General features: G+C 46.6%; 1 protein-coding gene across 1 annotated transcript, besides 11 other annotated features; it reads right to left on the bottom strand.

Moving 5' to 3' along the window:
• Window positions 1-202: 202 nt before the first annotated feature.
• Sox9 (SRY (sex determining region Y)-box 9) lies at window positions 203-5,750 on the bottom strand. The gene is made up of 3 exons (NM_011448.4): window positions 4,945-5,750; window positions 3,898-4,151; window positions 203-3,288 (listed from the first exon to the last, which is right to left on the bottom strand). Exons 1-3 carry the CDS (start codon window positions 5,373-5,375, stop codon window positions 2,450-2,452), a joined length of 1,524 nt encoding a protein of 507 aa, NP_035578.3. The 5' UTR covers window positions 5,376-5,750; the 3' UTR covers window positions 203-2,449.
• Window positions 5,421-5,928: a promoter, noted in NCBI's record as "SacI/KspI fragment for -193 promoter". NCBI's record gives its function as "drives expression in hindbrain and spinal chord" and the evidence as "EXISTENCE:transgenic organism evidence [ECO:0001131][PMID:10072439]".
• Window positions 5,421-7,709: a biological region, named in NCBI's record as "Sox9 promoter region". NCBI's record gives its function as "regulatory_interactions: Sox9".
• Window positions 5,492-6,092: a DNAseI hypersensitive site, noted in NCBI's record as "induced by bone morphogenetic protein 2 (PMID:19103169); the nucleotide coordinates are approximate for this feature". NCBI's record gives the evidence for it as "EXISTENCE:in vivo cleavage assay evidence [ECO:0001075][PMID:10072439]".
• Window positions 5,780-5,802: a protein binding site, noted in NCBI's record as "-67 to -45 Sox9 CCAAT box". NCBI's record gives its function as "mediates response to bone morphogenetic protein 2 and chromatin accesibility" and the evidence as "EXISTENCE:protein binding evidence [ECO:0000024][PMID:18506848]".
• Window positions 5,918-5,942: a protein binding site, noted in NCBI's record as "-207 to -183 Chd4 probe A". NCBI's record gives its function as "promotes condensation of chromatin to repress transcription" and the evidence as "EXISTENCE:protein binding evidence [ECO:0000024][PMID:23519980]".
• Window positions 6,130-6,144: a transcriptional cis regulatory region, noted in NCBI's record as "HRE". NCBI's record gives its function as "mediates induction of transcription by hypoxia" and the evidence as "EXISTENCE:reporter gene assay evidence [ECO:0000049][PMID:16023419]".
• Window positions 6,921-7,709: an enhancer, noted in NCBI's record as "VISTA enhancer mm635". NCBI's record gives its function as "enhancer in: branchial arch[5/13]" and the evidence as "EXISTENCE:transgenic organism evidence [ECO:0001131][PMID:17130149]".
• Window positions 15,839-18,999: a biological region, named in NCBI's record as "Sox9 testis enhancer TES". NCBI's record gives its function as "regulatory_interactions: Sox9".
• Window positions 15,953-18,999: an enhancer, noted in NCBI's record as "SpeI/SalI fragment for TES". NCBI's record gives its function as "enhancer in male gonads" and the evidence as "EXISTENCE:transgenic organism evidence [ECO:0001131][PMID:18454134]".
• Window positions 17,016-18,308: an enhancer, noted in NCBI's record as "NdeI/HpaI EC2 fragment for TESCO (TES core enhancer)". NCBI's record gives its function as "enhancer in male gonads" and the evidence as "EXISTENCE:reporter gene assay evidence [ECO:0000049][PMID:18454134]".
• Window positions 17,927-18,107: a conserved region, noted in NCBI's record as "conserved region; TESCO ECR (evolutionarily conserved region)". NCBI's record gives the evidence for it as "COORDINATES:sequence alignment evidence [ECO:0000200][PMID:19616114]".

The following is a 57,329-nucleotide window of genomic DNA, read 5'->3' as shown; positions in this document are numbered from 1 at the left end:
TGCTGGGGTGACACTTTCCAAGATGCTTTGAGCTAAGGCTCAGGGGCACAGGAGACTTGGGTCTTTCACTGCCCAGTCTGAAGTTGGCAAGGGAAGCCATCAAATCGAAACCACCACTAGGACCACAGGTTCACAATCTCTTCAGTGCCTGATTCCTTAAAGCACTCTTCATAGGAGAACAGAGTGAATAAGTCAAAGGGGCTGTTTTCACTTTAATGCAATGTATATTTATTGTAAACAATAATATACAAAAAAGAAAGGATGGAAGGGAAGAAAGGCAGGGTGCACAAAGAAGGAAGAATTTGGAGAGGGAAACAAACAAGACACAAACAAACCAAATCTTACCTAAAGAGAAAATATGACATAAATGTCAGGTTTCTTAAGTTACAGAAATATTTTTTAAAAGGTCTGTTTTTATACAGAAATCGAAAGATGCCATATTATAAGAACGCTTTAAGGTTTTATTCTACTGACTTCTAAAACTGTTAATATATCTTTTTTTTTTTAAATTAAAAAAAAAGACTGCTGTCTTAAAAAAAAAAAAGAAAGAAAGAAAGAAAAAAAGAAAAAGCATTCCTTATACTCTCCAGCCACAGCAGTGAGTAAGAATTAAGGTCTGTCCGATGTCTCTCTGCAGGAGAGCAGCCAAGGGGCTATCCACGGCACACACACTTGCAGAGGCATGTGTTGTCCCGTGTCACAACACACGCACACATCCACATACAGTCCAGGCAGACCCAAAGGTCTATGGCTGAAAACATTGCAAAGGACTCAGTGCTCCTCACTGCATCTGAAACCTCTCATTTGTCCACAAACAGAGAGAGACAGGTTTCCAGTTTGTTATCAACAACAACGAAAACAACAAAGAAAAGGGGGAGAAAAAAAACCCCACGAGGACGGACAAAAAAAGCATTTGTACAAATCTAGAATGAAGAATTCAAAGAGACTTGCTTTTACTAATAAAAAAAAGATTAAAGAGATAAATTAAAAACAACAACAACAAAAGGTTACAGTTAAGAACATAATTTAACAACAGATGACCATACCCTTTGAGGAAGGCGCCAACAATCTACCTTAAAGACAGTAAATTAAAAAAAAAAAGAAGAAGAAGAAGAAGAAAAAGAAAAACAAGAAAGAAAAAAAGGAAGGAGATTTTTTTTAAAAAAAAAAAAATGAAAACTTCTCCTTACAAAATAAATAATTTTAGCACATGGGATGTCTTGAAGGTTAAACGCTGGTATTCAGGGAGGTACAGGTGATAGTCTGAGCAGGCAGACTCCAGCATCTGCTGGCCACATGGGGCCCAGGAGGCAACCAGGGAAAATGTGCTTGGGCACTTAGGGCTGCGTGAAAAATCTTCCCCAAGAAATTTTGGTCTCCTTTGCTTGCCCCTGGCTTTCCTTCTGAGGCTGCAGCCAGCAAGCAGGCAAAGGCACAGTGAATGTTCTAGGAACAGCATATACTTTCCCAGCAGCCGGGATTTAAGGCTCAAGGTGTTTTCTTCTCGTTTTTTAAAAATATATATATATATATGATAAAGCTCACCAATGCTCTATGTTATCTGTTTATTCCCCTTATTGCAAAAGAAGGCTTTCTCTCTCTCTCTCCCTTCCTTCCTTCCTTCCTTCCTTTCTTTCTTTTTTCTTTCTTTCTTTTAAGGCAGCTACTCTTGAAATCCAAGAGCCTGGGGAATTAATCAAAGCTCACCCCCCAAACTGATAGTGTAACAAAATTCTGTGTATTATTTATGTTACTATAACAACACACTTTTTTCATTTTTCTTTTTTTTTTTCATTTTTTTTTGTTTTTTTTGTTTTTGTTTTTGTTTGTTTGTTTAGGAGAAAGCAAATCTGTACAAAAATACTCTGGTTGCAAGGAAGGCTAAGGGACACTCTTGAACTAGGAGTAGTTAAGCTGTTGGAAAAATAAGAGCATTTAACTTTTTTTATCTAAAATATGTATAAATCCCCTCAAAATGGTAATGAGTCATACACAGTACATACTAAAAGTATTTAAAATAGAGAATATTCCTCACAGAGGACTTTTTTTTTCTTTAATTACGGCTAAAAAATAATTACAAAGTCCAAACAGGCAGGGAGATTCTCCAATCGTCCTCCATGTTAACTCTGAAGGAGACAAGCCCCTCCTCGCTGATACTGGTGGGTCCATCTGGCCAGGAGTGCTGTCCGTCTGGCCACGAGTGGCCCGGCCATTTGCAATATGTTGTCATGAGCTCAGACAAAGTCTTAAAGTCTCTCTCCTGGAATCCCAGCAATCGTTACCTTCCTTTACATGTCTTTAAAAATTAACGACAGACAAAAAAAAAAAAGTGTCCAAAGGAATTTCAATTGGTTCTTGATTTCTTCAGCTTTTTCTTTTCGTTTCTTTCTTTTCTTCTTTAAAAAAAAAAAAAAAAAAGATCAGCTCTGTCACCATAGCTTTTCTCTTCTCAGGGTCTGGTGAGCTGTGTGTAGACTGGTTGTTCCCAGTGCTGCGGGCTGTGGGTCTGCGGGATGGAAGGGACCCCGGAGGTGTCAGCGATGGGGGTGTACATGGGGCGCTGCGCGGGGTTCATGTAAGTGAAGGTGGAGTAGAGCCCTGAGCCCTGGCCGGCTGCGTGACTGTAGTAGGAGCCGGAGTTCTGATGGTCAGCGTAGTCGTATTGCGAGCGGGTGATGGGCGGGTAGGAGGGGCTGTAGTGAGGAAGGTTGAAGGGGCTGTAGGAGATCTGTTGCGGGGAGTGCTGCTGCTGCTCGCTGTAGTGGCTGGGGCTCAGCTGCTCCGTCTTGATGTGCGTTCGCTGGGACTGGCCTGGCTCGCTGCTCAGCGTGGTGAGCGTGTGTGCCTGCTGCTGCTGGGGTGCCTGCGGCTGCTGCGGGGGTGCTTGCTGCTGCGGAGGCGCCTGTGGGGCTTGCGGGGCCTGCGGAGGCTGCTGCGGAGGAGGGGGCGGCGCCTGCTGCTTCGACATCCACACGTGGCCCGCGGTCGCAGGGGTGGGTGCGGTGCTGCTGATGCCGTAACTGCCAGTGTAGGTGACCTGGCCGTGGGTGGCCGGAACCCCTGGGTGGCCGTTGGGTGGCAAGTATTGGTCAAACTCATTGACGTCGAAGGTCTCAATGTTGGAGATGACGTCGCTGCTCAGTTCACCGATGTCCACGTCGCGGAAGTCGATGGGGGGCTGTCTGCCCCCCTCTGCCAGAGGGCGCCCCTCTCGCTTCAGATCAACTTTGCCAGCTTGCACGTCGGTTTTGGGAGTGGTGGGTGGGGTCGGCGGACCCTGAGATTGCCCTGCAGGCCATAAAAGAGAAAGACAAACGGTAAAAAATCAACAAGCGCTTTGCAAAGCCCCTACTCTTAGGAGCCCCCTGGGGACTCTCCCTGGTTGCCAAGGTGTCATTAGGACCCGCTCCCGCGCTGGAGGCGCGCTGCACCAGCGATAAGTCGCCGAATGATTAACCCGCAGGTACACACTAGGCAAGCTCCTTTTATCAGGGGAGGGGTCTGAGGTCCCAAGGGTCCGGAAGACTAAATTGCTACCTGTAGAAGAATGTGTGCTTTTGGGGTGAGGCGCAAAGAGAAAAGTGGGTAAGTTTCGTAAAGCAATTAAGACATGTTACCTTGCAATAAAGAATCCAGCTCAGGATTCAAGGTTTGAGATGTGTGTGTGTGTGTGTGTGTGTGTGTGTGTGTGTGTGTGTATGTGTGTGTGTGTGTGCCTGTGTTCACCCGCGCCCGCGCGCCAACTTGGCTGTTTTTGAGCGCCCTGAACTGGGAGGGGGATGCAGAGAATAGTGTTTCCTTACTTCAGGGAATGCAAAGTCAGATACTTCTGGGGAGGGGGGCACCTTAAGAGTGTGCCAGGAGGACCCCCTAGGGGACCACTCGCGCCTTGCTCACCAGAGTGCTCGCCCGGGGAGTGCACCTCACTCATGCCGGAGGAGGAATGTGGGGAGTCGGCTTGCAGCGCCTTGAAGATAGCATTAGGAGAGATGTGAGTCTGTTCCGTGGCCTCTTCGGCCTCCGCTTGTCCGTTCTTCACCGACTTCCTCCGCCGGGGCTGGTACTTGTAATCGGGGTGGTCTTTCTTGTGCTGCACGCGCAGCCGCTCCGCCTCCTCCACGAAGGGTCTCTTCTCGCTCTCGTTCAGCAGCCTGGGGGGGGGGGGCAGAAGAAAAGAGGGAGGGGGTCAATGAAACCCCGGGAGCTGTCAGGTCCCCACCCCTCCTTCGCGCACTACCCCCTCCCTCCAGTCTGCTTTCCATCCCTCTCTGAGACTCAGAACTTTTTTTTTCCTTTCTTTTTCTTTTTAAAAAAGTGCTCAGAGTCGACCTGAGCGGTCACTCTTCGCCCCGCCCCCTCCCCTGGCCTCCTATTTTGGAAACCCTGAAGATGGAAATAGCTCCCTGCTGAGGCTGCTCTAAACGCCTTTGCTACCGGAGCGGTCCACCCCTCCCAACACGCAGTAAAAACTTTCCGAAAACCCATTTAAATTGCAAGAAGCTCGCTCTGTTGATCCATGCCCCTGCCGGTTCTCAGTAGCTTTGCCCAATTCTTGCCTGGGTCTCCTCTAGTCTCAGTTACACTTTCCCTTCACTCCATCTCCCCAGGAATGAGCGCAGTTGGCCTAAGGAAGGTGGGCTTGCTTCCTCTAATTGTTCCTTTCCAGAGGGACCAGGCTGGCACACCCCCTCACTCCTTTCTACCTTCCTAAAAGCAGTCATATTCACGCCCCCATTCCCCCCCCCCCCGCCATAACCAAGAGCAATCCCAAGAACTTTCTCAAAATCTGAGCCACTCCCTCCCCCCGCCCCCGGCCGCCCTGCATCCTGGACCAAAGACCCCAGGATGCACAACTCCGCGGCTCAGGGAGGCGGGGCGGGGTCGGTGAGTGCAGCCCGCGTCCCCCCTAGCCACCGAGCCCTCCCTGGCGGCCCGCGCGCTCACCTCCAGAGCTTGCCCAGAGTCTTGCTGAGCTCCGCGTTGTGCAGATGCGGGTACTGGTCTGCCAGCTTCCTGCGCGCAGCCTGCGCCCACACCATGAAGGCGTTCATGGGTCGCTTGACGTGTGGCTTGTTCTTGCTGGAGCCGTTGACGCGCACGGGCATGGGCACCAGCGTCCAGTCGTAGCCCTTCAGCACCTGGCTGACCGCCTCGCGGATGCACACGGGGAACTTATCTTCCTCGCTCTCCTTCTTCAGATCCGGCTCGCCCTTGGGGAAGGTGTTCTCCTGGGGCCGGGTGTTCTCCGTGTCCGAGCCGGAGCCCGAGGGACAGGGCGAACCAGCCGAGTCCTCCGACATGGTGGGGCTGGGGGCGCCAGACAGGCCCTTCTCCTGCTCGTCGGTCATCTTCATGAAGGGGTCCAGGAGATTCATACGCGAGCCCGGGGCAGGGGGCGGGTGGCCGGGAAAGGCGAGAAGCCGCGGCGGCTGGGGCTCCTCTTCCCTCAGCTGCCCGGACGCGGACGCCGAGCGAACGGCTCCCGGGGAGGTTGGCGCGTCACCGGGCTGCGGCGGCGGGCACTTAGCAGAGGCGCTGGGTGGCGGGTCTCAGCTGCCGGCTCTAAACCCGGGGAAGGCGAGTCGGAGCGGAGGAGGAGGGAGGGAAAACAGAGAACGAAACCGGGGCCACTTGCACCTCGTCTCTCTTGCAAAGAAAAGTTCCTGGACTGAAACTGGTAAAGTTGTCGCTCCCACAGAAGTTTCCAGGCAGTTCCGAGCAGCGCTCTCGGCTCTCCGACTTCCAGCTCAGGGTCTCTAATAAATACTCCTCCTTCACGTTAGATACCTCGGGCCAATCACGGCTAGCTCTTGAGTCATCAGTGTTGGCAAGTCGCTGATTGGACCGGATTTTGGAAGGGGGGCTGGGGAGGATTGTGGCTCCGGGTTGGGTGACGAGACAGGAGGGGAGGAGAAGGGAGGGGAGCTCAGCCAGAGGGTGGATGGTGGGGTGAGGGGACTTGGAGGGGGGCGCGGGGCAAGCGGGGGACCCGGGACGTCCGAGTGTGTAAGTTTGCTCTCTACTCTCGGAATGTCACAGTTTTGGAACGGTCTCCGTGTGAACCGATGTGTGTGTGTGTGTGTGTGTGTGTGTGTGTGTGTGTATGTGTGTGTGTGTGTGTGTGTGTGCGCGTGCACGCGAGCGTGTCTAGACTAGGACCCTCCACAACCCCCCACCCCCACTTTTCGATGCTGTCTCCGTGGTACCCGGGACTTCGCTGGCGTTTACAGCAATGGAAATTGCAACAGCTGCTCGTCAAAGCGGAGCTGGGCTTCTGCGCCTGGAGTCTGCCGGCTTCCAAAAAAAGTGCTTAGAAATGGTCTTTTGGAAGCAAATGTTTGGGTGACTCAACGCCCGCTGTTCTCTGTAATAATCCATATAAATAGATTAACGCGCTCTGGTTCAACGAAGCTGGTGTGGTGACTGGAGCTTCTGCTGCGCTCCCGCAGTGGGGAATCAATGAAAACCAAAGCCGAGCACCAGGCAAAGGCTGGCGGCAGGGACCGCGCAGTCCCCGGCTCTTGCGGCCGGTCCCGTGGGCCACGCCGACCTTGAACTGACAAGTCCTTTCCCGGCCCCTCCAGTACTCTGACGCCCCTCGTAGTCAGGATTATTACTTTAGAGTTCTGCTTCTTGCCTCCTGACTGAGTCACAAACACCGTCAGGCTCGCCACTGGAGTTTGCAAAACTACTCCGGGGTTGAGGGCGAAGTTTGCAAAGGTGGCAGGGCCGGGCGGTGAGGCCGAGAAGGCCCTTGACTTGGACTGGAGACTCCAGACAAAACGGGCCACTTTGGCGGAGCCCTGTGGCTCCCTTGCTTGGGCCTTCCTTTTACCAGATACCTAAGAGGGCGAAGCTCTAGGCGTCTGGACTTTAGTTGCGTCCTCTTAGACCTGCACACAGGTGGGCGTTCTGGGGGAGGCCACTTAGGTGTCCGTTGCACTTTAAGAGTGCTTGGAGCCGAAGCTGCGTGTTTACTCAAACTCTTAGAGCAAGGTTGGCTAAGGGAGGAATTATCTTTTCTGGAACGAATAAAAATCTTAGTTGCCACCGGGCGACATGCCCTCGGAACCACAAACAAACTCACAACGGTGTAAAAAAAAAAAAAAGATAAACAATTTCATTTAAACATCCCCTTTCTGATTCTTGCAAAGCTTCGCTTTGAACTTACTAAATTATTGATAAAGCGAATCGGCCTGTATCATATCAAAGACAGGTTCCTCCCCTCTAATTTGCTAAGTGTGGACACTTAGACATAAACGAATCTTTTCTTTGGGATGCTTTTGAAAAGCTCGTTTTCCTCTCGTTTTCTTCCGAAGTGGGCATTTGTTATTTGGGGAAAGGAACTCGTGATAGCAGCAAGCTACAACTCTGTTCAGTCGAAGTTTCTTTTCAAACGAATGTTCCTAGCATTGCATGTCTCTACTACCCTGTAGCCTGTTTACGAGTTTAAGAGATTTACAAACAATAGCCATATATTCGTAGCTCCGATTATTCTCACAACGTGTAGGAAAATATATCTTTTTTTTTTTTTCCAGAGTAGGGGACCAGGTTTTGTTCGTGTAGACGCACTTCTATGTTCTGGGATGGAGGTATTTGAAGAGACCAGGGGCCACTGTCAGATGTATTAAAACAGCCAGTTGTAATTTGTTGTAATTATCACGTATTCTGGCACAAAGGCAACGAAAACGACAGTGGCCTTAGGGCATTTTGAAATATTTTATTAAGTATTTGTTCATGAATACATCCATTTATAAATATACCCTTAATACAAAATATGGAGAGATATAATGTGCTGCGACATTTTAAATCGTGAAACTTCTTACATATTTCTACGCCTCCACGAAAGTGTGTTTATATTCTTGATCTTTTCGGGGAGAAACTATTTTTAAAAAACAGTTGACATGAAAATTACACTGCAATTTTCAGCAACATCCAGAGGGGGCGCCAAAAGCCCAGAAACTGGTCTGGAACTTTGAGAAACTGCTGGAAAACTTTCCTTGAGGTGGACCAGCAGGGGCCCGGGTGGGGGAGGTGGCAGTAGCGTGTTGCTTGCGGTCAGTTCTGTTTCCAAGATGAGACTTATCTCTACAGGAATTCCTATTTTTATTCTTTCCTGTGCCGATACCACTGTGTTAGGGGGGACCTGGGAAGTGCTTGTCTACAGGGAATTGGGGTGGGAAAAGCACTGTAGATGCTCACTGTTCTCATTCACAAACAACCTGGAGAACGAGAGGAAGGGGGAATACTCTGCTCGTTCCCCAGGTGCCAAGAGTTATCAGGTGTGCCAAGATCAGGCCAAGTCTGTCCTTTAGGTACCATCAGTTTAAGAGTGGCTGGGCTGGCATTTCTTCCAGAACAGGTAAAGTCCACTCCCAAGCAGCCCTTCAGGGGATTAGTCCGCTGTGACTTGACTCAGTCACCCAGGACTCTCCTTCCTGACTTGATTCTGGAAGTCTTGCATTATTCTTCAGGCTTGAGGTAGGGAGGGGGTAAGCATCCCGAGTCCAGACTGTGTTTCGATTACGGACTGGGAATGTGAGTCTTGCTGCTCAGTGTTAGCTGTACCCTCCTGCCTAGAGGTGGATGGATGATCTGGGGTCTGCAGCCTCCTGGGTATGAGGGCTGGAAAGACTGAAGGCTAAGATGAAAGGGGCTTCCCAACACAGAGGCACTAGAGGATCCCAAGAGATGACCTTGGGAAGTCCTCATCTAGGATTCCTCCCACCTTTTCTCCCTCCAGCAATGCAGGGCCCAATTTTCCTGGTAGAGGCCTGTAGATCCTAGCAGTCCAAATGGGGACAGGGGTAGGTGTGGTGTGTGTGTGTGTGTGTGTGTGTGTGTGTGTGTGTTGAGAGGGCTCAGGAGTACTGCTAGACCTAGAGAGAATCCAGCTCTTGGTGGGCAGGAGGGAGGGTGTGAAGGCTCAGTCACTTGCATTTTCTCCACATGAAGAATTAAGGGAAAAAAAAAACAACCCTCCCTGCTCCAAAAATCCTTAGCAAAGTGGGGACCTCGTCTAAAGCCATTTCCAACACGGTCCCAACTTCTAAGAAATATTAGTTTGGTGTGGTGCGTGCTGACAGTTGTACCCCGCAGTAAGACACCAACCCCGGGTTACATTCAACAGTGTGATCCATGAAAGGGCTACCTCATTTTGTCATACAGTTCCCTGACTCGGTCCACGTGAAGCAATCTCACAGGATTTATGCTTCAAGCTGGACACGAGGTCCCCGTGCACAGGGCTCCCAGCCGCTCTTCCGTGATTTCCATTTTTCGCTGAGGCATGCAATGTTTGTTTTTTGCTTTTCCAGCCACAGTTTCCTTTGGGAAGGGAGCGCCAGGTAAGCCTGGGCAGGCGCTGGGCTTGGTAGCAACAGCAAGGGCACAGCGGGGGGCTTGGGCTGGGGGCGGGAGCAAAGCTGCAGATTCGAAGGTATGCAGTAAGTATCTTAATAAGTGCGGCCTTTGGGCTGTTTGCTTGTGTGAGCTTAGCGGCCAGACCTCCCAGCCTCTACACATACACATGAGCCCATTTCTCTCCAAATGGGGACCTATGTTACTCAAAATGACACAAAACCCGGAGACCCTAAAATCCCCCCCCCTCCCTGCAGCTATCAGTCAAGACACCAGTGGCTGCAACCCAGAAGGACCTCCCACCTTCAGGGAGTATGAGGACCAGAGACTCTAAACTGTCTGAGCCTTAAAATGGGAGTGGAGAGGAGGGAGGGAACTTTTCTCCCTCTCAAGAGACAGCAATCCCAAGAGAAAACCATCAGCCTAAAAAATATGCCTTTAGAGGTGGTACCTGGGATGAATTCCTTCCCCTAGTCCCTTAGAACAAGCACCCTGTGGAGGTAAATTTCCTGGGCCGAATGTCTTAACTCAAGACTGCCCTCCTTTTAACTAGAGGTATTTTGCAGGGTTAATTTAAAAATAAAAAATAAAGTGAGCACTTAATATGGAGGCACCTCCCGAGAAGCAGGCTCTGCTCTGCGGGGCGGAGCTCCAGGCTCACTTCAGCCCCAGGGCTCACTGGGTTGCAGCAGTCTTTGGGCAGCTGTTTCTGCTGTTTGCTCTCCTGGCTCCTAGGAATCTTTCTGAGCAAAGGTGGTTAGTCCCAGGAAAGGGGTTCCTCCAAAGGGCCACGTTCCTGAGAAGAGTTGTGTGCGGGTCTCCTAAGGGAGGGTGGACCCTATGACAACAGCTTTGTTTTCCCAACCCGATGGGTGTCTAACCTGCTTTTTCCCTCTTCCAGGTCCACGATAGTAGGGTGAGTTTTTCCGAATAGCCTTAAAGGTCTCTATGGTCTCCTGTGGAAAGGGAGGGCACACCTTTACCATATGATCCCAATCCCCAATCCTGAAAGCAAATTGCCATAGGTAAGAGGAACCTGCTTTCTGGAGACTCCCATCTCAACGGAACTGAGAAATGGAGCCTGCAGCCAGCTCCCCCATTTCTTTGTACCCTGAGCTTAGCCTGGGCCAAGCTGAGAGACCCTTCAGCTGCTTTTAGGATCTGCCTTGGGTTCAGGCTGGCAGGAGGAAGACCCCAAGAAGATCAGTCAAAGTCAGTAGTCCCCAGTCCCATGGCCAGAGCTCCAGGGATCTACCTTCTGTCCTAAGGGTAAGGCTAAGTGTAAGGTCACGGGGTCACTCTTAAGTCAGGAGCACCTCCAGATTTACAGAGTGACATTTTAACCAGACTGCCTGGGCACTGGCCACTAGTGGTCACCTGGGAACCTTGACATTACAGAATGATGCTGGAATGTCACAGGGACCTCTTCCTTTTCCTTCTTTCCCCTTACGGCCCCTCTCCTTCCTCCTCCCTGACCCTTCTTCCTCCTTCTCTTCCTCCTTGCCCTGCCCCTTCTTTTTTTAGACAGGGTCTTATATATGTGTCCCAGGCTGGCCTGGAGCTTACTACATAGCCAACTTCAACTTTGTCATCCCTACCCCCACCCTCCAACTCCAAAGCATGCAGGTAACACACCACCATACCATGCTAAGTCCTGTCCCTCTCCGTGGGACAAAAATGTGTTTATGTCCTGTGGGAGAGACAGGTTGTCCTAGAGCTGGAAGCTTCTTTGCTCTCTTTCCTAGTTGGGGAGTGGAGACTGAGAGGACTCAATCATGAAGACATGTGTTCTCTCTGGGTATTTGTGAGGCTCACAGGACCGGGTGTTGGTTTCACTGAGCCCAAGAAGGGGACTTTCTTAGTTCCACCCGCCTTAACGTCCAGGCGCAAAGACGATTACTGTTGATAAGCTGGGTGAAGTAAACACAGGCTTGGGTATGTGAACATTTTATCTTTCCTTTCAGATTGGCTTTCCTGACACCCCAGACATACCTGGAAAGATGTTTCCAGAGTGGCTAGGTGCTAAGTGCCATTTGACTGAGGTAGGAATGAAGGTGGCTGGGTGGGCTCCCTCAGGAAAACTCTACTACTACCTTATACTCCAGTGCCCCCCTTCTCCCTGGGGGCTCCTCTGTAGAAACTCCCGAGGGAGCCCCAAATAGAACCCCATTGAAGACACATGCTGAGCTACTGAGAGATAGCCAGATGTGCTTTGCAAATTGACAGAGCCCTGGCAGAGCAGAAACCGGGAGAGGAGGGTAAATAGCTTTGAGCATTGGAACTGGGGCCCCAGAGGATGGAGCACCACACAGGAAGACATCCTGTCCTGGCCACACATCCCCACACCCGCCCCCTTCATTGTTTCTCCATCTGTCTCCTTATGATGCTCTCTTGTGTTTCCTGTGGTTTTGAATGCCCGGAGTGGGTAGCATCTAGTCTCCGCCCTTAAGCCATCCCAAGGTCTCCTTTTTGGCAGGATCCAGCCTTAGTCCACCTATGCCCAGTGTTATTCTCTAGGCTCAGTGTATTCTGAGACTTTGTCTCCCTCTATCATGGATTCAATTCTATGATCATGGAGAAAGACCTGCTATTCTGGAGCCAACCCCAACAGCCAGTACACTGAGGGGCAGGCAAGGCTGGTGAGTGGCAGCAATTCCCTGAACTCTTGGCTCAGTTGTAGTCCCATTCCATCTCCCTGCCCCAACCTCCAGTCCCTGGGACACGATAGATATATCTTGATCCTCGACTGAACCATCTTCTCTCCTGCCCCCCCCCCACTTCCCCTCCCTGTTCTTGGTCTGAGCCCAGAAGTGGCTTGTATGTAGTATGTGGTACACACCACTCTCTCTTTGGGGGACATCTGCCAACGAGCACAGTGGTGATGACAGTTTCCAGATGATTTTTCTAAAAGCAAAGAAGTCTTCCAGGGGGAGGAGAGGCTGGCACAGGCCCAAGGCTGAGTGGGTTGAGCACTGTGGTTCTGGGAGGTGGTGGGGTTTCTGGGTACTCAGATTGTCTTTCACCTTTATATTCCACCAAAAACAGTGAAAGTCCCCAATGGCTTTGCATTTTCCTTGAGTTTGATAGGCTCTTTTGATCCAAGTTCTTCTTACTTGGGCTTTAGGATCAAGTTCTTCATCGTGACATAGCAGGGTGCTTTGCTCTGAGCTCACTCCTCTCTTAGCCCACCCAGCTCAGTGTGATGTCATCGGACAGAGATGAAGTCGGGTTCTCCTGGCCTCCTTACCGGCCTTGGTTTCGGCAACCCAAACTCACTTCTGCCTGAGGCTTGAGCCCGGGGGAAGGTTAGTTTCTCTGTTGGTTCTGGCAAATCCTGGATCATCTCGCTGTCGACTTACCCCTCATCTCGTCGCGCTGTCGACTTACCCCTCATCGTTTGTAGGGATGTTTCTTTCTAGTACTTTCTTAACCCCTGGGCTTCACTGAGAGAAGCCTCCCTGTCTAGTCGTCGACATTGTCACCTACTGTTGTTTTCATAAACACGAGAGACTTAATTAGATTTTGTGTAAAACCCTCAACAGGGCTTACCAGGCCTCACTGTCTGAGGCCACCAGAATTTAATATGGGTTGGGGATCTGAGTTCTACTGCTTGCTTCATCAATGAAGATGCTAGGACTTCCTAGCTGTAGATATTTGCTCCCATCTCTGCCCTTGGGACAAACAGTGCTACCTTTTCTTGTGTCTCTAATGATCCCAAACAGACTCTGATGAATAAATAGTGTGTATCGAGGGAACAAATGCCACAATTTAGCCAGAGAAGTGAATATATGATTATTATAATCTGATGGGATTTGGGGCACCAAGAGCAGAGTGAGTACCTTTGATCAGTTAATGGCATGTCTTGAGACGCTCTCCAGTATGTGTTTGATCCTCCTTCTGGAACCTTCTGTATGTTCTGTCTTCTGATGTCTCTCTGTGAGGAGTACCGACTGACGCTCTTTTGTAGACTTTTTGGATATAAAGCTTTCAGAGCACAGTCTTTATGTATTTCTGGCCTGAATTTACAACTTTTGAGAGAAACAATCAAACCACAAATTGCAATAACGATTAACACTTTAGAACCCCCTAACCCTCCCAGAACTGGCTTACCTAAATATACAATGATCAGAAATAGTACTTTTTTTTTCTTTCCTGGTTTTCTCACTTGCAGTGCACAGATGGTTCCCAACTGAGCTGCATGGGTCTGTGAAACGATAGAAACTGATGTGGTCATCGGAGACAGTGGCACTCCACAGCCTTCCTCTGAGGACTGAGGACCTGATGTTTCCTGTTTGTTTTGAGAGGTAGGGCCATGGGTATTGCATGATTGGGTGTCACATGGCTGCATGTGAATGTGCTTGTTTATGTTTATATGTGTGTATATATACATATTTATACACAGGTGCATATATGTATACATGTGTACTTGTATCTGTGTATGTTCATGTGTGTCTGTGTGCATGCATGCATGTGCATTGTGTGTGTATTTATGTGCATGTGTCTGAAGCTACCTGGACTCGGTAGGCTAATCATTCCCAGATGGCTCCAGGGACTGCATTCTGGTCCCCAGAGCCCTAGAAGCACTGACCCATCCTTAGCCCTTCCTGTGGATGGGAGGAGGTGGGGCTGTAAGGAAAAATGAGACAGAAAGTCTCTGTGCATAGGCTCTGCCCTGTCTTGGAGCATTGGTAGCTTGCAGGTCTTTGTTCTATATTCCTCTCAGCCCAAGGCTTACAAAAACCTAAGCCACCCATCTCCACCAGTTTCCATCTGAACTATAATATAATTGGAAGAAAAAAAGAGGAGGAAGGCTAACATGCAGGAGTTAGAGGAGGAGATGGCTAGTTTTAGGGCTTTTTTTCCGTTGGCCTGAGTGTGAGGAAGGGATGGATGGGAATGAGTTTGCACGGGATTTATTTACTTACGTACGTCAATGTCGCTCCCAGCTTTCTACAGCTTCTGGTAAAAATCTGCTCAGTTGGATGGGGTGACGTAGTGAGAGTTGGGGTTCAGTGTTCTCTTTTAAGCAGGGGCAGCTAGCCCACAGAAGGAATGTGGGGAGCTTGCTGGGAGAAGAGGCTTGGCATCAGCCTCTATAGACCCTGGACCTCCCTGTCTCATATACTTACGCCTGTATTGTGGTCACTGTCCCTGTCTAGCCACGACTGACCTTGGTCTTGACTCAGAGATCACTTACAAAGGGAATTCCAGGAGCCCGTCCCTGCCCACTCCCTCATGTGAATGCCACCCTGAAGCCCAGCACACTCTCCTTCACTCTCTCGCCTTCTCATCTAGGGCTGAAAAGAGAATCCCACTGTCATTGACTATTCCTTCCGTTTGCTTCTCTGAGCCACTTAGGAACCACCCTTTTATCCTCCCCTCTCCCCGGCTGTCTCAGGAGGCTGGAAGGGGAAGAAATGACTCCCTTTGCTTTACATGTCTTTGCTAACAGTAGCTTTGAAAAGAACATGTTACTTGTTCAAGGTCGCAGAGCTAATGGGAGAGGCAGAACCCCCGCTGCCCTGTTCTGGGAGCCGTGCCTGCCTCCCTCACAGACCCACGCACACAAGGAATTCTGCAGGCTACTGTCAGCACGGAGCCTGCAGTCCCTAGATCCACTCCCCCATGCCCTTATGGACTTGCAATGGCTCTCACTTGGCCACTAGCCAAATGGGTCCCGTGGAAAGACAGGGGATCCGGGTCTTTTTCTGTGCTTCTGGTTTGATTTTATCTCCTACCTAGTCCTCTAATCGGTGGTGGAAGAAGAAAGAACAAAGTGTGTCCAGAACAACCACACCTGACAGCCCCACCCCAGCCCCCACTCCCCCATCACCATCCAGTTTTTATGAACACTTCTTTGAGTTTGCATGCCTAACTTTGCATGCCTCCCCCGCCACCCCCCCCCCCTTTTTTTTCCTTTTGAGACAGGGTCTCACTGTGTTGCCCTGGCTGTCCTAGAACTCACTCTGTAGACCAGGCTGGCCTTGAACTCAAAGAGATCCCCCTGACTCTGCCTCCTGAGTGCTGGGATAAAAGGTCTTCTACTTTGTTGCACCCATCCTACCTGGCTTTGTTTATTCATCTTTATTTTTTTTTTTTAAAAAAATGCCGTTTACCTATTTTGTCTCTGTGTGTGTGCTCAAGACATGGTGCATGCAGGGACACAGGGCAATGTAGGGGCACTACCCCCAGGAGATTGAGGTTCATAAGTACCTTTATCTTCTGGACAGCTCTTCCACCTGGCTTTGGGCTGATGTACATTGAAGGGAACTTCTCATGTTCTCATTCAGACTTATCTTGATAGTCAACATGATTTTACCTCCCAGAATGAAACTAGCACCTGGTTACCCTCTCAAACCCGCCAAAGCCCTCACCATTTTGGAAGGAGAGACCATCTACTCTTGCCTTGGCTTTCTTGAGCTCCTTGGCATGTTAATTAATGAGAGGGAACATTGGCAGGGCCCTAGGCAGTCTGCCAATGGTCGACATTGCCCTTGTTATCTGTATTTACCCCTCTTCTGAAAATCTTTTGTGGCGTTGTTATTTTCTTCGTTTTACAAATGAGAAAGCTGGCTAATTCACTTATCCAAAGTCTCAAAGCCCTTTAGGGGTAAAAACCAGTATTAACAATAACAACCAAGGAAGCAAGCTGTAGCTGCCAGGTCTTGCTTGCTTACCGAGCAGAAACTCAGCGCAGAGACCTGATGGGCAACATTGCTGGAATGTCTGTTCGACCTGTGGGGATTTTTTTTTTAAACCTGTGGGCTTGTTTACTTTTTAGTCTGGCCCTGTTTCTTTAGGACTCTGGGTTTGGGAGAGCACCCTTGGGCCACATTTAGGGATCTCATCGTCTTCGAATATAGCTGTCAATGGGAGAGATTGGGTTGGAGGGAAAGGGGCAGCTTGGATACCAGAATCTGAGTGTCTGTCTTGTTTTTGGCATTGGCCGCATCAGGGGTTCTGTCCTTTCTCTTGTCCCCCATTGCGGAAGGATCTTGTCAAGAAGACCCCATTCTTACTATGAGGAATTCAGATGAGAACCTTCTGGGTCAACCTTGGTCCAGCTGATAACACACTGGTTTCTATCCTGATCCCGAGTAACTGGGTGGAGGGGGATGTTGTGCTAGTTTACCACGTGAGGACCACCAAAGACTGTCAGGGTACAGTCAAGACAGTGTTGCAGATGCACGGTCCTGGGAACTTGCATCTCAAGTGCTGTGATAAGTTTTTATCTGTTTAGCATACAAGAAAGACCCAGTTTAGCATTCACTTGGGCTGTAGCTCAGCTGGTAGAGTGCTTGTCTAGACTTCGTGAGGCACTGGGTTCAATCCCTGGCACTGCATATACTGTGTGTGATCAATTCCAGAACTCGGGATGTTGTGGTAAGGGGATCAGATGTATAAGGCTATCTTTGGCTACCAAGAGAGCTTAAGGCCAGCTGTGCTACTGGAAAGGGTTGGATGAGGGCTACACATCTCCAGAGGGTACCTGTTGGTCTCCTTATCTGCAGGTTCCCTATCCAACCAATTGTGGGTTGAAAGTATTTTTAAAACATACAGTGTTCACACTGTGCAGACGTAGGCTCTTCTTTCTTGCCATTATCCCACAAGCAAAACAATATAATCACCACTTACCCAGCACCTCCATCGTGTCATACGTTAACAGACAATTAACACCACATGGGAATTATCATTAGTTCTGTGCACACACCATGCTGTTTTATATGAGACTTGGGTGTCCCTGGACTTTTGTAGCTATAGAGGGTCCTTGAACCAATGCTGGTGGAGATTGCAGAACAATGGTGTACTGAATGGGGACAGGGGAGTTCGAGAGGACAAGGTCATTCAACTCAGTAGCACACTGTGTGGACTGGCCCTGAGCACAGATTGCTCTCAGGAAGCCAGGAAGGCTGGAGGTGGGAGGTGGGACAAGGATACACCTCTTCTAGAAGGGCCACAAGCTTTATCAGGGTCAACAAGGCCTTCAAGCAAGGGCAGTGCATTTCTGCAGTGTCTGAGTCCTGCCTTGCTATGTGACTGACCACATTTACCAGTCCAAATGCAACCGCAGTCCGAGTTCATCCTATCAGTAGCTACCCCCTTTTTAGCTGGGCTCATGTCGGTGTGGTCCTTTGCAAAGAAATGGCACCCCGTGGCCCCATTAGAAAAAGAGAAAGTGACACATTCATGCCACCGGGACTTGATGCTCTTGGGGTGACTTCCAGGCTGCTGACACTTTGCTCACAGCCTCATTCTGAGTCCGTGGCTATGGAAGTTTCCATGGATACTCTCAAGCGCTTTGTGTGTTGGAAACTTTGAATAAAAAGGTAAGAGAGAGAAAGGCCAGCCACCAAGCTCACTCAAACTCTAAACCGCAGAGTCTTGGAAGAAGTCAGCTGTAGAGATAGCCCCCAACTGCAAACATACCCAGAATGTGAAGGAGATGTTTTCAGAGATCCTTGGACTTCTTCTGTATGGGCACAGGGAGTGGGGGTGGGGGGTTTTCAGTTCCTGGGAGCAAGGCCCTTCCTTGTCTAATTCCTCTCACCAAGAAGCCAGGCACTTGTGTTTGACCCTGGGAACTCCTGCAGCCACCTCCCTGTAGTTGGTATCTGCCACCTCTTCTGCCAGCCCTTATCTGCGAGAGTGGAGTCTTCTCTTTCTTAGCCCTAAAGTTTCTGAAAGAAGGCATTGTTATTTTGTGAAAACCGCCCAGGTTAGGAACAAAGGCCGAGGCTGGGTCTTCTTCAGGCTGGGCAGAACTCAATTGGCATTCCTTTCAAATGGTTCTGTATTACAGCTGAGTTCTGCTAACAGTAATTCAACAATAGAGTCGGTCTCTCTCTCTTTTTCCCTTTTTCTTCCTGTGGGGCCTTAAGGAAAATGGTACATGGTTGGAGTTCCGATTTAGACAGGGCTCGTATATTTTCACCTTAGGTATGTGACATATGCAGAAATCTTGCTGGATAAATGTTTATTTTATAACAGGTGTGATGTGTGTGCTTTCTCAGAGTAGAGAAAATAAAGCTTTCTTCTTCTTCTTCTTCTTCTTCTTCTTCTTCTTCTTCTTCTTCTTCTTCTTCTTCTTCTTCTTCTTCTTCTTCTTCTCCCCTCCCCCTCCCCTTCCTCCTCCTCCTCCTCCTCTTCCTCCTCCTCCTCCTCCCTCCTTCTTCTTCCTCAACTAACATGCTCTTGGGATAGTATCTTAGAAAAATGCATTAGGACAATGCAAAATAAAATTTTTGGATACACACATCTGGAGGGTTCGTTTCACAGCTGGTTTATTGTTATTATTGATTATATGACTTTAGAAAATGCCTTATAAACAATTACTCCTCAGTGATTATTTGTTGAAAATAATTGAACCTGTTATATGGAGGAGGAGGAGGAGGAGGAGAAGGAGGAGGAGGAGGAGGAGGAGGAGGAGGAGGAGGAGGAGGAAGTCTGGGACCCACTCCATGCCTTCCCCAGGTGCTAGATTTGTTTGACTGGGAATCAAACAGTTGGTTCCCCAGGGAGATGAGAAACTTGACGGCTGTCATGCAATAAAGCCCAGGCACATGTTCACAATATTTGTCGAAACCCAGAAGCCCATTTTTGTCAAAGCAATAAATCTCTAAATCTGTTTCAGATCATACTAGTACATTATTCGAGGTGTGTGGAAGCGGGCAGGGGTGTAGCTCACTTAAGCACAGAGCTGCCTCATATGCAGAAAGCCCTGGGTTCCATCCCCAGCACTTCGTAAAACAGGTATGGTGTGGTGGACGATCCTGTAATCCCAGCTCTCAGGAAGTAGAAGCATGAGTTCAAGGTCATCCTTGGCTACATAGTGGAGTTCAGATCAACCTGGGCCATATGAGACCCACGCTTGTTTCTTGAGATATGGTCTTACTCTGTAGCCCAGGCTACTCTAGAACTCACTCTGAAGCTCATGGAGAACTCGAACTTCAGGCAAATCTCCTGTCTCAGCCTCCTGAGAGCAGGCGTTATAGCTTTGAGTCACCAACGCCAGCTCTGATAATAATCCCAAACCAGACCTCCGGGAGCCTCAAATATGTCATATATAGGCCATCTATAAACTGCTTTGCTTCAGCAACTCAGTCTTCTCATGTAGAAAGTAAGATATAGTCTTGCCTGAGCCCTTGTAGATATGTAAGGATTACAGGCTCAGGCCTGCAGGGAATTCTGACCTGTGATAGAAGATCTGGCTTTGCAAAAGGGATTCTAAGTACACACCTGGTGCTATCAGCGTGGATGTTCCATTGGATCTGATGGGTAGGTAGACAAACTAGGGTGTGGGTTATCCAAGTATCCTCTTTTAATAAAAATAAGGTTGATAGTAGCACTCTCAGAGAGTACCCGTGTCAAGATGGGTCATGTTAATGCTATATTCTCTGTGATGTGTGCTGTCCCAAATTATACAGAATTGGGTAAGTTTTTTTGTTTGTTTTAACTCAAAGCGAATGGAGTGTTACCTGCCTCTCCACAGTCTCTTCTGTTCCCACCATCCTGTCCTTGCTCTCCAGACAGGGCCCACACATTGATTTGAATTTTCAACACTTAGCACCTGACTTAGATCACCGACTGAGAGAACAGGAAAGGTCAGTCTGCCTCACACCTCACCCAGCGTCCTGGGATTAGCATCCAAAACAAACAGATCGGAGACGGGATGTGGACTCCCAAGAGAAGTTCCCACGTGTGAGAAAGCCCAGGAGATGACATTTCTCAAGCTCGCTGATGTCACCAAAGGTTCACCGTCCAAGACTTTACCTTACTGAGGTCGCTGGCGGTTAGAACCTTCCAGAAGCGCTGAAAGAACCTTCCAGAAGTGCTGAAGAGGTAGGCTGGGCGGATTAAGAAGAGTGGGGAACGGGGAGGAGAGAGAGAGGAGTCCTGCCTGCTAATCAAAGGAGAAACCAAATAAAGTCCAAGAAAAATACAACGCTATTGTTTTGGGGGCACGAGATGCTGGAGGCTTCATTGAGTAATCCAAGTTACGCCCTTTCTCTGTGGGATTGAGGAATGTTGGCTGTGTCCCTGGAGGCCAGGTGGGAGGTGGGTAGACAGGTCTATGAAGATGAGAATTTCTGGAGCCTGTAACTCTGACCGTCCTCCTGGCCCTGCAGCTGGGAGGCTGGGACACCGAGAAGGAATGCAGACTAGGATCAGGGAGCAGTGGCCATGGTTGGGATGGGGAAGAGGAGAGGGGAAACCTCATGGAAGAAAATTGGAGGAAGGAGAAGGTTGTGGCACTCTCACCATCTCCCACAGGGGCTTCTGTGTCCTCAAGAGCTCCTGGTGGCGGTGGCTCTTTCTCATTGAGCCATAGGGCGGATACCCAGGGAGAGGTGGCATGTCTCAGTCTGGGGTGTGACAGGAGGCAGGAAGTCCAGTCATTTCACAAGACACTTTGACATTGGAAGGAGAGCCAAGCAAAAACTGGCAGACCCCCAAGTTGGGGTGGGAAAGTCTGGCCCAATGTGAAGAACTCTTGGCTTCCTGTTGGGCTGTGGGTTTGTTGACAAACAGGGCAGTCCACACAGTTGGGATGCCAGTCCACCTCAGAACGCACTTTCTCTTCCCCGTCCTTGGTTGTTTTCCTGTGTGATGACATGCCTGCTGCTGCTGCTGCTGCTGCTGCTGCTGCTGAAGCTTAACTCCACAGCCCAAGGAAGGGGTGACGTGAACAAAATTCAGTATCTTGATAGGAGCGACTGTTCTGTGGCAAACCCTTACATGGAATTCCTACAAGTGTTTACCAGTTCTCTTTGCCACTCTTCCTCCTCCCCAATCTTTCTCATCCTTTGATTTCTTTTTCTTTTCTAATCAATAATCCTCTTGGCCTGCATTCAGCTCTGGGCTCTTCCGAGCTGTTCTCTCTTGAGAGAGTTTTCCTACTACTGCATCATGCCAACCAGGGGTCGTCATCCCTTTCCTGGACTGAAGAGTTCTTTCTCAAACCCTGCCTTAGATTCCAGCTTGTCTTCTTCAGCTGTCAATCTGAAGGCTCAGGATCTCCCTTCCATGCCCACGTGCATGTAGGGTACGTCAGATGTGTCTCCATGTCTTGTCTTGATGTCTCAGAAATTTCATGCCTATAAAAAAAAGGCAGAGTCAGTAAGGAGTTTTCCAGGTTCCTCCGAAACACCGGTTTCACTGTTTGACTTGCTTTTGTTTTTGTTTTTGTTTTTGTTTTTCATTCCCAGGACTCCAGATTTGCTGTGTGGAAGTGATTACTGATCTCGTGCAGAGCGGCATGCTAGATTCAGAACTCCTAGCTTCTCTCTTGATCCGCTTAGTCTGAGACCTGAGAGAATAAGAGTTGTATCTCTCTGGGCTTCAGTCTGACGTCTTACTCAAAGCAATGTTCTCGAGAGTTAGCATCCAGGGACTGGGAAGAGAGCTTAATCAGTGAAATGCCTGCCCTGCGAGTATGAGGATCTGGTTTTTATCCCAGGTCCTCTCATAAACAACCAGGTGCAGTGTATGCACCTGTAACCCCAATGGGATTGAGCTAGAGACAGGACAATCCCTGAGGCTTCCTGGCCAGCCAGGCTAGCCAAGTCATAACCTGCAGGTCCAGTGAGAGACTCTGTCTCAAAAACTAAGCTGGGGAGTGATTGAAGAAGGCACCTTACATTGATCTTGACCTATACGCATACGTATACGCATCTCACACACACACACACACACACACACACACACACACGACCATATACCTACCCACCTCAAGTTGACCTTTCCACTTACATACGTATTTATTCTTGCACTTACATAGGCTGGGAGATTTTCCTGGGGTAACCTTAAAAATGTTCCCCAGTGGAGAAACTTACCTAGATGATTTTGGAAGACTTGAAGATAAGGAGGTGTTAGAAGCATTCAAAGTCTCTCCAGGGTGAAAGGCAGCCATCCATTTGCCCCGATCAATGCTTTATCTTAGCCACAAGGAAGAGCTAATCACAGACAGGCACCGACCCCAGAGTCTCTAGGGTTTAGAGTTTTCAGGACACCAGCTATGGAAAATATCCTTGAGCTGAACAGGCCAGGGATGGGCCAGCCTGGAAAGAGTTTCATATTGCCAATAGCTAGCTCTGTTTACAGTTGAACATATGGACAGAGTTTAGATCTGATTGACTTTTATCACTTGAAAAAAGAAAAGATGATCCATCCAGTAAGTGGTATAAGTGAACATGTGCCTGTGTCTGACTTCTGTTTATATGACAGAGAAATACCCCACCCCAGAAATTTAACGTTTCTTGTGTCCTTATCATAACCACTGCAGCCAGTGTTCTCAATTAGATGTCTGAACCCACAGAACAATGCTTTGAAGACAATTCTTTGCCAAGTACTCAGAACATGGCTCTCTCTCTATATCCTTGGCTCAGACCTACTGTTGTTGGTACTAGGGCAGTGCCTCGAACCTGCAGCATGAAGGAGACACATCCTGGGTCACACAGATGATGAGTGGAGTGCCTGAGGATGAAAACCTGGGTCCTGCTCATCTCTGAAAAGAAAGCCTGGGGTAGTAATTGGACAAACCATATGGTCCTGATAGTTTATGCCACAAGTTTCCCAGGACCAAGACCATGAAAGACATCAATTGGGTCTGGCAGGATGGTTAAGTGAGTGAAGGTGCCTGCTCTTAAGACTGATGATCTGAGTTCAATCCCTAGGACCTACATTGTGGAAAAAGAGCTGAGTCCTAAAAGTGGCCCCTGGACTTCACTCATGTATTGCACATGCCTCCTCCTCCTCCATCAGTAAATACATCATTGAAAAAAAAAAGAAATACCACCATTTCTTGGAAGGAAGAATCAGAATTCAAGAGTCATACAGGAGAGAGGCACAATTTGAGGTTTATCTCAGGACGGTTGTTATAGAATTTTTCCAAGTTTGCTGAATTTCGGAAAACTTCACAACAAATTATTAGAAAGAAGGGACTGTAGAAAAAGAAAAAAAAGATGGTACAATGAAAGAGAAGGATGGAACCACAGAGTGACGTGAGGTTCTCCTGACACCAGGCATGGTGGCACAGCCCTTTGATCCCAGCAACCGGGGAGGCGAAGGCTGGTCACTCTGGGGTCTATGTCAGGAAGACTACCCAGATAAGTCGATAGATGATTGATAGATGGATAGATAGATGATAGATAGATAAGGCTGATGAGAGGTGCCATAAGGTAAAAGAGTGGTTCTTAAACTTCTTAATGCTGCCATACTTAAATGCAGTTTCTCATATTGTGGTGAGAAACCCCCAACCATAAATTCTATTTGTTGCTACTTCATGACTGCTGTTATGAATCATAATGTAAATATATGATATACAGGATTATCTATATGTGACTTGCCAAAGCGGTTGTATTATACAGGTTGAGACCCACTCACAGAGGGCAAAGATGTTTGCTGCCAAGCCTGACATCTTCAGTTTAATCCTGAGACTCACATGGTGGGAGGAGAAAAATGACTTCTTCAAGTTGTCCTTGGTTCTTCACATGTGCGGCAGTACATACCACACCACACTACACCCCACACACATACACACACACACACAGACACACAGACACAGACACAGACACACACACACACACACACACACACACGCTCATGATAAGTAAATGTAATAAACCCCTGTGTGTGTGTGTGTGTGTGTGTGTGTGTGTATTTGTAGAGGGCAGAGAGGGTGAGTAGGGTAGGGGAGAAGAGACAAGAAGTGAGGTGAAGAGAGAAGAGATACCATCTGGAAGCCATGAGGAGGGGTCTTGGCCAAGACTCTAAACTCTGGGATCAGCATTTTGTAGAAGAAAGAAATTGATGCAGTGGCCCGACACACTTGGGGGGGGGCAGGGTCCTCCTCAGCCTAATTCAGAGAACTCAAACTCTGAGTAGAGGGTGTGCTCGAAGGAACAAAATGCTCTTTTCTCCAGACCTTGCCGGTCTGCACATTACAGAGCGGAGAGTTATGTGTCTGCCGCAAGACTGGCAGGAGCCTGGATGTGATATGTTGATAATACATGGAGTCTTGCATGCAAACTTTGTTTATATGTTGGGCTCTCCCTTCGAGCACGGGGGCAGGTAGCTGGCTGCAGGTCTGCATCGAAGCTTGAAAGGCTCGCTGCTTTATGGCCTCTGCTGTTTATTTTGCTGTCTAACTATGTTATCCATTGTGAGTTTGGCTAACGCAAAGCACCATAAAGAAACGGAGAATGCATCCTTTAATACCCTAGCAACATGTTTCCTCATGGGCCTCCTTTGTCTTGGAGGTACTCTGTCCACAGCAAAGGGCCACCCATGGACAGAATGGGGACTTTGGTCCTCATGTTTCTTCTCCTTCTCCTTCTCCTTCTCCTTCTCCTTCTCCTTCTCCTTCTCCTTCTCCTTCTCCTTCTCCTTCTCCTTCTCCTTCTCCTTCTCCTTCTTCCTCTTCTTCCTCCTTCTCCTCCTCCTCTTCTTCCTCTCCTCCTCCTCTTCTTTTTCTTCTTCCTCTTCTCTATTTTCCTCTAAGTCTTATTTTGGTATTTAAACACTCATTTGTTATTTTGATGATGATGATGGTGATGATGATGTGACTTCTTAAGTACTTCTTTAAATACCCAACCAAGTTCTATGTCAAGGTTAGCTTCTGAGAATGGACAGCTAGCATCTGTCTTTCAATTGTGAAAGATGCATTCTGGTCTGGAACTTCCAAGCTCTCAGTTTGCAGTGGCAAAAAGACCAATCCCTTTCAGGAAGCCTTCGCCACCCCAGCCAAGAGGAAGCTCAGGCCTCAGGTTGAGGCAGGTCCCCATGAAGCAGCCAAAAGTTTTCAAAACAAGCTTGAGATGAGGAGGCTCAGACTTCGGAGACATCATAAGGTTGCGACAGTCTTGGAAGGGTGAACTGACAGGAGAGCCCTGGGGAGCCAGGACTTTCAGACAGCTGCCTAGGCAGAGCCCCTGTACTTACTGCTTGGGTCTCAGTTCTCAGCAAGGAGCGGGTAACTAGCTAGGATAATAGTCCCATGTTTATAGTTGAAAAGGGATACTACATTTCCAGGATAATCCCCTACAGCCTCCTCTTGGGCTACAATTTCCAATTGGTCTAGAATGTTGAAGAGAAAGTCAGGAGCTGATTACCTGGCCGGCTGGGCTGCAATCACACCTTTCACTACGAATTACACCCTCTTTGAGTTCAATGACATCGAGCATCCAGGCTCTGGCCAGGACAAAGCCTGTTCAATGGTTTCCATCACTGGCTTAAGACAATGATTTGAATGGACAAAGTCCCCTCACTTGTGCTTGTTAAGCAGGAAATGAAGGCTTGTTTGCAAATAAGATTGAGAAACGTGATCGGCCTCTTGTTCGGCATCTGTATTTGGCTAACCAGCTCCTGATAAGACTAAAGTGGAAATATGGATACCAGTAGTGGTGGGTATTCCCTCTCCTTCTCCATCCCCACCCCTACCCTCTTTGTCTGGCTTGATGGGACAGGGTCTCAGCTTATAGTTTAGGCTGGCTTCAGATGCGTGGCAATTTTCCTGCCTCAGCATCTCCCATGCCAGGATGACAGATAGCAGCCATCACACCTGCCTAGACTCCCAATTTTTAATGTATCTGAAGCAGCCATTGCAGAAGGCATTTCAGCTTAAAAGTTGGCTTCTTTGAGAAGATTTAAATATAGCAGGGAGCAACTTGATATAGTACATCTTTTCTATGCCAATTTTCATTTAAAAGTTGTTTTCATTGAGTCAGGCTGTGGTGGGACATGCCTTGGATCTGAGCACTCAGTGGACAGAGACAGGCAGGTCTCTGAGAGTTTGAGGCCAGCCTGGTCTACAGAGTGAGTTCTAGGACAATCAGGGCTACACAGAGATACTCTATCTCAAAACAATAACAACAACAACAACAACAACAACAAGTTTGGTTTTCATGGTTTGAGACCAGAGTCTTGGCCCAGAGCTTACATCAATCCTCTTGCCTCAGCCTTGTCCTGCTTACAGATGGGTTTTCTAGATTTCTGATTTCTATTCTCTGACTTCTCTGACTCCTTTAGCTGGGTAGATCTCCTTTGTGAATAGAACAAAAAGTTCGCTATGGCTTGATGCAACCCAATACCATTCATTTCTTACAGGACTAGATTTGTTGTAAGCTCCATCTGGGGACAAGTTACATACTGGGAATGCACTGGGCACTTGTTAGATTGGGGGAAAAGCAGGAGGGCTGGGGGCTGGAGAAAGAGAGGTTATAGGTTAGTGTCTGACTGGGAGTGGCTTTTATTCCCATATATTTTAAGGCAGAACTTTTTGGGATAGAATTGATAGTCTCAGTCTTTCATTTTGGGAGGGTGGTATTTTCAAGTCTTGAATTCTTGATAATCTATTTTGTACTCATACTTCATTCACATGGTTCATGTATGTATGTATGTATGTATGTATGTATGTATGTTCAAGCGTGCACATAGAATACTATGTGTAGTGTGTGTGTGTACACGTGCAGAGGATGTCTTCCCACGTAGTTTTTCAGACCTGCCTTTCCTAATATTTTAATAAAAATTTTTATTTTAAAAAAGTATTTATTCTATGTGCACGCTTGAGCATACATACATACATACATACATACATGAACCATGTGAATGAAGATGACTGTGAGAGTCAGAAGAGGGTGATAGATCTCCTGGAATTGGAGTTATTAGGCAGTTGTGAGTCACCTGGTGCTGGGAATTGAACCTGGGCTTTTTTTGGTTTTTGGGTTTTTTTTTTGTTTGTTTGTTTTTTAAACAAGAGTACATTCTCTTAACAACAGAGTCATCTTTCTTGGTCCTCCTTTTAAAGCTTTTATTTTATATTTATCTTTTCATTCGGGTGTTTGAGTGGTTTGACCTGTATGTGTGCATGTGAACTGTGGGCATGCAATCCTCACCCTTCTGTGAACATGCAAAAGCACGTATAACGTGACTTAAAAAACAAAACAAGACAAGACAACAGAGTCTCAGTAGTCAGGGTGATGTGATACTGGAGAAGGGTGGGTCTGTGTAGAAGAAAATTTAGACTCTCAAGGAGGGGAGATGATAAGAAGCCCTATCTTTTGAGCCATATCTGAGCAGGAGGATTGGTTTGGAGATTCCCACACATTCAAGGATTCCCTGAGATTACTGGAAACTGGGAGGGAGAAATGGCAGAAACCCTTCTCTCGGGCCTTGAGAGGGAGCCAACACCTTGATTTTGGACTTCTAGACTCCCTATGGACAACAGAATGCTTCTCACGCCATTTGAATGCACCCAATGTGTGGTAGTCATTCGGCAACCCGAGGATCAGAATCCATTTAGCTTCCATAGGAACAAATAGTTTGGAAAGGACTAGCAGTTTTTAGCTCACTGGAGCCAAGCAGCACCAGTGGCCTGTGTTTTTCCAACATTGCCAGTGGGAGGTTCACAGGATCACAGGCCTGGCACACTGGAGCCCCAAGTCCTCTCTTAGCCTAGAGGAGTTTCTGTGGCAGGGAATGTGTCAGCAGCGTGCATGCCTTAGGATGCATTGCTAAGTGGCTAGGATGTCACGGAGACATCCTTTGGCATGATGGCCTTCCACGATGCATCCCTCCTTAACTCTCCTCTCTCCTCACCCTGGGAGGGAAGGGAAAGATACTTCGGAGTGAGGGTCTACTTTAGAGTCAAGTGTGGTCAAAGCCACAGCTAGTATCAGTGGGTTCTTCTTACCTCCTTACCGTGACATGGTAACAAAAATGTGAGAGTTCCTTTGGCACACTTGTAAAGATAACTTGCCTCAAACATTGCCTGAACCTGGGAGACAAGGGAGGCTTCCTGGGATGAAGCTGCCGTCTGGAGGATCACAGAGTCCGCAAGACTCTGAGGTGTTTCTTTGCCTAGGTGTCTCCTGCTCCATAGGAGAGCCAACAAAGGAAGAGGCCTCTCTTGTCCTGGATGTTATACTTTGCTTAAAGCCATAAACCATGGAGCCATGGGGAATGCTCCGAGAGCATTGAAACTTTCTTCCGTTTTTCTTGAAGCTGCTGGAGTTCAGAGCAGAAACTGATGCTCAAAACCTCCCTGTCTCAGTGGCGCGAGACTTTGGGTCTGTGCATCATGATGCTCGCTGCAGTTTCTCATCATAGCTCTCTCTTCCTTCTGCTGCTCTAAAAATGGCTTGGGGAAGTGACTCTGTTTTTAAGACCATCCCCACAATAAGGTTCACAACCATTTGTAACTCCAGTTCCATGGGCTCTGATGCCCTCTTCTGTCTCCATGGGCACTGGGTACCCACGGGGTGCGCATTCAGAGATGCAGGCAAAAGGTCCAAACATATAAAATAAACACTCAAACCCCATGCTTTTGCTATCCAGATCAACTGGGGTTGTTCCTCCTTTCTCTATGCAGAGTCTACTTTCTGTGGTCCCCTTGTGTGTGTATGTGTGTGTGTGTGTGGTGTGTAGGTGTGGGTGTACATTTCAGTGCACCTGTGTACTGACAGAAGCCACAGGACAATAACGTGGGGGTGTTGTTACTCAGGTGCCGTGCACTTGAACATTCTTTTTTTTTTCAAAGTCCTTTCACAGGCATGGAATTTATCAGGAGGCTAAGGTGGCTGGCCGGTGAAGCAAAGGGTTCCTTCTGACCTTTCCTCTCTGGCATTGGGGTGTCAAGCGCTCACACCACGCCTGGCTGCTGTTCCTGAGTTCTAGCGAGGCAACTCAGGTCCTCATGCTCCCAAGGCAAGCATTTTATTAACCCAACCGTCTCCCCAGCCTCCACGGGTCTCCTTTCTTCGGAAAGCAATGGGGATTGACGGTTATGGGGCATCTGTCTTTATATGCACTGATCTGAGCATTGCCTTGAGTTAGCAGGGGGGCGGGGTGTGTGTGCGTGTGTCTCAAATGAAATCAAAGTCATGTTCAAGATCATGTGGCTCTGAAGCAGAGCTAGGATCTATATCTCTCTGGGGAAGCTGGAGAAAGGGACCACGCCCGTGGTATATGCTGTCACCAGCAAAAGGAGCGGGGAAAATGGCAAGACCTTGCTACCTTTTCGCTCACTGTAGCCTTCTTTCAGCCCAACTGTTTCTTGTTTCCATGTCAACAAAAGTGTCTTAGTGCCAATGCTTGCTATCTCCAAAAAAGACCTAGCGATTTCTCTTCCTGCTCTGAGCTTTTCTCCCAAAGAGAACACACAAATGGAAGATTTCGCACAGAAAGCCCATCTCCCACGTGAAGGTCGAGTATCAGAATCAAATCTGGTTAACAGGATGTCTATATTTAGTGGGAACCCACAATGCCCAGGGGACCAGGAGCCGTGTTTGAGCTCCTCTGTTTGGGTTGGTCACTAGTCTCGAGGGAGATGACTCAGGTGTTGCTTGGCAAAGTCAACAGGCCAAAAATAAGGATGTCCTATGAAGGATGCAGCCACTGGCCGCCCTCAGTCCACCTCCAATCCTTTCTTGTCACGTCTCTGCACTCCCAGTCTCGTCCTGTTGCCGAAGCCCCTACCACATCCTGTTCTCTCATCCTGGGTTCCTGGCTGAGATTTGGCCCCACCCCTTTCTCAAATGACCTGATTTTGCAGTGGAGTGAGCAGGAGTCCAGGCCTCTTTCCGACTCTGTTTTAATGCAGGAACCAAAAAAAGAAACAAGTCTATCTTTATGTTCTAAAACTTTTATTTCTTATATATTCTTCTTTTCCCTTTGCCTCTAATACTGCTTCACTCTGACCCTCAAAACCCTTCTGAAAGTCAGTGTATATTACCTTATGACTTTATAGTTTCCTGGGATTATATATATATTTAACAGTGTCACATGTAGCATAGATTGGTCTTGAACTTACTATGTAGCTGAGGGTGATCTTGAACTTGTGATTCTTTTTTTTAATTTAATATTTGTTATTTCATTAATTTTTTCAGGTTATTTATTTATTTATTTATTTATTTATTTATTTATTATTCACACAGGGTCTCACTGTGTAGCTCTTGCTGTCTTGGAATTCACTACGTAGAACATCCTGGCTGGCCCTGGACTCACAGAGATCCACCTGCCTCTCCCTCTTGAGTGCTGGGATTAAAGGCGTGCACCACTAAGCCCAGGCAACTTCTGATTCTTATCCTCTTATTTCTACCTCCTGAGTGCTGGGATGAGAGGTGCGGCTCACTACACCCAGTTAATTCAGTGCTGGGGACTGAACCAGGGGCTTCATGTATGACAAGTGAGCACGCTGCCCATGGAGCAACATTTAAAACATTTGGGTGCCAGCCTTTCTCTATCCCTTCCCTTAAAGATCTTAGCAAGAATTCTTCTTTTCTCTTTGCCTCTAATACTGCTTCGCTCTGACCCTCAAAACCCTTCTGAAAGCCAGTGTATATTACCTTATGACTTTATAGTTCAGTGAAGGTATATATTTTGATTCCTGAGCCAGCTGGTGAGCTAGCCAGGGCAGCATCACGGTGCTCGTAGGATTTAGTTGTGAACTCCTGTGCATTCAATTGTCAGTTTTAAGGCTTTTTCTTTTTGTTCAGTCTTCTGTTTAATTCTTGCACAGTTTAGATATGTTTACAAACACAGACTTAGAAGAGCGAGGAGAGTTCCCAAGGGGATATAGGTGCGTGTTACATCACTGATATTCTGTCTTGTGCTGACCCCAAATGATGCACATTCAACCACCTGAGTTTCCCGAGGTCCCTTCTGGCAGCAAATTCCTTTGTTTCATTGGCCTTTGGGGCCCTAATCTCCCCACCAGGGTCGAGTCATCTATTGTCCACCTAAGCTCAGCTGGGGATATAATTACCAGTAGGGTTTGTGATTAAGGGTTTTGGTGGTTGCTTTTTTGATCTCTTCCCTGAACTAATTAAGCCTGGACAAAGCAAGGCCATGAATTCATTAAAGGGGCAGACACTGATTGAGTCCCTCTCCAATTTTAGGCACCGTGCTGATATGGCTGGCAGTAACCCCACCTCCCCACCCCCAGAACTGATAGAGCAAATGACTAGAAATTGGACGGGGAGGCTTCTCAGTGAATAGTGCTTGCAGTGCAATGACGAGGACCTGACTTCCACACAGACCTTCAGAACCCATATAAAAATCTGAGTGTGTGTGTGTGTGTGTGTGTGTGTGTGTGTGTGTGTGTGAGCACTGGGGAGGCAGAGACTGGCAGATCCCTGGGGCTCACTGACCCACCAGTCTAGCTGACTCAGTGAGATCCAGCTTTACTGAAAGACCCCGTCTCAAAAACAGAAGGTAGAGGGTGATCGAGAGAGACATCCAACATGGAGCTCTGGCTTCTGCATGCCAGCACACACATATGCACACATACATATATGTACACACATATGAACATGTATAAACAGACACACACTATATATTACTAGGGTTGTGAGGCAAACTTGAAAGTGAGAGAGATAGAGGAAAGGGTGGACAGTCCCCTCTTTTCACCAGGGTAAATAGAAAAGGGGTCCCTACAAGGATGACGCCTGAGCTCTGATTTGAAGGATTTGAGTGAAAGGAAAGGGGTGATGGGGGGCAGGACCACCCTTGTGTGTGCATGTGGTGTGAGTGTGTGTGTGTGTGTGTATGTGTGTGTATAGGATAATCCAGGCAGCAAGAAGAAAACACACAGTCCATGGCACTGAGGTTTGTTTTTGTTTTTTGGTGTTTTTGTTTTTTGTTTGTTTGTTTGTTTTAGACGAACCTACAGACTTCTGAGAGCACAGGCTGGAACCCATGGAACCCATGTTCTTCACCTGGAGTGTGCATATTGCAGCTATGAATTCGGCCATGTACACACACACACACACACACACACACACACACTACGTATATGTGTATATATTGTGTTTCTGGGAGAGGTCAGAGGACAGCTTTCTGTCAGCTTCCTCCTTCTACCATGTTTTCAAGGAACTCAGGTCACCAGGCTTGGATGGAGTCACCTTTACCGGCTTAGCCATTTCCTCTGCCCCTCCCACACCATCCTCTTAAGAGCCTGGCCTGGTTTTCCGCCCTCCCCTGGAAGGTTTCAGATGTAGATGGAGCCTATACCACAGAGGTAGAGGATATAAAATGTACCTGGAGGACATGGAGACCCAGCTTGTGCTCCTGCTTGCACACCATGCTTCAAGGCCTGCAATTGGCTCTGGTGTGCAACTCGGAAGGCTAGTCAGAATGAATCAGCTGTCAGAACTGGGGAGGCTGGGGCTCAGCTGTCAGGATGTGGGGTATGTGTATCTTCTATTTACTCTTTTGCAGTTTACTTCCCTGCAAACACATGCCTCACTGCCATGCTCCGTTCCCCAGGTAGGTTAGTGCCAGCACTCCATCGCTCATGAGCAGCCCTGCAAAAACAAACCCAGATCCTCAAGGCGGCTGTAGGTGCCAGCGAGTCAGGCCTGTGCTGGCTGGGCATCTCAGAGCCTAGGAACAATCTGGTCTTCAGGAAGAGAGGGAAGAAAAACAATTTCAAATTCCAGGCGCCCAGGGCCTCTTACAGATGGCCATTGTCAGGGGGGGATCGAAAACTAAACTGTGAGTTAGCACGGTGGCGCCTCTGGGAAGTGGGGAGGATATTGAGGTTGGGGGGCCCACTGCTCGGGGGTGTTTGGGCACTGAGGAAGGGGCTGGGTTAGCTGAAGAAAGCTGAATAGTTCCCTTGTCTGAGCTTGGGAGGCCTGCCTTTCAATGCCTCAGTTTCCAGTACTAACGCTGTGTCAGGCATTGGTGACGTGACTCTGGGTAAGGATGCTTGCCTGCAAGCTCAAGGGCCCGATTTTAATCCCAGGAACCGCCATGGTGAAGGGAACATCCCGACTTCCAAATGTTGTCCTTTGACCTCCACACAGGTACTGTGGCACACGTACACACACACAAACACACACACACACACACACACACACACACACACACACACACACACACACAAAGAAAGAAAGTAGAATAACTAAAACAATTATACAGTGAGTAGCTACATATGGTATAGCAACACCTATGGTCCCAGCTTTTTGGGAAACTGAGGCAGGAGTATTGCTTGATTCTAGAAATTCAAGGCCAGTCTGGGTAGCATGCTGAAACTCATGTCAAAAAAAAAAAAAAAAAAAAAACAAAAACAAAAAAAACAAATGAAGGGACTGGAAAGATGACCAAACGGTTAGGAGGAGTCACCGCTCTTCCAGAGGACCCAAATTCAATTCGCAGTGCCCATGTGGCAGCTTGCAACTGCTTGTAACTCCAGTTGCAGGGAATATGACACCCTTTCTGATCTTCTCGGGCACCAGGCATTCACATAAATGGGGCATTCTAAGATCAGGGATGCAGGTAAGTTTGAGTACTCAATAGCTTGTCTATTCTGCAGAGTCCAACCACATGGGGTAAGCACAGTCAACTCCCGTGTGTTGCCTCTCTGAGTGGTCGTGCCCTGTGGGACCCCCGACCCTATACCCCAGCACTGTCTAGCATGCAGAGAGCCCCAGCAGTGCATAAAGGAGTCATGCTGGTGCATGCCTGCAATCCCAGCACTTGAAAGGTAAATTCGAGAGGGTTAGTAGTTCAAGGCCATCCTCAGCTACATAGAGTGGTAAGAGCCAGCTTGGGCTATATGAGACCAGGTCTCCAAATAGCAACAACCAAAATGGAGTTCTCTGAAGTGTGTGTGGTCTGTCACCCTCTATCCTCAATTCTGCTCTTTCTTGAGTTAAAGACTCCAGCACATCTCTCTTTAGTTCATTCAGGAAGGCTATGGATCACGGTGGAGAGGTAAAAACAGGTAATGGCCCAGAGTTTAATATCAGATGTTTTTGTCAGTGTTCTGTCCCAATTATTCCTTTCACAGTTTGCTAAATGCAGATTTGATGGAGCTGTGCTGTGAAGTCCAGGCATTTGGCTATGGGTCACCACCCCTTTGGGGGGGACATCAGATGACCTTTTCACGGGGATAGCATTTCAGATCTCCTGCATATCAGATATTTGCATTACGATTCATAACAGTAGCAAAATTATAGTCATGAAGTAGCAAGGGAAAATAAATCCCTGTGCAGTTAGGGGGTCACCACAGCACGAGAAACTGTATTAAGGGGTTGCAGATTTAGCAAGGTCGAGGACCCCTGGGCTAAGAAGATCCTGGGTGTTTGCTGTGTCAGGAATTAGAGCGGGTAATTCCTTCTTGGCTGCTTTCTAGGTGCTATGTCTTCAGGAGGAGACAGACTCTTGTTTGCAGGGTGGATCTCACTGGCTTGTGTGGAGTCTGAGAAACTTCACAGCTTCACTTGGAAGGCCTCTGTAAGAGAGCAGAACAAACACTGGAGTTCACTGACTAAATCAGGCCTTAAACGCTTTCCATGAGAGTCAAATTCCACTCCTGGCTGCTCAGCGAGAACATCTGGAAGCAGAGGTGGACAGACAGGTAGACATTTGTGTGTGTGTGTGTGTGTGTGTGTGTGTGTGTGTGTGCACATGTGTCTATGTGTGAAGGAGTGTGTGTGGCATGTGTATGTTCCTGTGTGTGAAGGGTGTCTGTGGAGAGGCTGGAGGTCAGTCCCACCTTAGGAGATGTCTACCTTCTTTGTTGAGATGACGTCTCTCTCTGGCATCTGGAGCTTGCTAGTTGGACACAGCTGTCTGGTCTGTAAGCCCCTGGCATCCCCTTGTCTCCACCTCCTCAGTGTCGGTATTACAGATGTGTGCCACTGTGCTTGGCTTTTTAAAACGAGCGTTCTGGAAACTGACCTGAGATCCTCACGATTGCATGGGGACCATTTCACTGATTGAGCCATCTCCCTGCCTCTGGAGAGGGATGTTGTGATATTTATTTTTGGAGGAACATTTTATTTTTGGTGGAGATCTGTCACCACCTTTGGGCTGAAGGTATAAGGCAGTCTGCAGTGGATCGCCTTTGACTTACATGGATTAGCCTCATCTGTATCATATCTGAATATTGGGATTAGATTATATTATACATTTCAACTTTATTTCCTCAATTGGAATTTGTTCCAAGATCTATATCTTACCTGTTTTAGATATCATGGCTAAGAGCTATATATTAAGATTAAGCAAACCTGTGGAGTTCTCTTAGTAGACTGTGTATAGCAACTCTAGATACATATATATGATAGCTTAACCAGAAAAGAGCAATCAGAATCGCAGAGCATGGCCGGGGCTACCGTGATGGATAGAGATGAACAGTGATGGTCATTTTCCTTAGACATTTGCTTGAGTAAATTGCATGCTAACATTTTACAGGGGATGGGGAGTCACTTTCCTGGAGATCCTTCCTCAGACTGTTCTGTTTATGGAGTTTGAAATAAGATATCACAGGAGGGTCATTCACCAGAGCACATTGTTCCTACATTGCTTATTGTTACCTGCCTCTCCCTCTCTCCCTTCCTCCTCTTCATCTCCCCCTCCCTCCCTGCCTCCTTACTTCCCTCCCTTCCTCCCCCTCCCTCCTTCCCCGAGACATGGTCTAACTGTGTAGCATTGGCTAGACTATAACTTCCTCTATGGATCATAATGGCCTGGAATTTACAAAGATCCTCCTGCTTCTGCCTCCCAAGAGCTGAGATCAAAAGTGTGCGCCACCACCGCACCCAGAGTTTGCTCATTATGCTATAGAGTAAAAACTTCTCTTTGGATAAATTTGTTTGGACTCAGAAACCCAGGGATTCCTGAGTATGCCTGAAAACTGGTCCCGAGGAATGCTGGTTCTCGGGCAATGGTTTTGCCCAGAGACTTCTGGGAATATATATATATATATATATATATATATATATATATATATATATATATATTATTTTTTTTTTTTGCTAAAAGAAAAATAGTGATTTTGCTGTTATGTTGGCTCCCATTCGAGATACTATAATATTATTTATTTATGTTTGGTGTGTGTGTGTGGTATAGTATAGGCACTTTTCTGCAGGTTCTGCCTTTTCTGCAGGTCCTGGAGTTTGAACTCAGGTTCCTATGCTGGCACAGTAGGTATTCTACCTGTTTAGACACCCCCCAGCCTTGGCTCTTCTCTCACCCCACATTTAACTTGAATTATACTTGTGCTATAATCATTACATCAGAAGACAAAATGCATTTAGAATTTGTTTGCTCATTGTACTCCTATTTTCAATGTATTTTTTTGAAACTGGAACATAATTACATCATTTCCACCTTTCCTTTTCTTCTCTTCAAACCCACTTTGTTCCCTCTCAAACTCATGGCCACACACACACACACACACACACACACAGAGGCATGTGAACTCCAAAATATATAAATACAGCTCCTTAGTCCATATAATGTTACTAGTATGTATATGATTTTATGGGTGACCACTTGGTAGTAGATAACCAGTTTGAGGAGCTCTTCCCTGCGGAAGACTATTTAGGTCTTATAATTCCTTAGTTGGTTATAGTTCTAGGGTTTGGGTCCTGTGAAGTTTGCCCCTTCCATGTTAGCATGTCTGTGGGTGGGATCTTTGTTGAGGTCTTGCTTTGGCAGCCATGTTGATGAGATGTTCATGGGTGAAGCTTCTCTGACCTTTCTAGGACACTCAGTAGCACAGCAAACTCCCTGTTCCCTTGGTTCTTAAAACTTTCTGTCCCCTGCTATGCTATGATCCCCGAGCCTTAGGCACAGGGGTTGCATTGTCGGTGTTATCGATTGGGGCTGGACATCACGTGGTCACTTGTCCTCTGCGTTTCGGTTGGTTGTGGTTTTCTGTGATGGTCTCTTGTCTGTTGCAAGGAGATGTTTCTTTGATGAAGGTTGGTTTACTTCTTACGCGTCTATTTCTTGTGAAGCTGGGGCCAGTGTAGTTGAGAAGACAAGGGGTAGAGAAGACAGACAAGGAACTACGCATTCCTACCCGTCTAGGTGCATGGCCAGGGCTTGTGTCTGAGGCCCTCTGGCACTGTCTGGTCATCTTACTCAGCCCTGGTTCTGAGTAACAAAGCATTTCCCACTAGTTGTTTCAAACACAATATTGTTTAGGAATTAATAGCATGGGGCTGGGGAGATGGCTCTGAGTTTAACAGTTCTCTTGCAGAGGATCCGAGTTTGGTTCCTGCAGGCAGTACAGGATAGCTGGCAATTGCCTGTGACTTTAGATTTCAAGGGATCTAATATCTTCTAGGCTCCGAGGGTACCTGTGCTCTCTCTCTCTCTCTCTCTCTCTCTCTCTCTCTCTCTCTCTCTCTCTCACACACACACACACACACTTAGAAATAATAAAAATAAAAAATTTTAAAAGGGAAACACTGATGAGCAGTGTGCTCCTTCCATGTCAGAAGATGTGACTCATATACATTTGCTTACTTTTGCTCGCACGGAACCCTGTAAAGCAGGCACCATCCATACCATCCCTGTTTTATAGGCCAGGAAACTAAAACATGGAGCTGTTAACTGAATGTTCCATGGCTGTTCGTGTAGGAAGGGCCAGGTCTGAGATTTGGATCTGAGCCATCTGATTTCCATGCGTTCCACCGTATACCTCCCCACAAGGATGCTGAGTGCCCTCGAAAGGTTGAATAGCTGGTTTACTGAGCAGCTAAGTCCTACACTCTGTCATCAAAGTCAATTGGAGCACTTGGGGTCGGGAATTATCCTCAATAATTTTCAGAGTAGGGGCTGGAGAGATGGCTCAGTGGTTAGGCGGCTCACTTGCTGCTCTTCTAAAGGAGTGGAATTTGGTTCAGGGCACCTGTGTTGGATGGCTCACAACTTCCATGACTCCAGTTCCAGAGGATCGATCACACGCCCTCTTCTGGCATCCATGGGCACCTGCATGCACATGCAGATGTATGCTTAAACAAACAAACAAACAAACAAACAAACAAACAAACAAACGTTCAGAGTAGCTCTCCAAAGAGAAAACGTTAAGACAGCAAACTAAAAGATGGCTCATTTTCCTTAGGGTCTTTGATTTTGGGGCCCATCCACTTATACATCCACTCGGCGGATATTTATGGAGCCTTTCCTTTGTGCCAGGCGCAGTTCTGCTGCTTGCTGGAGCTCTGGGAACACTGATGTCTATATCCTCATTCAGCTTTGCTACAACAGGGAGGAGAAATCAGACATTAAAAAATAAGCAGACACAGAAGCCAATGCCAGAAAGAAAGTTTAGCTTTCTAAAAGACGTCGAGAGCACGAGTGTCGGGTGATGGAGGTACCGTTTTAAATGGAGGTTAAGGAAAGGCCTTTCCGAGGAAGTAGCATTTGAACAGAATCTTGAGTGACATGAAATAGCGAACAAGTGTGAGCCTCACCTAGCAGCATTACGGCTATTTTATAAATAAAAAGAGTTTGCATTGTGTATTTGACTTTGCATTGAAAAACAGCACAAAATCAACAGAGCCCACAAGAATGTCACTCACCAAGCCATCAAGGGCCATTTTAATCTAGTTTCTGTGGCAGGAGGGATGAGGTGCGGAGACGGTCCATAAAACTATTTGCCCCGTGGGCATAATCTTGTGATTGTGGATTTGAGGACTGCTGAGTGATTCCCTGTTTGTTCTCCTGGATTAAATTAGGGTTAGGGCAACTTCCATGTTTTGTACTTTTGTTCTTCAGCCTTGGCTGGACCATGGCGTCTGGCATTTTTGTATTTGTGTAGATTCCCTTGGAGGAAAACGTTGGGGCGGAAACTGCCACGTGCATGCAAATTACGCCCTGATTGACAGCCGTGACCTCTATTTCCATTGGCTGTTCCTCAAAGCAGGGCTGCCAGTCCTCTGATTTGAAGTGTTGCAAAAAGGAATAGTAGGGCTTCATTCCCACTGGGAGCGAGGTGGAGGGCACAAGCCAGTGTCATGTGCCCTGTGCCGGACAAGGGAGATGTTATTCCCAGGTTATGCAGGAAGTGTTGAACAATTTGCTTGTTGTGGACATGGGGTCGAGTTGGCTAGCATCTTTTGATCGTATCCCAGATTCCCTAGAATTCTCTATTATCAGGTTGTCGGGGTTAACCTGATTATTATGATGGTAGATGTGCTCAAGGCAGCTTAGTGTGGAGGCAACATTTTAGGTCTTGTTCAGAGTCAAATTTTAGGGTTTTTTTTTTGGGGGGGGGGTAGGTAAATATAAGAGACCTTTCACAAACTCAAAACATGTCTCCAGGCTTTGTCTTATTTGCTACTCCGTGGAAGACTCTCCCTGTCTCAACTCTGCCCCTCTTTTGGATGGTCACTGAGAACTCCAAGTCCCTGGGCATGTACTTCAGTGGTAGCAAGGCACACTGGGATTGAAGAGAAAATGAGGAAAGGCAAAGAAGGCTGGTAGAAAGTGAGGAAGAAAGGCATTTCTGAACCATCCTGGGAGGTGATGATTGTCTGAAGGGCAGATGGGAACTCCAGGGTTTAGTACCAGTATATTCAAAACATTGGGTGGTTTCACACAGTGATTCAACCTTTCTGAGCCTCAGGTGTTCTTCCTCTGGGAAGGAAGAACCAAGAAACCGATTCCATTGAGACAAGTCTGGTTGGGCTGGAGAGATGGCTCAGCTGTTAAAGGCAACACTCACAACCAAAAATATAAGATATAAGCCCAGTCAGATGTGGTCACGTCTGTGGTGTCCAGTGAATTGCTGAATTCAGGACACGCTACCAGCCAGTGAGTTATTTCATCATGACTTTAGGTGGGCCCTGGGATCTCTACTTCACAGCCTGCCCTGGCTTGAAGCTGGTCAGGGTTCTCTAAAAGGACAGGTCAGATAGAATGTACACAGGTTATAAATGGGGCTGGTTTACACAATTCAGGCTGAGGAATTCAACAGTGGCTGCCTGCGTGCTACGGAGGCTAAGGATGAAGAAATTGGCGTCTGATGCCAAGGAGGATGGCACCAGCAGTGGCAGCCACAGTCAGCCAGAGGCAAGGGCAGGCAGGTAAGCAACCCTGTTGGTCAATCTGAGCTACAGCTCGAAGGTGCTCATCACTAATGTGGAGGAGTCTCCTCTTTGTCAATCTTTCCTGGAAAACTGTCCCCTACCCCCACAGAACGGTGCAATTAACTTCTAGCTGACTCCAGATCCAATCAAGTTGACAGTCAAGGTTAAACAATGTATCCACCTATCTCAGATCTGCAAAGACTCTGATAGCCAACGCTCTTATGATAAAAGAACCCTTCTCTATTTTCATGTGTATTTGTATGTGGTAAGAATAGGTGTATGCAGGTTAGGGGAAGTGTGCTTATGCACGCATGTCCACATGCCCATGAGGTCAGGTGGTGTCTAGAATCATCTTCAACACTCTTATATCTTATTCCTTGAGACAGGTCTCTCAATCAAACCCAGATCTAGATATGGCTAGAGTTCCCGACCAGCTTGCTCTGAGAATCTTCCATCTCTTCCCAAGGCTAGAATTACAGGCAGGCTATCATCCCCATCAGGCATTTTACAGAGGTTCTGGGATCAGGACACTGTTCCTCACACTCAGAGTTTTAACTGCGGAGCTGAGCCACTTCTCCAGCTCCGGATGAAAGAATTTCACTCACAATAGGTTAAATGCTAGCAAAGGCACTGGATACTATGTTTCCTTCTCTTGTTGCCATCTTGAATGGCCTGCTGCTGTCAGCCTTCAAACACGCAATGATCTGAAGACTGCCAAGCAGGGAATTTTTTAACATGATTCATGTTTACACTGATTTACTTCATCTTCCCGATTGGAGACCTTCAGAACAAACTCAGCTCGTCCAGAGAAGAATTCTGCATGGTAGCCTTCACTCCTGCCTCAGTTTCCAGCCTGTCCTATGGAGTTGAGACTTTACCTGTCTTCCATCACTGCACTAGGCAGTTCCTGAAATTACATCAACAAACAAGTATCTGTGTTTTCTATTGCATGCTATTGTGTTATTGTATGACTATTGTATTACACAATCACAAATTATATTTTTAATAGAGAGAGAGTACAATTTTATTATATTGTATATAATATGCACTCTATAACAAACTATAAGTTATTACAAGCACATATTTATACTTTATGCATATGAATGTCTGCTCTAGATTTTGTTTTCTGGTGAACCCTCACAGAGGTAGAATCCTATGCTGTGTGCATACATCTACACAGACACACACGCTATGCTCACTATAATTTTAAGTAGGAGTCTTTTTTTTTTCCTTCTCCATTACAGAAATTCAGATCTGAGATCTCACTGGAAATAAAGGACACAGGAGGGTACTTCCTTGGTTGAATAGACTGGATTTCCTAATCCCATGCTGAGAAGAGGATTTCAGGATAGATTGGACGTCATCCCATCCCTAGACCAACGTCTAGTTCTTGTGAGGCTCCCCAGGCATTGGGTGGAGTGTGGCAGTCTCCATGTCCTGTTGCCTGGCTTTTCTGGGCACTTCCCCACCCCAAACTTCGTGGTGGTGGTTTGTTTAAAATTAGTTTTTGTTTGGCCTGTGGAGAAAGAGCAAATTGCAGAGTCTGGGCTGGATTCAGCGTTTTGCATTTGAGGTTCTGGACGTGGCGCTGTTTGTCTATTTTGAAAGTGGACAGACATGGGCCTAAGACTGTCATTGACCTAAAGTGTTCTCTGGGCAAGAAGTGGCCAGAAGCCTAAAGGGTGTTGAAGGTTGTCATGGGGGAGTGGGGGGGGGGAGAGACAACTGTTTTTTTTTTTTAAAGATTTATTTATTTATTTATTATATGTAAGTACACTGTAGCTGTCTTCAGACACGCCAGAAGAGGGCGTCAGAGCTCATTTTGGATGGTTGTGAGCCACCATGTGGTTGCTGGGATTTGAACTCAGGACCTTCTGGAGAGCAGTCAGTGCTCTTAACCGCTGAGCCATCTCTCCAGCCCGACAACTGGTGTTTTTAAAAGGAAAGTTGAATATCTCCCAGAAAAGTCCGAAATTGTTCACTGGGCCTCAGTCAAAGTTCAGAATGGGTTACAGTGGCCATTTGCTGAGTGGAAGTTGTAGGAGGTTGCATACACTCCATGTTCCTGAAAGAACCACACACTAAACCTTGTGGTCCTTCCCCGAGTGTTCCTGTTGTAACTGCCCAGATCAATGGGCTCGGCAAAGTCCTATTTTAGTACTTGAGCCCAGCTAATGAACTGCTGCTTACAATCAACCAATCAAGGCTGAGCACTTCCCACATGCTTGTATCCTTTATTTGCATACAGGATCAGAATGAAGATGTAGGTAGAATCATTCTCTATATAAACTACTCTCTCTCTCTGTTCCTTCGGAGTACACCATCATTTTGCATCTAAGCCTACATACCCCATTTTTTAATTTGTTCTGATCTTGAATTGTTTCCTAGTGAAGTTTTCCAGACCTTTTGTTTTTGTTTTTTGTTTTTGTTTTTGTTTTTGGTAGGGACAATCTCCTGTGTTCTGTGTGGAAGCATTGCCTGTCAATAAAAAGCTAATGGTTGCCGGGTGTGGTGATGTACGCCTTTAATCACAGCACTCGGGAGGCAGAGGCAGGCAGATTTCTGAGTTCGAGGTCAGCCTGGTCTACAAGGTGAGTTCCAGGACAGCCAGGGCTACACAGAGAAACCCTGTCTCAAAACAAACAAACAAACAAACAAAAACAAAACCAACCAACCAACCAAAAAGCTAATGGCTTATTAGCTTTTTATTTAGATAGGAAATAGGAGGTGGGAGTTCCGGCAGAGAGAGGAATTCTTGGAGTGGTACTATTTGGAGGTGCAACCTCAGAGTAGGTGTGTCACTGTGGGCATGGGCTTAAGACTCTCATCCTAGTTTCCTGGAAGCCAGGATTCTGCTAGCAGCCTTCAGATGAAGATGTAGAGCTCTCAGCTCCTCCTGCACTATGCCTGCCTGTACGCTGCCAAGCTTTTACCTTGATGATAATGAACTGAACATCTGCACCTGTAAGCTAGCCTCAATTAAATACTGTCCTTTAGAGTTACCTTGGTCATAGTATCTGTTCACAGCAGTAAAACTCTAACTAAGACACTTACACAAAGAGCAATGATCATTTCCACGTTCCTTATTTCTCCCCTCTATTTGTCCCGGACCTCATCAACATAACCTCGTAGCTTTATTTCTTCTTTCTCATCCTCCTTTTAGTCATCATTATTATCATCATTATCACCATTGTCATCAACATCAACGTCATCATTGTCACTGTCACCATTGTCATGAACGCCATCGTTGCCACCGTCGTCATTGTCGTCATCTCATCATCATCATTCTTATTGTCATCCTTCTTCTACTTTGTCAAGCCAAACAATAACAACTCTCAGCCAAACTCGAGGAATAAGGATCTGAATGCGGAGCCTCTCGATTTGTTGAATGCATTCTTTAGGGCTGGGATTTCTGGGGGGTTCTCAGCACCGTACACTTACTATCTATCCTCCCATAAGGTGCATAGTTTCCTCAGCTCCTGGTAAAGATCTGAGCAGAATTAAGAACCTCATGCAACCTGAGACTTACAGTACAGAGAAACACACCACCAAACGAGTGGCCCAACTGATAAAGAAGCAGACTCCAACTGATCCTACCTCTCAGAATCAGTAAGCTATGTTTTCTGTTCAGCCCTCTTCAAAAAAGGACTGCTGAATGCAAATACTGGCCACAGTTAGATCCTGATGAGGCTACTTCAGGGACGCTCTGGGGGAAATAGGGAAGATATTTGCTCTACCTGAAATTGAAAAACCGGAATTTCACTAGTTAAAGCTCTGGTTGATAAGTAGGGATGGTTTACTCTATCCATCTTGAGATCTGACACTTTTTTTTGATGTCTCTTTATCAGAATTCTGAATTCATCCAAATGATTAGGGTATTCAACCAACCTTGGAAAGTTTCCAAATCTCTAGTCATTCATTTCAGGTTCTTAGTTGTCATGCTGTTGTCCCTTATGAATCTTTCCTGGAGGAAGCTTTTTGAAGCATGTCTGCCTATATCTTTCTCCAGATGGCAGAGGACACTAGAGTGAAACTTACCAAGAGGTTCTGCTGTTAAAGTCATAGCCCCTGTCTTACTCATCTTCCCTGTTGAGTTTATGCATTCTATTTATTTCGCTCTCCAGGAGTTGCTCACATGGGTGTGGTTACATTCTAGAACGGTTCTTCCTCACATCCATTCAGCGCCTCCATTCAGCCCCAAGTGGATCTTAACAACTCTGCTCCCAGTACCAAGTAATACTCCTTCCATTTTTGTCTGGGATACAAGTCAGAGTTGACAACATGGTACACAGGTCTTTGTTCTGTGCACCAGCTCCTGATCTTAACTGTCAGAAATGTATGGGAAGAGAGTGGTGATTTGTGCAGAATTTCAGAGCCATTAATAGCATAGCTATTGCATGTTGCCCAGAGACCCCTGACCTTCATACCTTCTTGTCCTATGCTCCTCCTAAGAACCAACTTTCAGCTATTGCCCTCTACAGCAGTGTTTTTTTTAAATCAGTATGCTGTAAGAGTTAATGCCTTTGTCTTCACCTGGAAGAGCCAACAATATACCTATAATAGCATACTGAAGATGTGCCTATTTTCTCTCGAATCCTTTGGAAGGACTAGTTCATGTCTCACCTGTTGTGTGAACTCTTACTTCAGAACATGCATGATCTGTTTCCTTGCTCCCCAACTTAAGATGTGTGTGCTGCCAACCACAGTGGCCCACCATGTAGTCTATCCTCTAGAGATCATGAGGTCTCAAAGTAAAAACTTCAATAAGACCTTGATCAAACTTTTGCATCCTGTCTTGGTACACAGCGATCTGACTCACAATACTTCCTGTGTTCAAGGCAATTTAGCGTCTCCTCTTCTCCACAGTACGAGACAGTTCTCTGAATTTCGAACATGTATAGGTTGCTGACAGAACTGATGGCTCAAATTTTATCTGATGTTTCATCTGTTTTATAATTTAGAGAAAGTCCCTTTCTCACTTTGAGTGGTCCTTTGCTGGAAAGCTTCAAGAATGAGCCCTCTTTTCCATTTCCCTCTGTCAGCCTTTGTTGACCCCTTGACTTTTCTGTCTTTAACCCCTTTCTGCTGGTCACCTGAATGACTGTGAGATCGCTTTACTAAATCTCCTTGACTGGTACTGATAAACTTAATGATTGTAGAACCCATCTGTCCCCTCTTACATACAAATTCTTTCTTAACGAATAAAGACTTACTTGCTATTCCTATAACTACACTTAACCCAGCTCCCTGCTTACATAACCTATAATAAGACCTTAGGTACATACCTGCTGAATTGATCCATACTCCATTATATTTAGTTCATTTTTCCTTAGCCAATCCAATAAACACATCCTGGCTTTAAGGCAACAATCTTACAATATAAAAGGCTGTAAGAAGGGGAGCAAACCACATTGTCAAGCATCTTTCTGTCCATCCACCTTTTAGCTCCATTAAATTCTTATGAGAAGTTTGCTACAGTAGGAATGACCCATTCTACCTGCGATGCTTAGCTTTAATTCTGGATTTGACACAACCTAGAATCATCTGGGTAGAATCTCAGTGAGGGCTGGTCCTCATGGCATGGAGAATTGTCTTGGTTTAAGTGATCGACTGGAAGATCCTGAGGTCTGTAAGAATGGAGAACTCAAGCTGAACTCATGCATGAAAGCAAGCGAGCAAGGATGTATTCCTTTCTCTTAGCTCTTGACTGTGGCTATGTTGGGACTAAGATGTTCAAGTTCCTACTTTGACTTCTCTACAGTGATAGCATGTAACATAGACTTGGGAGATGAAACAAGCCCCTTCTTCCATATGTTACATTTTGTCAGGGTATTTTGCTATAGCAACAGAACTAAAACTAGAATAATATCAACCCCCATGTATAGTACAGCAGGATCCCTCTAATCCTTTCATCTTTGGGCATCTCTTCAACACTGCCTGCCTGTTAGGCTAATTTTACTCTACTCCTCCAGACTTTCCCTGATATTCACACTTAATTTCACAGGGTATCCCCAAAAGACTGACCCGAAAAAGCCTCAAACTTCTAGAATATGTCTGACTAATATAAGTTCTCTCTGATCACATCTTAAAGCTATGGCAAGTGCCCTTGGGCTGTGCCTACAGATGCTCCTGACTTTGGAGAGGAGGAGGAGACATGTTGACTTTCTTAGCATCCTGTGTATTTTTCATCTCATAGTCTTCTCTATTGCAATTGGAATCCCCTTCAGAGGAACAACATTGCCATTGTGAATTTTTACCCTTGTCACTACGCTTCAGGTGATGAGAGTGACAATCCTGAGCATGTCCAAGCATGTGATTTACCAGGTATGCTGGGCTAGATTTAGAAGGGATCCTCTGTAGGGATTGTTGCATCCTGGGTAAGACAATGCATAGGAAGAAAAATTTCTGATCTTGATAATTGAGTTGCCTATTCCATTTTCTAGAGTATAAGAGCCTATCAGAAGTCTTAGAGACCCTTGCTTAAGGGTCCTTTATAAAGAAATTACATTAATTATTTCCTTGCTATACAGTGCATTACCTGGTCATTGCAATCACCTCATAGTGCTCATCAGGTTTAAATGAACCCCCCCATTTATCTATCTATCTATCTATCTATCTATCTATCTATCTATCTATCTATCTATCTATCTATCTATTCATTTAATTTATTCACTTTACATCCCACTCAGTGCCCCCCTCTTGGGCACCCCACCAATCCTTCTCCCATGCTCCCTCCCCTTCTCATCTGAACAGGTGGGGAGCCTCTGGTTTTTTCCTTACCCTGGCACTTCAAGTCTCTTAGAAACTAGATGCTTCCTCTCCCACTGAAGCCAGATAAGGCAACCCAGGTAGAAGAACAAACCCTACTATGATGGTTTGTATATGCTTGGCCCAGGGAGTGGCACTATTAGAAGGTGTGACCTTGTTGGACTAGGTGTATCACTGTGGGTGTAAGCTTTAAGACCCTCAACCTAGCTGTCTGAAAGTCAGAATTCTGCTAGCAGTATTCTGAAGACGTAGAACTCTCAGTTCCTCCTGCACCATGCCTGCCTGGATGCTGCCATATTCCTGCCTTGATGATAATGGACTGAACCCCTGAACCTATAAGCCAGCCTCAATTAAATGTTGTCCTTATAAGAGTTGCCTTGGTCATGGTGTCTGTTCACAGTAGTAAAACCCTAAAACACCCACATACAGGCAACAGATTTTAGGATAGCCCCTGCTCCAGTTGTTCAGGACCCACATGAAGACCAAGCCACACATCTGCTACATATGTTCCTGTGATTGTTCTTTGGTTGGTGGTTTAGATCTGAGAGCCCCAAGGGTCCAGGTTAGTTGATTCTGTTGGTCTTCCTGTGGAGTCCCCATCCCTTTGTGGGCTGCAATCCTCCCTCCTATTCTTAATTGGAAACATCTAACATCTTAGATTTGGCTAAATCTTCAGGGAGGGTTCAACTCTGATTGGTTCAACTCCCTATTTTCAGATAATTTTATCTGGATACCTACCCTCTGATGCTAGTGCCCTCTTGCATTCTGCAATATGTTTCTCATGACTTGGCTGGGAGCTGGACTAAACATTTGCTTTTTGCTCTAAGGGAGTTCTAGCCTGTACTTGGCAGACATTTGCAAGACATCTATACTCTCACTGTATTAACCTGACATGGTGGAACTGAGGTGGGACAATTTCGCTTCAACCCATTATTAGAGCTGTTGGATGATAGAGTCTGTTTAAAAGGAGGGACCCCCCCCACACACATATGCTGAGCCTCCTAGAATGGGCTTCTGTAGCTGAGAAGGCCTAAATGCAGAATGGAGCCTGGTAGCATGGGTGGGAGGCACACGTGTACTCTGTGTTCCTGGAAGAACCACAAACTAAACTTTGCAGCCCTTGTCCAGCATGTTCCCATCTCAACTGCCAAGACAAACAGACTCCAGAAAGTCTTATTTTGCTACCTGGCCCTGATCAATGAGCTGTGAGCTGCAGTCAGCCAATCAGGACTGAGTATTTCCCACAGGTTAATACTCCTAATTTTCCTAAGTGCACTGGAATGAGTGGGATCCTGGGCAGGGACTTTCTGGGTATAGGACAGCCCTTCTCTTTGCTCCGTAGAGGGCTCTTTATTTTGTACCTAAGGTTGTATTTTTCTACTTTGCAAACATTTTTCTTTTTACCCCTCCCTCTTTTGTGCAAATTCCTTCCTGAGAAATTTTGAACGTGCACATGTCACACACACACACACACACACACACACACACACACACACACACACACACACACAAAGTTAGCGGGTAGACTGCTTGCCTAGTACGCATGAGGGCATACATTCTATTCCTAGGACCATATAAACAGGATAAGATGGAGGCGGGAAGCTCAGACATTCAAGGTCATCCTTGATTACATAACCAGGTGGTGTCCTGCCTGGGTGTCATAAAATCCGGTAACAACAACAACAACAACAACAACAGGCAAACAAACTACAAATCAAACACCTCAAACAAACCAAGAGGCCTCCCTGTACAAAGACATGCCCACACATACACACTCCCATACCTTCTTGCACATCCTAACTACAACTATATTAGTATTATATTAGTATTAGCTAAATTGTTTCCATCCTTTCCATTTCTAGATGGTTTCATTTCTTACATGGTATCAGTGACAAAAACAAAAGTGTAAAAAGTGATCGCTTCCCGTTACCTGAAGGTAGGTTTCTAGATGGCTGACTGGTTTTTCAAGTGCACTCAAGAAGGGATGATATTGGGAGGCGTGGGAATTTGAATTAGAAAGTCTTCCATTGGCTCATTCATCTGAGCACATGGTCCCCAGTTAGTGGTGCTATTTGGGGGTAGGATATGGAACCTTTTAGGGGGTGGAACCTTGCTGGAAGAAATATGTCACTGTGAGAGGGCTTTGAAGTTTCATCCTCTCATCTTTAGAAGGTGGAGCCTTGCTGGAGGAAATACATCGTGGTGGGCGGGTTTTGAGTATCCTCTCATCTTTAGAAGGTGGAGCCTTGCTGGAGGAAACACGTCACGGTGGGCGGGTCTTTGAGTACTCATTCTCTCACCTTATTTAAGTCCAGTTCTTGTTCTCTGCTGTAAGTTTGGAGTTTTTCTCTCTGCCTGTAACTATCCCTCTTTCGCCATTATGGCTCTCCCTCTGCAACCATAAGCCAGATAAAGCCTTTCTTCTATAAGTTGCCTTTGACATGTACCCAGGTATATGCTTAGGCTAAAATGCCGTGCTCCTTAGGTAAAAATGGCTAGTCAGTGAGTTCCAGGGGCCCTCCTCACTCTTTCCCCTCTTGTTCAGATTATAGGCATGTACCACCATGCCTAGATTTTACTTATTTATTTCCTTAGTATCTTGTATGTGTGTGATGTATGTGTGTACACATTCATGTGTAAGTGTAGGTATACTCATGTCACAGCATACATGTGGAGGTCAGGGACAACCTCAAAGATACATCTCACCTTCTACTTTGAGTCAAAGTCTCTTATTGTTTTTTCCCCCTCCTACAGGTAAATACAGATTCCACAAAATTTCCTGTCTCTGCCTCTCATCCTACCATAGGAACACTGTAATTATTGAGGTATGCCACTGTACCTCACTTTATGTAGGCTCTAAGAATCTGAGCCCAGGTCATCATGGTAATACAGCTACTGAGCATCTCTCCAGCCCCACGAATGGCTTTTCCTGTGGTTCTGAGGATCTGAACTTGGATCTCTAGGCTTGTGTGGCTAGAGATTTGCCCCCTGAGCTATTTTCTAAGCCCGACTTTCTATAATGTCATATGTGCAAGAATAATAAGTTGTCAGTTCACTGGAGAGGGAAAAAAGGGAGGAGGAGACTTAGGGAGCTGTGTCACTAGATAAACACGAGGGGCAAAGCAGTTCTCAGTTCTGTCAGTCACAGCTCCTCACCCAGCTAGAAGTTAGAAGTTAGGAGACGGCTCAGTCAGTGAAGGACCTGCCTGCAAGCATGAAGACTTTAAGTTCAATCTCTTCAACCTATGTACAAACTGGCTTGACTTGTGCACCTGGATCTCAGTGCCTTGGAAGCGGAGACAGTCAGATCCTTGAGGCTTTGTTAGCCAAACTTTGTCTTATAAACTAAGGAGAGAGGGATTGAAGAATACGCTCAGTGTTGACCTCCACTCTCCACATGCACTGATGCACAGGAGTGTATACTCATGAATACATGTACATGCATGGATATGTACACATGCAAGCCAACACAGATACACACACACACACACACACACACACACACACACACACACACACTTGTGCACCTCAAGATGCATCAAAGTCAGGACCTGCCCAGAGGAGAAAAGGGTCTGAGTGTCAGTGATTCCCCAGGATAGCCCTTCCTGCATGTAACCCCGCTGATCTCCTATGGAAGCACAGCACGCTGTGCCTTCTGCAGACCTGTTGCCTTGCTATGAGCTGGGGATGAAGTAATCCATGGTGCTGCTGGGCTTGGAACTCTGAGTTGGTCACAGGAAAGATGGTTTTCATTTCAGCTAGCCGAGTCATCTGGACTGCTGTGGCCCTAATTGCTCACTGTAAGAAGCTGCATTTGGAAGAGATAAATTTACTTTTGTAGTTTAGGAAAGGGGTCAAGGGGGTCACTCTCGGGGGCCTGGCCAACACCAGACAGGCTGCTGATGGAGATGCTAAGTGCGTATGACAGGTCAGAACACCAGGCTTCCAGGTTGCTCCAGGGACACACTTCCTGGCAATCACTTCTCATTTAAACCTTCCTCCTGGCAGCCCAGCCAAGACGGCAAGGCATCCATAACATCCGCCCGAGGAGGCGAAAAGACATCCAGAAGTTATCGCGCCCCCGACCCCCATCCTAGTCTGGTGATAAGAGAGTGACTTCTCAGGGACAAGGTAGTGTGTGAGATACTGGGCCAGGGGAGGATGTGCATATGCACGCATGCGCACATACAATTGACTAGGGACAGGATGAAAAAAAAATCTAATCGAGTCTGGAGAGAGGAGCACTTTCTTAACGAGCACGAGGAACTGAGGTCAAATAGCCAGCTGATACTTAAGTGCCTATAAACCCAATGCTGCATGTGTGCGCATGTGTGTGTGCGCGCGAGTGAGTGTGCCTGTGTGCACGGTGCATATGTATATGAGGTGTGTATATGTAGTGTATGTGTGTGCATATGTGTGTATGAGAGCACGTGTGTGTTCATAGTGTGTGGTGTGTGTGAGTGTGAGTGAGTCAGAGAATGCTAGTCTAGTTTCAAATTTAGTGAGAGACCCTGTCTCAAGAGAATAAGAAGAGAGTGACAGAGTAGCCAACATCATCACCTGACCTCTATGAGTGCATGTGGGTGTGCACATCTGCTCATAAGCATGTGTGTATCCACATACATAATACAGAGAGAGAGAGAGTTGGGAGAGGGAGGAAGGGGACGACAGAAGGAGGGAGGGACAGAGAGATGGAGAAAGCAAGAAAGCGAGGCACAGTGGTAGAGCACTTTTGATCAACATAAGTCAAGAAGGGAGGAGAGAGAGAGTGATATGGAAACTCACTTTACACAGTTCTCAAGCCCCTCTCCTCAGATGCCTGTAGCTCCTACCCTATGGTGTGCCGGTTCCTCTACCTTATGAGTGTACATGTGTGAAAAAGGGAGAATTGGTTTTCTTTTGATTTTTTTATTAAAGCCTGTGAAATCAGTTCACTCAATCACAGATGAAGTCAGCAGTGCTCATAGAGTACAGGAAGGGAGTGAAGGGAAAGCCCAAGGGAAGGATTAGAGCCACACAGGCAATCTGAAGGTGTAATTGGGAAAGAGAGACTATGCAACTTAATAGTTAGGACTTCGAATCCACGGAGAAACTTGCCACAAATAGTCCTGTTTTTCTTTTGACCAAGTTATTATTTTTTTCACTTAGAATGCCTGTGAATCGGTTTCACACACCCTTCCTGCGCACTTCAACTGGGACCAGCTTCTGTGGACAATGCTTTGGTTATATCTGAATAAAATCCACTGTGATCGAGGGTCCCCAGGCCCTGTACTTAGCTGTAACACACATTAGACATTGTTGTGTTTCAGATTGATGTTAGGCTTAGCAGAATGTACTGAGTTTTCCCATGGTACCCTTATCCCTACATATGCAGGCCCCCCACTTCTGTGACCCCCAAAGGGTGATGCATTTCTTGCTATTGATGAGCCACAGGTGTCAGGTATAATCCCCCAGATTCTAAAGTTTTACATTAAGGGTCACTCTTGCTGTTGTGGATTCTACAGGTCCAGATAAACCATGAACAGGCCTGCTCTACCATATCACACAGAGTAGACACACTGCCTTGGAAGCTCTCTTTGTACCTCTTATACAGTCTCCTACCTGGCAACTCGTGGCAGCCACTAATTTTACCTTTTCACTGTCCTTTTGTCTTTTCCAGAATGGTATGCAGATATCTTAGTGATATGCATTTAAAACATTTTATCATATCATATTCTATCTATCTATCTATCTATCTATCTATCTATCTATCTATCTATCTATCATCCATCATCTATCTATCTATCTATCTATCTATCTATCTATCTATCATCCATCATCTATCTATCTATCTATCTATCTATCTATCTATCTATCTATCTATCTATCATCCATCATCTATCTATCTATCTATCTATCTATCTATCTATCTATCTATCTATCTATCTACCTACCTACCTACCTACCTACCTACCTACCTATCTATCTATCTATCTATCTATCTATCTATCTATCTATCTATCTATCTATCTATCTATCTATCTATTTACCTATCTACCTACCTACCTACCTACCTACCTACCTACCTATCTACCTACATATCTACCTACATACCTACCTACCTGCCTACCTATCTATTTGTGTATGTGTGTGTGTGAGAGAGAGAGAGAGAGAAAGAGAGAGAGAGAGAGAGAGAGAGAGAGAGAGAGAGAGAGAGAGAGAGAGAGAACATGCTTATCGACATTCTATGTCAGGTCTGTGAAAAAAACAGAAGATAAGCTGGAGAAGTCACTCCTTTCCTTCCACCTAGGTCCTGAGCATCCTGGTGACAGAGCCATTTACCCACTGAACCATCTCATTGCCCCAGACATTTCCAGGAGATTTTTAAAAAAGTTTTCTCCTTACATTGAGACAACTTAATATTTTTCATAAGACTGCCTCATAAATGGATATTTTAACTAGGAAAGAGATATGTTACCAAAACAACAAGAAGAGTTGAAATGGACAAATTATATTCTTAGGTTACTGAAACATGCCCATGAGTGAACTGGTGAGCTCCAAGCATCTGTCCTCATTGCTCTGATTTGCTGCTTCTGTGTTCCAGCCTTTCAAGTGTTTTCCTCCTTAGACACTGGTTGGCCCACACTGTCCAAGCTGAGTGAAGTTACGCATGGCTGGCACACTCCTGTTTTAATAACTCTACTTCCCAACGTCTTGTCCAGAAGTCTAGATTTTGCTTCATAGCAAGTGTGTTGAATCTGCAACCCATGAGCTGCAGACGGCTGAGGAGGGCTATGGATGTGGCCCCCACAAAACCGTAGGTGTGCTTATAACTCTGTGTGCTCACGTGCGCGTATGTGTGCACACCTCAACTCTGCAGTTCTCAGGTGTGAACGCCAGTGTGAACGTTGTAGTGGACAGCATGGCACTACATTGGGAAACGGTCAAAGGAGCCTGATTGAAAGGAAGGAGCTTATTATCTGGATTAATATTAATGGTGAAACCATGCTAAGCAGCTCAACTTTATTTTCTAGATATTTGTGCAACTGAATGCCAGCATCCTCCGTCTTCATAATCCTGTGCTTTTGAACTTACACATAGGCATCATCAAATTCTCAAAAGGGTTCATGGCGCTTAAGCTGTTTAGAATCTCTATGTGTTCAGGGATAGTAATCCAAGAAAATGGGCATCTCAAAAAAACACAAAACAAAAACCACACACACAAAAACAAACAAACAAACAAACAAACAAACAAACACCAAAATCAAACCCCAAAAAACCTTGCTAGTTTCTACCAGATTTAAAAGTTGCTAGGTAGAATTTTGTGTGCTAAGTCCTTTTACGTCAATACATTGACATTATGTTATGCCATCGTAAACATTTGACTTTATTCTCCATCTTTTTGTTCAGATCTTGTGTTTCATAAGTGGACTCCCTATTTGCAACGTATGTTACATTGGTAAACTGTCACATGCTGTTTGAGCTGATGGAGACGATGGCTCAGGAATTGGGGACTCTCCCCACCTCCCTTCAGAGCCAACCATGCTTATATCAAGTGTTCTTCAAAACTTCTTGTCCTGAGTCAGGCTACCTCCCTGGCTATGTAATCAAGAGGAGAAATAAAATACCAAGCAGTGACTATTGAAACACGGTGCCTTTGAGAGATGCCAGGAGGAAAAGCACTGCAAACAGTGGCTGTGGCTGTTGTTGTATGTTATAAAATGCCTGCAATGGGGTAGAGGAGCCAGAAGCTCAGCCACAGACAGGATAGACTGGGCTCTCTGCTTGGGACTCTCTCAGGTGGGGCTGGCTCCAGCTGACAATCTCAGCCTCCCCAGCCCACTTCTGCTTGGTAACTGTCGAGTGATCAATGTGATAATGTTATCTTTCTCCTACCACTTCTTCTTCCACTGGGACACAACCAAGGGGACACCCTTCTCCATCCAGGATTCTCTGGATTCTTTAGTTTGCCAGTTCAGCGGGGTTTCCCAAGTCAGCGTCTGCTGGACCTTCCTAAGTTGCCCGTTTGACAAGGTTACCTTTTGGCTCTCTTGGTTGGGATTACTCCAGTTTTCTCGGCCGGGTGTTGCGAGGACCTGATGATTTGACGTCGCTTCTCTCTATCTGCTATTTTGTTATTTACTCTTTTACTCCTGCTTGCTAGATACTTCATAAACTCACTCATTCACCACTGAAAGTGCGTCTGTCATACAGGTCACATTTCTCTACAAAGCTAGTAGATGTCTCTCTCATTTTTACGGACAAAGCTTGTCATCTTATAATTTTCAGCATATCAAGCATGCAAGAGAAGTAGCTCTCAACTCGGTGTCTCGTTACTCACTTCTGAGACAGCCAATGAGAAGCTGCCAAGTTCTTCACAGTTGCTTATTTTGGTCCCGGCACACTCTCCATGCCCTGCTTGAATGTTTTGCCAGATTGCCTCCAATTTATTGCAAAACCAATTGGCAGAACAATCAGGAAATCTGTCTGGGGCCAATTTTAGCCAATGATGGTGCCGCCTCTTTCTCCACCCCCACTTTCCGCTAATCCACCAAGGTTCTTCCCGACCTAGCCATTCTTCACAGGAATATAACACTCTGGCATGACTCCAACTGTCTTTTATATATATAAAAAAAGGCATTCTTCGTCTCTTTGTCTCACTGTACATCATCCTCACCTTGTTTTCTTCCCTTCCTTCACCTTTCCCAACACACACATCTCTCAGCAGAGACACTGACCAACATGCCATTGCAACATCAAAAATGAACACTACACAGGAGGTGATGGTCCTCTTATCAATACAGGAAGTGGCGGATTCAAACCTCTTCCTGCCAAGGTGTGACCCTTTCACAAATCTACAGCATCTCTGGTGCAATTGGTAAAGGCAGGGCCTGTGGAAATTAGACCAACCCAGGACGATCCTTGATCCTGTGGTGACGGTGAGACCATCCTCAGGTTTCTCCGCCAGGTGACAGGCACAAGAGGCTATTTTAGATAGACTAACAAGTGGAGGGGTTCAGGCAGTAAAACCCAAACCAACTCTAATCATTTCATTAGTGAGAGCTTGGTGGAGGGAATTGGTTGGAGTGCTGGCTGGCTGAGAGACTGAACTGGTAGCAACGGGATCACAGAGGTGGCTACTGCAGGGAGAACTTCACACTAGAACCACGGAGCAAGAGGAGCCATTGGGGATCTTGGGAACTACACCATCCTAGGAAAGTTCCTACATCCCTGGGGGAGACATTTCCGGGGATGTGGAGAGGCCATCTGCATGACCGCTGGTGTCATCTCTTGGGGCTTTGGAGGGAGGTTCAGAGCTGTGGTTCTCACCTGTGAGGCAGAAGTCACTTGCTCTCTGGAGCTTGTAACCCTCCCTCCCCACTCTGAGAAATCACCGTGAAGATGGTGCGGGGAGATGGAGGCTTCTTCTGCCTATTGTCGTGGGGCGACGTTCTGGGCTTAGGAGTTGCCAGTAGGACTGCTAAGGAAACGTCGAGAAGGGAATACACTCTTCCTTCTGCATTCTATGTCTTCCTTCGTCTTTCACGTGTAGGCATTGTTCCTGTGTATACATCCTTTTGCATGGATGTGGGCTCGCTTATGTACATGCATGAGCACATGCACATGTTAGAGGGCCTGAGGTTGGTGTTGGGAATCACCCTCTGCCTCCTGTCTACCTTATTCATTGAGGCAGAGTCTCCCAGGAAAGCCCAGAGCTTCCTGATATGTTAGATCTTATTTGTCTGCTTGCTCTGAGGATCTCCCGACCCCCTTGTAAAAATGGGACTTCGAGAGGACCATACATCCTAGCATTTCAGTAGATCTGGGTATGCAAACTCTGGGTAACATTTGCCCAGCAAGAGCTTTAACTAGAGGGGCCTTTCCCTGGTCTCCCCTGTCCTGCCTTCAATCTCCACCCGCTGTGACTACCCAGTCCCTTGTTGTCAGAATTGATCAGAAAACAGCCAACCAAGGAAAAATAACACTGCTCAGAATTCCCCCTAGTACTCCAAAGGGGAGTCTGGGAAGTTTTGGATCTGGGAAACAATGGCTTACTACTCAAGACAGGTATGCAGGACATTTGTGGTCAGCAGAGGATAGGCCAGTCATTCTCCCTGACAGCTGCTATCAGGAAGAGGGTGAATTATGGGAAGTCTACAGGTCATAGAGGTATGGCCTTGAGTTGGCATCTGAGTCACTGGGACCTGCGTTTCCTAGGCCCTGTCTTTCGTTTGCATAGCCTTCTTGCTTGGGGCAGAGAGTGGGTTGGTGTGGGAAGGGAGAGATTGCAGAATGCAGAGCTGTGGGTGGAGATGGCTGGACCCCTCATCCAGCTGTGAAGTTTCCAGGTTCTGGGGTGGGGCTGCAGGCAGTGGTCAGGTGGGAAAGGAACTTAGA

This window comes from Mus musculus, chromosome 11 (assembly GCF_000001635.26).
Source record: "Mus musculus strain C57BL/6J chromosome 11, GRCm38.p6 C57BL/6J".
NCBI lineage: Eukaryota > Metazoa > Chordata > Mammalia > Rodentia > Muridae > Mus > Mus musculus.
The sequence above is the reverse complement of the archived record's forward strand: the minus strand, read 5'-3'. Positions and strand labels throughout refer to the sequence as shown.

Coding starts and splice junctions, on each gene's coding strand:
- Sox9 (NM_011448.4), bottom strand. CDS start 5,375: ATGAATCTCCTGGACCCCTTCATGAAGATGACCGACGAGCAGGAGAAG. Junction 4,152..4,944: donor ACTCTGGGCAAGCTCTGGAG/GTGAGCGCGCGG, acceptor CCCCCCCCCCAG/GCTGCTGAACGAGAGCGAGA. Junction 3,289..3,897: donor CTCCCCGGGCGAGCACTCTG/GTGAGCAAGGCG, acceptor TATGGCCTGCAG/GGCAATCTCAGGGTCCGCCG.